This window comes from Melopsittacus undulatus, chromosome 4 (assembly GCF_012275295.1).
Source record: "Melopsittacus undulatus isolate bMelUnd1 chromosome 4, bMelUnd1.mat.Z, whole genome shotgun sequence".
NCBI lineage: Eukaryota > Metazoa > Chordata > Aves > Psittaciformes > Psittaculidae > Melopsittacus > Melopsittacus undulatus.
In genome coordinates, this window is record NC_047530.1 from 61,177,717 (window position 1) to 61,229,153 (window position 51,437).

Sequence of the window (51,437 nt, forward strand, 5' to 3'; positions counted from 1 at the left end):
ATTGCTAAAGATAACATAAGCTTAGACATAAAGCCTTGTATTACTTTTCTGTTCTCTTTCTCATCTATTTTTCTCTCCCTCTCTCAGCATTATTGCCAAAGAGTGAATAAAAACAATTAAAAAAAAGAAAAACCTTTATAAAGAGCAGTTTTTCTCATTGAAATGGTTTCATGTGCAGTTCCCATCTTTCATCACTCCTCTATCACGCATGAAGTTTTGACAGAAAATTACAACAGCCGCTGTCTCCTGTTGAGGCTGTGCCTGGTGGCTATCCCCAGTAACACCAACAGCACCACTGGCTGGAGGAGCTAAGGCTTGTCCAGACAGTGCTGCCAATCAGCCCTATGCAGCAAGAACCTGAAGCAGGACCAGGAGCACTGAGCCCTATTTGGCTTTCCCCTGCGTAGTGCCACTGCATGGTGCCACCAGCCATGGGATTTGCCAGCCCCTGCCAGGACTCCCTCTTTCCTCTGCTTTCCAAAGCTCCTGTGTGTGCCTCTGCCTGCACCCATGGGTCTGCCTGCCTAGAGAACAAAGATCTTAGTGCCCAACAGGAAGGGCAGGAAGCTACAACTGACCTACAGGAATATGTGTCCTGCATTTTGCTCAGCCGAAATACCCAGTGCTTTCTCAATAATTCCACTCATGGCCATAATTCATTGGTTTCTATTTGACAAACTGGCCATTTTGTGCACAAAAATGCTTTTAAAATGAAGTTGTTGAAAACAGGCTTTACCTTCTATCTCCTTCCTTTTCCTCCACCACACTGCTAAAGATTATAGTGTACTTGTCAACCTAGGTGAGCCTCTCCCATTTGGCAGGATCAGATTAGCAGGTCTTTTAATCAGAAAGTAAAACCAGAAAAGAAACACATAATTAGTTTAGTACTAAGTGCCTAAAAGTGTTGCCATATCCTGAAGAGGACAAGCTCTATTGCAGACATGAAGTACTCAGGCTGTTAAGATAATTAATATTTTGCAGACATGAGGAACTCTAACTTTCTGACTCATTGTGTTTGGACTCCTCACAGCAAAAAGTTTTTCTCCTCTGGAAGAAGGACTCCTGAGGATGCACAATAACATAAGCCCATTCCTGGCAGCAGAGTGCATCACGGCACTTGCTGTTTCTCTCTCTCTTGCTGTAAAATCACCCTGATACAGCATCAAGAACAACTGTCATTCCGAAGTGCAAGGACTATCAATTCAGCAGGTAGCAGGACAAGCAAGCGCAGATTGTACACAAGTCATTTTTCTGTTTAACTGCTTGGATATTTGTTTTGCTGTTTGGAGAGAAACCTCTCTCATTTTTCCAGAATTCCTAGTGGAGGTAGGTCTTTTTTAATCTAAAGAGAGTGTTAGAAGAGTGACCAACAGGTCATACTAAAGCCCACTTTCCCCTCACATTCCACTTGAACTGATGCCACCTTCAAACATGTACATTTATTGTTTATATGTGTTACATATTCTATGTTGTTTCTGAAACCTTGAAGATCCTAAATGTAATTTCCCTTCCTGGGCCCTGGGCTTTTGCTGAACTTGAGAAAATATTCATCTCCATGGCAAAACAGTCACCAGGGGCTGCAGTTTCCTCCATCTACAGCATCTAGAACAAATAAAGTCATGAGAAGTCCTAGCGCACTAAACTCTGCTCTTTTTACAGACCTAAAATCTTCTCCATCTCCTAGACACTAACAGTGACTTTCCAAAGGCGTGTTCTGCACTGGAGGACAAATGAAGTACATCACCTCCTCCGCATTCCTCCTCTCAAATCAAGTAAATGCCACATCTTCTGGGCTCTGAAATGAAAGTACAGGATTTTCAGACCTGTCTCATCTCACCCTGAAGTCTCTTCCCAAATATAATTATGAATTTCCAAGACAAACACCAGGGAGACTCTTTTACTTTAATTTACTGTGGGGCCATCCACTGTGACCACATTTGAAGGTACATTTCCTCCCCATTAGTTCTGTCTAGTCAAAGAAGCTCACGTAGCGATGACGCATCTCTTGCAGATAAAGGGTATCTGCTGATTTGATTTACTAAGAAGGCTAAATTTATTATGCAACATTTTACAAGTATAATTCTGCTTTCCCTTGATGGTAATAAATTTGATATCAGCTCCCTTGAGACAAGAGAACCAGTCCCTTTATTATCCAGACATGACCCCCAGAGCCAGATTCCATTTTAGAGACGGGAAATGACCATATCTCTGATTAAAAGGGAAACTTTAATCAAATAAAGTGCCTCATCAAGCAAGAGCCAAGATTCCAATACTCCTGACTGCAGCACAGCAATGATCCAAAGTCATATCTGCCCCCAACCCATTACTGCTTACTGCAAACGTGATATCCATCCCAAACAGTTTACCTATCATCCTGGGAGCTGCTCCTCCTGTGCCCCATGTCCCTGCAGAAACATGTTCCCAGGCTGCTACTCCAGGGTCTGTTTGAGGAGCCAGGAGGATGGGCTTTGTAGTGGCTGGTTGGGGTGGGAGGGAGGTTCACAACAAAATCAATCTGGCAGGTCATGTTAGCCTGAATTATGCAGCAAGTGCATCAGCCACGGCCTTCAGCTCAGGACCCTCCCAATAAGACCCTTCTGTTCTCTATGACACTTTCCTTCTATACTCTGAAATGATCTTTTAAAGTTTTTAGGATGTTACCTTATTTAGTGTCCCAGGTCAAGAGCTTGGTCCCTATTGTCAGTTGCATATTTCTGCAGTTTTACAGCAGAGGTAGTAAATGAGTAACAAATAATGATAACAATGACAATGTGGATGTCTATGGGTATTATTTCAAGTGTGCTTTAAGACTCCATTTCTGTGTAAGCACAACTGGATCTGTATGCCACTCCATGCAGAAATCCATCTTAAAGTCTTTCTGGCCATCTAGACAGCTTTCTTGCAACAGAGCAGGATACAGTGACTGACAGATAAATCATCTCCCTTTCAGCTGTGGAAGCCCAGCTATGCAAGCAAATGAAGGCACCCGAACTCCACATCTCCCTAGGAACTGCTCAGCTGAGAGATCCAGCTATTTCGTAAAGCCTTCTGCCGACATCCTCTTGCATCAGCCCACGTATAATTTCTGCTACAGGAGCAATGATATTTACCCTCTGCTTTATGCCAGAAGTATCCCCCTAGTACTAAAGCCTCTGCACTAACTGAAGCTCCTTGCTCCTCAGGGTCAAGGGCTGCAGCTCCGTCCCGGTAAGATACGGGAAGTCTGTAATAGCACCGTGCCTGAGGATTACTCCCCCGGTATTTGTCCGAGCGTTAAACACACAGACACGCAAGCAGGAAGATGTTTCCTGTGTTGCGCTCTGCTTTCCAGTACAGCTCCAGTGGTCTTCTGGGTGGGAGCGCTGCCACCGGGGGGCACACACCGCCTGCGGAGGGGCTGGGCTCAGCCCGGCCCTCTTTGGCTCCTTTCCCGGTTAGCCCGAGTACCCCCGGGGCGCCCCCGAGCCCTGGCCCGGCCCCGCCGTCGGGGGGAGCACCCGGGGCGGCGGAGTGCCCCGGTGCTGGCGGCCAGCCCCTGCGGTGGCTCTCGGGCTAGACGGCGGCAGCCGGTGGGAGCACAGGGTGCCCAGGGAGGAGGCGGTGGTTTCGCTGTGGCTCCGAGCTCCCCACAGGAGCCGAGCCGATCATCCCTGACACGGGCAGGAGAGCCGGGCTCGGGCAGCCCCTCTGCTGCGATGAGGGGAGGACACAGCCCTCAGCACCGACGGGCGCACGTCGGGCCCGGCCCGCTGCCCCTGCGCCGCCTAGGCCCAGGGTGTACGACGGAGAGCGGACTTCGGGAGGCTGCCGAGAGAACCGTGACCTCTTCCAAAGCAGCGCCGTCGGGGCCGCGAGAGCTATGGGCAACCCCCGCCTGGCGGGTGGCACCGTCTCCTCCCCTTCCCCCGGCGCACCCGGGGGGGGGGCAGGGACCGGTGGCATCTCCCCCCCCCGCAGCCCAGGGCTGCCGGTGCGGTACAGCGGGGCGGAGCGCGGAGGGCGGGTGGGGTTTCCGTGCGCGGCACTTATTAGTGTGGTGATGGAGGACCGGCCCCCAGCAGCCACGTCGCAGCGGCGGCGAGGGCTGGCGGCGGCCGCCGGGAGGTGAGCGGCTGCTCGGGCGGCGGAGGCTGCGGGGCCGCCCCGGCCGTGCCCCATGCGGGCGGCCCCGGGGCGGCGGCGCTGAGGGCCATGTCGGAGGTGGGGGGAGCGGGCCGGGCTCGGGCCGCCGTGGAGCGGCTCTCGGAAGCGGTGGGAGAGCGACGGCAGCGGCTGGGCACGGCCATGGGGGAGGCGAGGCGGCAGCGGAGGCTGCTGCTGCTGGTGGTGTGCGTGGCGCTGCTGCTGGACAACATGCTCTACATGGTCATCGTACCCATCATCCCCGACTACATCGCGACCATGCGCGGCGGGGGAGGCACCGCTGGTCCGTCTGCGCCCGCGGGGGGCAACGGGAGCGGCGGAGGCAACCGGAGCCTCCTGCCCGCTCGGTACCCGCCGGCCACGGGGGGCAATGAGGACGTGCAGATCGGGGTGCTGTTCGCCTCCAAGGCCATGCTGCAGCTGCTGGTGAACCCGCTCAGCGGCACCCTCATCGACCGCGTGGGCTACGAGACGCCGCTGCTGGCCGGACTGGCCGTCATGTTCCTCTCCACCGCCACCTTCGCCTTCGCGGAGAACTACGCGACGCTGTTCGCAGCGCGCAGCCTGCAGGGGCTGGGCTCGGCCTTCGCTGACACCGCGGGCATCGCCCTCATCGCCGACCGCTACCCCGAGGAGCCAGCGCGGAGTCGTGCCCTGGGCACGGCGCTGGCCTGCATCTCCTTCGGCAGCCTGGCGGCCCCCCCATTCGGCGGCGTCCTCTACGAGTTCGCCGGGAAGCGGGTGCCCTTCCTAGTGCTGGCCTGCGTCTGCCTCCTCGACGGCCTGCTGCTGCTGGCCCTGGCACCACCGGGGGCTGCTGCCGCCAGGGCCAACATGCCGGTAGGCACCCCCATCCATCGCCTCATGATAGACCCCTACATCGCCGTGGTGGCAGGAGCCCTGGCCACTTGCAACATCCCCCTGGCCTTCCTGGAGCCCACCATCGCCAACTGGATGAAGGACTCCATGGGGGCCAGCGAGTGGGAGGTGGGCCTCACCTGGTTGCCCGCCTTCTTCCCCCACGTGCTGGGCGTCTACGTCACGGTCCGGCTGGCCGCTGCATACCCCCACCTCCAGTGGTTCTATGGGGCTCTGGGCATGGCCATCATTGGTGCCAGCTCCTGCCTGGTGCCAGCCTGCAGGAATTTTGGGCAGGTCATTGTTCCCCTCTGTGGCATCTGCTTCGGCATCGCCCTGGTGGACACAGCCCTGCTACCCACCCTGGCCTTTCTGGTGGATGTGCGCCACGTCTCTGTCTACGGCAGCGTCTATGCCATTGCAGACATCTCCTACTCTGTGGCATACGCCCTGGGGCCCATTGTGGCTGGCCAGATTGTGCACACCATGGGCTTTGCGCAGCTGAACCTGGGCATGGGGCTTGCCAACGTGCTTTACGCCCCTGTCCTTCTCTTACTCAGAAACGTCTGTCAGATGAAACCTTCTCACTCGGAGAGGAACATTCTCCTTGAAGAAGGACCTAAGGGACTCTATGACACCATCAAAATGGAGGAGCGTAAAGGCATGGGAAAAAGAGTCCACCCAGCGGATGGGATGGAGGAGAATGGCATGGACTCATACCGCAGAGACCTGACCGGGGTGTCTGAAGAGGACTCATCAGACTATGAGTACAGTTAGGTTCCCCAATGCCACCCAGCATGAGGAGCAAGGAGGGGCATGGGGGAGAGAGGGAAGGGGGGGGGAGTGTTACTGCATCATGTTTCTGTACTGACGTGCAATATATACAGTTTAACCTTTGTCATGATGTAATGGCTTTCTTCTAGACTTATTTCTAATAGGTATTTCCTTTAGCATTCCGGCAAGGTGGAGGAGGTGGGGAATGGGGGAACAATCCTGAAGCAAATTACCTGGATAATCATTGGCATAAATCTAGGCAGGATTCTTCCAAAAAAAAAAAAAAACAAACAAAAACCAAAAAAAACTATGAACAACAAAACAAAAAACCCAACAGTCTCATAGCTGGAGTGTAATTGTGCAAAGTTTGCTCAAGCTGAAGCTGTGTGTGACATACTGTATATCTCTGTACAAAATAAAGGCAAAAAAGTGTGTAAAATTTCGAATGGTATATTCAGGGACTTAGTAAATCTGGTGTACATATACTTAGATTTTCATTTGGTTTCGTATATTTAAAAAGAGCAACAACTATCACCTCATGTTCTTCCTTGGAATAAACTGAAGTATTGTACTTTTTCTCTCTCTCTTGTGCTGCTCTGTGGTAATGCAATATGCTGTATTATGTTGAAGTCCAAACTACGAGAATAATACGATCTGAATAAACTGAATTGAAGGAGATCGATTGTCTTTGTTTCATTGTTGAGGGCTGCTTGAGGGAGGGAGCTGGTTGTAACCCCTCAGTGTAACCCCTACAGTAACAATTCCTTGTAACACAAACCTCATCGGTTACCAGAACTGCCCATGAGAAAACCCCGGTACAAAATGTTCTCGTTAATTATTCAAAACATACGTTTTGAGATCCAAGCAAAAAAGATCGCACTGCAAACATGCTATTTATCACCTATAAACAGCTCCTTGTAGGCTCACGTGGATTTACTTTTAATTCTCACCATCGTAAATTTCATTTTTCGAATATTCCAAAGAAATGGCATGACCAGCAGCTAGAGACACAACACTGGAAAGCACTGCTGAAATGCCGGCCCAACTGCCATGTGCCCACTTCAGTGTAGCAGACAGCGATTAAACAAAACAAAATATGGGTGATGTGCTTCGTTCAGACTGTGCAAAAAGTGGAACCTTCGAGCCAACTACAGCGGAACCAAAGTGCATATCTTGCCCTGTAAATTTGCCTTGAATTAAAACAAAATCGTTTGTTTAAATTGCTGACTCACCAGGAAACAAAATAAACGACTTTCAATATCGAGAGGGGGGGGAAAATCACCTAAACGGCCACAGCATGTACCGAAGGGCTTTCACCCGTCCCCGGGGACCTGGGCTCCGCGAGAAGCCTCGGAGAACCCGCCGCCGGCTCCGCTGAGCTCCGCGGGACGAGCGAGGCATGATAAAGATAGACCGAGGCGGTCACGGAGCTGCTCATGCGGCGCAGAACTCATGAGAGCACCTCGGAGGTTGGCGAACGAGCCATGGCCAACTCGGTGGTATCTGAGCACCGAACCACAGTCGCTCCTTGTGCACTAAGCGGCAACAGCGGCGTCTCCTCCGGGCCACGGCCCCGCTCAAACCCCGGCACGTTCGGGTGCTATCGCCGCCCCGGCGCCGCTGCCGGCGGTGGGGCAGCTCCTGCAGAGCCGGGTCCCCTCCCGGCACAGCTGCCGCCCCTCTCGGCTATAGTGCCGGTGCAGCACAAGCAGCGCTGCCCGCCCCGTTCGGCCACGGAGCTTTCAGGAGCCGCAGAAGCCCCACGGAGCTCGACTCTGGCGACAGCCCCTGTGGTCACCGAGAGCCGCAGCCCTCAGGGACTCCCGTTCCTGCCCCCGACGGCAGTGAGGACGCGGCTCTGCCCGGCTCCTCCAGACTCCAGCCCCCAGGACGGAGCCGGCACGGAGGGCGAGGGGACGCCGGTGTCCCCCCCAGGCACAGCCCACATAAGGGACACTACAAGAGTGGTGCGGCCCCAGGCGCGGCCGGCAGCCCTGGTTGCGCCAGCGGGAGGGGCGGGCCGGGCGGGGCTGGGGAGGAGCCAGGCGGTGGCGAGGATGAGCAGCGCTCAGCACGCCCTCGCCCAGAGGCGACCTGGTCGCGGAGGAGGCAGCGGTACCTTGGCCAGAGGCGCCGTGAAGCGCAGAGCCCGGCTGGAGCCGCTCCGGAGCACCCCGACGAGCAGGTACGGGAGGGAGGGATGCGCATCTCCCGTCGCTCCGACGGCGCGGCTGCAAGTGCCGGGGAGGGAGAGCCGCGGGGCTGAGAGCGAGGGAGCGGGTGCGGAGGGTCCCGTGAGCAGAGAGGGCTCCTCTCATCCCCTCGCCAGGCTCCGCCGTGCCCACGGGTGGTCCGGGGGAGAAGGGGCAACCCCGGGGCGGAAAGGTCTCGGGGAACACTGGAGCTCAAGGGCTCCCCGACGGGTCCCGGCGCTGAGCGGCCCACGGGAAAGCTCACGGTAGGGGACACGGTGGCTCCGCACTCTGCTTGTCATGTCAACGGCCGCAGCATCGCACTCTTCACACGCATATTGCTGCTAACGCATACATGCCTCAACTTTAGTATCGATTCCTGAGAACTTTATCATCCTGGTAAAATTGAGAGCGAGGATGAATAGATGAGGGCTGAGTGTAATGCCCCAACAACGTTATATCCTGCAAGCTGCCTCCCGAGTCCGTGCTGTGTGGAGAACTCAAGTATAAGCACATGGGCTTATTTCAGTCCCTCTCTGCTATCTGCTTACAGGGAGATCAGCACCTTTTGTTGTGTGTTTGAGCTGCTGCTCTGAGCTGTGGGGAAGGCCACCCAGCTCCCCAGCCTTCTGTGACTCCCTGCCACCCTGCTAAGCTGCTTACCCCACCCCTTGACTAAACCAGTTGTAAATAAAAACAGATAGGATTATCTTTTTTTGCCTAATAACTTTCACAATACACCTCATAGCCATCCCAGTGAGCAACTTTGAAGTCATCTTGAATTTCTGCAGGATTTTCTCTTGTGTCAGTTTCCTAGTCCTTTAAAGCAAATATAGGATGGGCCATGATGCTAAGCTGGCAGCAGTTGAACCAAAGACAAAACCTCAGTTCATCCGCATGACAGAGAAAGGTACAGTTCAGGCTACTCTTTATCACACTGATTTTCCAGATATACAGGTTTGTTACTAGCAGCGTCTCCCACAGACACAGAGCCGGTATGGAATTGTAGTCAGTGTAACTTCATAGTGCAGTTTGACAAAAAACATAAGGAAAGAAAACCAAAGTCACAGTGAGAAGAACACCAGAAGTATTTTTCCTTTGGAGGAATACAGTTTTAGGGGCTCTGAAGAGAAAAGGGCTTTTCTCTGAGCTGTATTTGAGTGCAGGTGGGGAGCTGAGGCCAATCCATAAACTGGGCAAGCTACAGTTTTCCATGAGTAACAGGGCATGCCCATCATTTGAAGTGCTTTGAACCTGTGTTGCTTGGAATAGAGCACACAGCTAAGTGGTGAGACCTGTGCAACACACAAGAGGGAGCAGAACAGTGCAGTGGGTTAATGTGGCCTCTCCATCAGGGAAATGGTCTCTCACCTGGGTTGAAATCGTGAGCAGATGACAGATCAACACGAGTTTGCTGTGCGGCTCATTGCAGAGCCCCAGAGACTTTATACAGCCTTACACAACCTACTTCACAGCACATGGCCCCACTGGCAGCCAGTGCAGGACAGGGAGAGGACAGGATCAACACAAGGTGTCAGTGACCACATACACATTGGCAGAGCCACACTGAAGCCACAAGGTTAGACAGCTGATTCCTAAGGACTGGAATAATGCACAGCCCTCCTTGCCCATCACTAAACAAAACATTCGTACACTGTGAGTTGTTATCCAAATTGTACTTAAAAGCTCCTTACAGAAATAATTCAAATGTCTTGAATGGAGGTTTTGGAAAGGGAATTATTGTCAACCTAGTCAGCACATCTCTTTTATTTTGCATGCATACAGTGCAAACTACTTGAAATCAAAAACAAAACAGAAAAATCAGCTCAAAACCTGTGACCTGTCAAGACCTGACTGAACACATAGAACTTACTCTGCTTCAGCTGTACCACAGTAACTGAAGGACAATCATTTGGTGTGGGCCTGTTGTAACAAAATAAATATGTTTGTCATATATCTTATTCTGGTACGAAGAAGGCATAATAAGCATCTTTAGAAGTGAAAACCAGGGTAAGCACACCACCAGAGAGACACACATGAAAATATTTGCTCTGTCACAGATGATTCCTGTGACTTTTGTCAGATTAAGCCATCTCCTTTATATGCTATTTAGAAAGACTGCTGTGTGCAATGTCTCAAATGCAGGGCATGCCACCCCTCCTGGTCCTCCTGCAGCCAGCCTGCCAACCCAGACCTGTGCCCCAAGCACTGGCAACCCACAAGCTTCTAGCCTGCAGGGCAAAGACATGTCTTCATCAAGCTCCTTCCCACAGCTTCCACATCTTAAACACAGAGATGACAGCAACTCACTGTGCCCATGGAACCGTGCAATGACAAATACATTTAAAGGCCTTCATGGTGCTTTCATATAAAATGATAAAGAGAGCACATACAAAATCCTTATACAGAAAATGGCAACCTTACTATTACCTGTGTTGACATAAGTACATTCAGAGATGTCACCTCCTTCCTCCAGCTAACATAGCAGCCATACAAAGCATGCAGATCACAGCATAGTGCATCATGAAATAAATTACAGTGACAAAATACACCATGCCAAGAAGGGACCATTTATGCGCATCAGAGAGTTCTGGATAAATAACTTTATAGTGAAATGAAACAATGTCAGATCAATCTCCACAGGGCTCAGTTCAGCGACTTTTGAATGTTGTACTTCTATTTCTCTTCAGTTTTGTCTGTGTGTGCTTGTGCAGGGAATATCCCTGTGTACATTTTGGTTATAAATGATGGATACTGACTGGACTTTAAATCTCTTCTATTTGCAGAACTGAGGCGTGAGGCTTCATAAGTGCCCCCGAGTGGCTTCAACTTCTGTCCTCAATAAAAGATACCAAAAGAAATGCAGGAATGCCTGTCCTAGACAAAAACATGCAGAAGAAAGAGAAAGATACATGCGCTAAAGATGAGACAGTAAGTGACTGTTTCTGGAAAAACAAAACAAGAAAAAAAGGGTTGACAATAAATGACTTCACAGCTTCTAATGTTGTAAATTAATAGAATAATTGTAAACCAAGCTCTGTTCCAGAGCTGATTTCTGCATTTCAGGGAACACTAGTTATCCCACAGCTGTTCATAGTCAGGAACCTTGATCTAATGTTACTTGGTGGGACTAGGTGACTGCCAGACATCTCTTCTAACCAAATACATATCTCATATCCAAATACACTCTTCCTCTCAACAGCCAGGGAAGAACTCCAGTAAGTGAAATATATTACACAACAACAGCAGATATGTTGCTACACAATCAGCGATAGCATGTAATTATTTCTTAATAGTACAGAACTATCAAACTATTACATGATTCATTTTCAAGCTGCTTTAAAAGACTCTGGATATGTGTACACCTGTGAGTAGCCAACCCCTTGGGTGTAAAGCTTTATTCCTAAGCAGAGTTATAAACTGCACAGAACCTTACCCAAAAAGACAGGGCCAAAGCCAGGTATCAAAAAAACCCCAACTATTTGGCACATCTGTTTCCACTGACCACAAAATCAATGACAGAAGAGATATGCCCTTTCAAACATAGCTTGAAACTGTATAATTACTACTCTTCCTTCTGAGATCCAGGGTGCATTACATGCTGAACTGATTTGCATTTCCATTAATAATAGGTAATCCTATTATACTTTCTGTAAGTCTCTGAAATTTGTTGGTTTCTAGGTAGGGAAACATAATGCAGCACTGGCTTTTCTGTGGATGCCAAAAGTCAGAGCTGGTATTTGAGCTCAGAGGATACCCACTCCCTGACTTCTCTTTAGAGCACTCCTTTTACCTCTTCCCTCTTTGCATGCACTAGCAAAGGAGTTTGCAGCTAGCCTTGATCTGAGCAGCAGGTGGGATTAGGTGACTGCCAGACACCTCCTTCCAACCAAAATCACACTATGGTCCTGCAATCCTATGAAAATGAATGTCTACTACATCAAGAGCTAGTAAAAAGATCTGAGCTTTACCTGCTTTAGGAGATAAGCAAAATCAAATTAGAAGAATAAACCCTTCAGAAGCTTATGGTCTACACTACTTTCTAATGGACAAGCACAGCTGAATTAGATGAGCATTTCTCAACTGTGAGACATGTCCACCAACCTGAGGAACCACGCTTAGAGCACAATGCTTTCCTGCTCCAAACAAGATAAGGACAAAGCAAGTATGAACAGAAATGCTTTGTCTTGAAACCTTCAAGGAGGGTTCCAGGCTGGCCCACAGCAGAGGTTTGGCAGGGTAAGGCACAGGTTTATTTAGGACTGTATGTAGTCAATACTAGTAGACAGACAGAACTGCATGTTTTCTGTTTCTGCAATTGTACAATCAATCATATTAACAAACAGACAAGTATTTACCCACAGTTTTACTGATCACAAGCTAAACACACTTATTTACTAATGAAATTAATAAATAATTGTAAATTAGTGAATAATTCTATGATTCTATTCTATAAAATACCATCTCTTAATACGTTATTTTATTATGCTGTAATGTATCTGAAGACTTCCAAGAGTCTAGCTTAGACTATATGCTGCATTATGCCTATTTGCCTGTTTGTCCTAGGATCTCTGAACACTTTTACGAAGGAATATTCTCCCGTTATCAGCTAGTTTCCTGGACTATCCATTTGAAACACTCCTTGCCTACAAATAGAGCTATTGGAGAGATGCCACTGCTTCAGTATTGCATACAATTGCATATTGTGCCCTAAAATTCAGGCACTTGAAGACCTAATGAAACTCTATCGAAGTCACACAATTATTTGCACTAATCAAACATCTCAATTGCTAAAACAGAATAGATGGATTAAAAAGGGGATGTAATAAATTAATAACCATCAGAATAAAAAAAAGGGGGAGAAAAAAGATGACAATTTAGGAACTAGTAGAATTACTTCCTAATATCTCTCTTTGTTTTTTAATGATTAGACAGTGCCAAAACTTCCAGTGCCACCACTGCAGCAGACCTTACGCATGTATCTACAGTGCATGAAACACTTAGTGCCAGAGGAGCAATTTAGAAAGACCAAGGTCATTGTGGAGCGGTTTGGAAAGGCAGGAGGCCTGGGAGAATCCTTGCAGCAAATGCTGGAGGAAAGAAGGGAAAAAACAACAAACTGGGTAAGCAAATGCAGATGAGAAATGTAATTGCTGTGTTGGATTAGGATAATTTACAAACTCTTTGTGATGTTCTGTATGTGATCACTGCTTTCTTTCAGTGAGTCAGTGCTAACAGGGGTCATATCAGATTCTATCAAAGGGAATGAATATTTCAGACATATTAGGGTAGACTTTTCAAACGGTGTCAAAATCCATGTTTTTGTTATGTTTTCAGATTGATGGTTTGTTGACATAAATGAAGGAATTTATGCAAGGTGCATGCATGCAGGTGTCAGCTCTACCTGTAGGAAGCACTGTGTTACATCGGTTTTGGATCTCATTTCTTCCTTTCCTTTAATAAAATGATTTAGAGCTTTTATTAAAATGAAAAAATGGTTTCTGGTAGAGCTATGAAAAGCACCTTGTACAGGCATCTACCCAGAGCTCTGATCCAGTCATTTTGTTCTGGAATTGAATACTTCAATATAGGAACTACTGTTTAAAAACCAAATTATTATTTGCCGTTCATTATCACACCATAACAATGTAGTTACCCTGAAGTATTTATTTCACTGAATGTACACATACATGTATGTGTACATATGTTTCACATATATATACACACACCATGCTGAGACCTCAGCCTTTTAAAAAGTTCAGCTTTCTGCTTCTCAAGACAGGAAAATCAAATAAGCCATAGGTAAAGTAGGTGTTACCATTCCACAAAGCCACAGTTCATCCTGCCTGCATTAACCATGTTAGAATATGGCAACTGAAAACTAGAAACACTGGTTCTACTCAAGTTCTTCCATCCCAGCAAGGAAGAGAGACACTGAATTGTTTAATGGGGTTAGTGAAATCCTACGTGCTTGCTACTGATGTCAGTAATTGTGATTGTCCCTTAACTTCTCAGTTGTGACTCACAAGAAAACTCCATCAAGTTGCTGCTATAGTCAGAAAAACTGGATACAGTTCTGATAGTGCTCTTGTTTTAAAAGCAATGCTTAATTTCTGAGCTACTTGTTGTCACAGTCTGAGGGCTCTCCCCTAAATGACACCCAATCTCATTTTGTTATTCCAATCATACAACTTCATGGTTTTGATGGATAAATTAACCATCACTTAAATACTGCTCCAGGAGAGCAAATAATGTTCTATGAGACAGCTGTTAATTTAACCATATATACCATGAAAATTACAGACGGATGTATAACCATGTTGTGAAATGTCCCAACATTAAATGCCAGTTATTAAAACCAAATACCTGATTCTTAATATAAGCTAGAAATGTTTCTATTTGGGATTTAACTTGCTGGGAGTACAGCTCTAGCCTGTTCTCCTAAAGACTCCAGAGACTGTGGGGGAAGCATCTGTTCTAACAGCAATGAAATATCTCAGAGGAAAGCTTTTTCAACTGATGCATGCATCCATAATTATTTTTGCATAATTTCATTGTTGTTTATAGTTTACCATATGCAAAGCGTTCCAGCTAAACTCAGACCGAACATTTGATCTTTTATGAAAGCCTCCATTTTCCAAGCAATTATTCTTCAAGCTCTGCTCAGACATAAAGGAATGCAGTTACCATAACACCTATGTTTCCGATAAAAATTGTTAGAAATTTAGGTGTGTCTGTCTGGGTCATGTATCAGCAATCTGCATTTGTGTCAGTGGACACAGAGAGGATTCTCCAGAGACCCTATCCACATCCCAGTATCTGCAGGACTGAACCATTAAGCTCAGGGAATTCTTTTCCCACTCTGTCTTGATACAAGATGGTATCTGATGGCTAACAACAGAGTATCTTGGCATCATTGGCAAATATATGAAGCCCCCTGAGGAAAGCCATCACTAGTAAAGTTCTGTCGACTTCTTAAATCTATCCCAGTTACTATTCAAGAGTCAGCAGTTAGCGTGTTGTACTCTTTTTGGTTGTAGAAAGAAACACACAACAGAATACCCAAGCCACCACAATATGGAGCCTGGTTTGTTTCTAATGGATCACACTGTAAATTGCCATTGATTGAAAAACAGGATTATGGAATTGTGGCAGATTTCAGCTGAGCTGAGGTCACAGAGCCCAGACTGAAAATGCCCAGCAGCTCCATTAATCAGAGCCCATGCCTGACACCAGGGTCACCACTCTCTCCTCACCCCCCGAATGCCTTTCTGCATACTGTTTATAGCTTTAAGGTTTCATGTCCACTTCCCTCAGGTGTTTAACTACTGGCTGGATGACATGTACCTCAACAACCGGCTAGCTCTTCCAGTCAATTCCAGCCCAGCAATTATCTTTGCTCGTCAGCATTTCAAGGATGTAAATGACCAGCTGAGGTAATGTACTACAACTGTGCAGCTTTTGCTAAATGAAAGGTTATTTTAAATGTACTTCTTTTGCAAAAAGACAATCAACTTTCATTAAAAAATAAGAGCTGTAACCACCAAATGATTTCCTACTGGGTCTGCTGTATAGTATCAGTAACCACTTTCTGGAGTTACCCATACTGATATTCAGAAATGAAAGAGTCATTACTTTTACATTTATTGCATGAAAAAAAAAATGCCATGGGATTAATAATTTTTAAAGGAATTTTTGCAAAGATTTAATTGTGTAATTCAAGGAAATAATTTTGCAATGGAAAAAAATAAATACTAATTTCTGACACACTGTTTAAAGGAAAACAACTTTTAACATGCTGTCACTATGACTTATAGCAAACTGAAAAGGTCACACTGGCATTAAATTGTCCCTCTTAGGTGCCCAAAAGGGCATCAGAAACACAGGAGATCTAAGAATAAGAATTCAGAAATCGTTCCTCCCCAAGAATACCACTTCATTCAGGCCCATCCTTCCCAGCCCTGAACTGACCTTTCTCCTTTGAGCTGTTGTGGCCAATTACATTCATTTTAAAAGTTAAAAGGTAAGTAGCCAAGCACAGAATATACCTCTCCAGATACCCTTAAAACAGGATTCCATTCTTCAGCCTTTGCCAAAACATTTCTCCTTTTAAAACAGTAAACCAGATCAGATCTACCCTCACATAGTGCAATTTTCCTCTTTGCTTTTAGCACTCTCTAGCTGCTCATTACTGAAGGAATTATCTGCATGTGAACTTATGCTATTCTAAAACAGGCAGAACCTCGAAGCCAATGTGTTAACATTTTGCATAGACAGCCAATGTATCTTTCTACTTTAACTATAACTGTAAATGCTCCCATTCATTACTGACTATATTTATTGTGCACACAGCTTTCAAAAGACCTCCACTTTACATTTTAGAATGCACGTGCTTTAACAAGGAAATATTTTTCTCAGAGCCTCCCGTTCAGACACAGTGCAAATGAGCAGTGTCAGGAAATAATACACCTGCCCACAGCTCTGCAGAGAGAATATCTGCTTAGGACAGAAAGTACTCTAATAAATTGGACAGCTTGGGAGTATTGATATTGAAACCCCTGTTAAGGATTCTATTAAATATTCAGCCTCTGCTCCCATTCTCTAAATAAATGCTTTCAGGCTTCCTCCTGTTTAACCTCCTGTTTAATGGTCTGTTTAACCATTTGAAGGGACCATCTCTAGGATTTCATATTTCTCTTGACATGAATTAATTGGGTTTTGGGTGAGGCCAGGGGACTCTTTGCCGAGCCAGAAGGCTTTTTCTCCTTATGCTGTCATCAATCATTCAGGATCTCCTCTGTCTCTCAGAAACAGCCCAGTGTTGCCAAATAATGAAAGACTGATGTCATTTGTATTTGCTACTCGCAGGTTTGCTGCCAATCTCATTTCAGGAGTGCAAGACTATAAAGCTTTACTGGACACGTAAGTAGCTTGGAAGGAAAGATGCTGTTTGAGTATCCACAGGGCTTCTGACTTGAGAGTGCTCTAACGTGCTCAGGGTTAGGCTGCATTGTACTTTACTACCATTTTGAAGGGCTGGGGCTCTAGCATGCTTCAGGGCAGGTGCCTCAGCAACTTTTTAATGTTCTTTCTTCTTTATTACTGCAATGTAATAGGTTGGAGATGGATCATTTTTGATAGCTGGCAGTCATCAGTCCAGCACGCGCAGTGCAGTCCAGACAACACACACGATCTGCCTAACAGAGCTATTGAGAACACACAAAGAGCAGCAGCACTGTGGTTAAACAGCCTGCACACCTCCCCTGCCAGGAGAATGAAGCCTTACCACAGTTAGGCTGGCTCAGTGGCGAGTAGAAATAAGAAGTTACTTATGCCATTGTTACTTTCTGTATACGAGAACAGGGGAAATCCATGGTTCTTGAAACCATGTATGAAGTAGCTTTTAACAACCACTGCTCCACAAAGAACAGAAACAGTGGAGAGCCAAGCACAATGGATGCCACACTACATTAGGGAAGAAGCAATAGTTCTGTCTGGAAATACAAGAGGCCTATATAATATGCTTTAACCAATGCTTATTTGGATGAGGAAGAAGAAGTCCATGTTCAAACAACAAAGTCCCTATTATCTATGAATTAGATGAAACAAGGAAAAGAGGCTGTTTGATTTTTCAATTTCAAAAGTCTGACAGCTACTCAGAAAGTATAGAAGAGGTACTTACTTTAGAACATGTGCTTTTGTCCAAGATGCACCATGCAACTGCGTATACCAATACTAGCACATTGTGAAGTACCAGTGCATGCTAGTGCAGTACGCTGCATCTTTATCTGACAGCATCTGATATGAAATAAAGAAACCACATTGCTCAGACAAAGGATAATTTAAATTCTTACTATTCTGACCTTGCTACTTTAGATCCAAAGACTTCTGTGATCAGATTTGCCTACTTTAAATCAATAACCATTTAAATCCTCACTAATGTGTCCTCATATTGTTAGTACTGTTTGCTTATCACCCCTCCTATATAATTATGAGGACACCATAACTGTAACGTTTTCAGTTCCTTGTTGCTATTAAAGACTTCTACCAGTGAGTGTACTGCTAGCTTCTTTTGGATCATCCCACATGTGGATGTACAATACTTCAGTCCAAACCCAGGCATTAAAGTAAAACTTCTAGATTTAAGAATGCAGTTGCCAGGACTAAGATTTTGAACAAAGCCTAAATTACTCACATTAAAAGGTTGTAAGATCTTACAGAGACATCTCCTAAATCAGTACTAGATTTTCTGGTGCCATCAATCAGTCAACAGCACCTTTCTTAGCTGCTATAATTATAGATCATCTTATCTAAATCCACCATGCTATGCCACTCATTTTGATCATTATAGATGCTCTTTAAAACTCTGTTAAATGTAAGAGAATTTCTGCATCATGCAAAAATGTAGGAGAAGAACACTTATAACCCTGTTTTGCTAATAAGGAACAACAACAAAAAAGCACCTGTACAGGGAAATAAGAGTTTGAGAGCCAAGAACTAAAGTGGATATCCCTGTTTTAGAACTGTGAGTTCCAAAGAGGCAGTTAAACAAGATAAACTATCATAAGACTTTACCCTGTATCAACTGTATGTATTGTGTGCTTCTTTGCCCCTGTCCCTCTCCAGCAGGCTGGAAACATTGTCCTCTTTCGCTGAGGGAAAAACTCAGCACCACAAGATCTTCTTCCTCCTATAATCTCGGCAGCCTCTCCTGAGCAACAGCACCATTATTTACTGTGGCAATGTCAATGGGATACTTTAGAATCCATAAAAAAAGAAAGAAGTTAGCACAATTATAATTTTTTTCTTATTTCTGGCCACTAAAGAAGCCTTTTTAGCTGGATTTTTTCACATGCCTTCCAATAAAAAAGGAATAGGTTTTCAGCATTTATTCCTCCATAGGTCTAAGTAAGGGTTATCATGTAAGTGAAGCTCTGAAGGAAACAGAAATGCCCTCTGTGTTGCCCCAGTCATTCCTGTTCACCAGGCAAGGCCCTCTCACACACCCCCTAAGCACCCTGCACAGTACAGGGCCGCAGTGACCTGCATGAGTTTCACCAGTACTTCTTTTCCAAGGTGCTATGTCTTTTCCACCTGTTTTGCTGCCTTCTGTCCTGGCAGGGTCCCATCTAGGCAGGTTTCCCATGCACACTGCAAAGCTGCCTGTGACCTGCTATTCTTTCAATTTCCAATGGATGATAATGCAATTGCTTAATGAATATGCATGGAGCTGCCAGGAAAGATGTATTTAACTTTGGCATGGGAATTCATCTATTTCCCTTATACAGTAATCTTGTTTTATTATTCAATTTGTGTTGTACCTGATCTAATTGTAACAGAACAAAGGACAGATTAGATTTCTTTTCCTCTCTGTCTCTCTCTTCCCTCTCTCCTCCCCCTTTTCCTCTGGCTTTGTTTTTCTTTTCTCTCTCCAGCCACCTTTTACCTGTTGATTTTGCTCGTGGACAGCTCTCTGGTCATCCTCTCTGTATGAAGCAATACTATGGGCTCTTTTCTTCCTATCGTCTTCCAGGACATACCAAAGATACACTTGTGGCCCAGAAAAGCAGTGTAATGCCAGAACCAGAGCACATCATTGTTGCTTGTAACAACCAGGTAAATGAGCGTTCTCTTTCTGTACCTTTCTCAGTATATATTTCTTAGATTGCTTAAATTCACTCAAAAGGAGCCTAATCTCATCATTGTTTAGAAACACAATTACCATGCTATGTATGAGCTCACCCCTTACCAAGCGTTTGCTGTCAATGTTTCCAAAAGATGCTTCTGCAGCACTTTTGTCCTTAGCCCACATTATGTTCCGAGTACAGTGATGCAGAAAGGAGGAATGTGGCAGAATGCATTTGCTTTCTCATTCAAAAAAAAACATGTTTATTAACAGAGATGAAACCACAGAGGAAAAAACAATCTTATTGGAGTGCATTTGCTGGAAATGCTCTTCTCTTGACAGTCAAGCATTGGCACACAACACATGGCATACATGCCACCATCCCATGTAGGGGGGCCTAAGCTATACCTGAAGAAGATAGCACAGGTGCAGGCAGAAGTACTGGAACAGTAGAATGAACCTGCCCCAATCAAAAATGATGTCAAGTAGCAGTGTATATTGGCTAGGCAGAGTACCTTATTGCCCAGCTTGGCATTTTTAGTACTGGAGCCATGGCTACAGTCATCCTTGGAATGAAGGAGTAGATTCCAGTGCCCCCTTTTCCAGGAAGTGCTGTTCCTCACCTCAATGGGAAGCTCTCTAGATTCTCTAGGCTATTTTTAAACAAATAATACCAAGAAAATTACTTAGATCCTTCCTGATTTTAACTCTTCAGCATTTTTTAAGCTTATTCAAATAAGTTACATTTTATTTGAGCTTAATACACAGTGTAAGTCCCTTATAGCAACCAGCATTACAGTGGTGTAAAAACACAGGACAGGTGAGCCCTGGGCCAGTCCCCAGTGTTCATGTACTCTGTTACCTGCAGGCCTGGCTCTCCAGGCAGGACCTGATCATCTCAACACCTACCCAGGCAAAAGCACAATGTTGGACCCGTAAGGGTCCAACCCATCTGTGACTGTTACTCTGACTTCTGTCATTTCTTTGCAGTTTTTTGTTTTGGATGTTGTCATTAATTTCCGTCGTCTCAGTGAGGGAGATCTTTTCACTCAGTTACAAAAGATAGCCAAAATGGCAGAGAACGAAGAGGAAATGCTGCCTCCAATTGGCCTGCTGACAACAGACGGAAGGACAGAGTGGGCAGAGGCCAGGACGATCCTTATGAAAGGTTAGCAGCAGCAATTCCAGCTTTCTCCATCATCTTCCTCCTCTTCCTCCTCACCATCATTGCCTTTCTCTGCTGGGAGTGAACACTACAGCAAATATAGGACTGAATGTGCAACCTCACTGCTGAATTTTTCTAGCAGGAGGAAATTCAATACCTGTAAGTGTTCGGATGTGTGTTGCCAGGGAATCAGCAGAAATGGTCTGACCTTTGGCTGTGTATGTTTAAGTGTTACACCATGTATATAGCTCTCATTCCATTCTTTGTTTTTCATCACATAAATTGCATTACATCAGATTGTGTGATTTGTCTCTTTCTTCACATCCATTTTGTCCCAATAGGAATGATGGATCCTCTTAGCTTTTGGCAACTATTTTTCATCTCATGGACTTTTTTCATCTCATCTAACAAAGGCATCTACAAGCTAACTCCTACTGAATCTAGCTGTATAGTCAATAGAGAAAACCAGAAAGTACTAGGGTTCATTAATACAAACCTTAAGGAAGTGTCAAGAAAAGGTGACACCAGTTACTCTCTGGGGATAGTTCTCTCTTTCAACAACAGGCATCATTCAGTTGTCTTGGATTCTGGACTTGAATGCCTGACTTTGAAACAGATGAAAATTAAGGGATTAGTCACCTGTATCACATCACACCTTATATATTTTACACTGATGCTAAGTGATGTAAATGCCCTCTTTTTGCCATTTTAGATTACTTACATATTCATTTTTCTCTCCGGAAAAAAAACGTTAAGTCATGTCTCTTACTCCTGTTCATCAATGCTATAGAAAATATTGCTGTTTTACCTATGCCCTGGAATATACAGGAGTTGCCAATAGTCTCAAAGTATGTTTACCATCCCAAGGAAGATCTTTCATTTTCTTATTCAAGTTTATCTGTGCTTATAATAACTTTATATAGACAAACACACAAACACACATAGAGTCCTAGCACTGTTACATGGTACCAGTCTAATCTTCAGGATTTCCCCTCCCCTTGTTTTGCTTCTAAAATAGTAAAGATTCCCTATTATAATGAAAAGTGAGAGAAGCCCTGGTCATTTGTGCTCATGCCACACTTTTAAGTAAAACTGAATACCTTGACAACTGCAGTAAAATCATCTTTGTAAACCTGCATCACCCTAAAGAAAAAGGACAGAATAACAAAAACTATCAGAACCATCTCTGTAGTGGTTTTGGAGTGCCTGGTATTTGCCAAAACATTCATTATAATGAGAAAAAAGCCAACTCATTTACGCAGCTGGAAAAAAACCCAGATTCTGAACTAGCAAATATCACAGCACTGTAATAGGAGCCTTTTCTAATCAAAGCAGGAATCCCATCCTAGACCACTCATACTAGCACAGGTCCTCTATACAGTATAATGCATTGCTGTTACACATGGATACAAGATTATTAACAGCCCTCTTTTCTGTGGCAAAATGTTCACAGAACTAACAGAGGAAAAGAAATGCCTCTAGTGAAGAGCATGAGGTGAAGGGGTCACTACAACTGCTCTGCATGGGGCAGGGAAAGTGAAGATGGTTTGGGACAGAGAAGACTTATACGGCACATTGCAGAGGTTATGAAAGAAATACATGCATGGGCCTGCACAGACCTACAAGTAGAGGATAGGTCTTCAAGGTGAAGAAGAAGAAACTGTAAAACCCCAGCCATCACTGGTTTATGAACACACTTAGTATTTTAACTGCGTTCAGGCTGCAGAACTAACTCACTCCCCCAAGTAGAGGAAGTGAATTCTTGTTGCCATAGGGGCTGCTGTCCCATGTGTACCATAACCAAGTTTCACTCACAACTGTCTTCTTATATTTTCCTTCTAAAAACAAAACTCAAAACCTCCAAGTAACTAAAATCTGACCTGCCAATTCAATGCAATTATGTGCTTTAGAAAGGCAGAAGGACAAGAAACATCTTGCACAGCTTTGGGTTTATTCTCATGCTTTTCCTGTTTCAGCTCTTTCTGGAAATACTTGTTTTCCATCCCAAGTCATGGTTCATGAGTTCTTGCACAGTTCATTGCCTGCTTTACATGATGATTTTTACAGTGTCTGATCAGCTTTCTGGACCTATCTGTTTCTCTCTGTAAGGGCATCTTTTGCCTACTTCTCTGTTTCTAGAAGAGCTTCATTTTCTTCACTCTAATACCTGAAGCCATATGTCAGAATAAGGGCTTCGTATCTGTCAAAAACATGTGGGCAACAGCCACAATAAAATACATATAAACATATCTGACAACAAAAAGCAGAATGCTGAGCAAGCTGTGAGCAGTTTGTAAATCATTACCCAAGCAGTTTTTCCTTGAAGGTACCTGTCCACAAATACTAGCAGCTGATGTATACGGGGCAATTCCCATTCACAGGGATGTTTTCAGTCTTTGTACCCAGATCATCAATGGAATAAATACACAATTACAGTCAGCCCTGTAAGTGTCAGATACCAGAAGAGCTTTACAGCCAAGAGAACAGGAACAAGTTTTCTTCCTTATAAAGTTTCTAAATGCTTTTGAAGACAATTCATAGGGACATTAGTGCGACACAGATCACTGGCACAAAGCTCAGTCATCTACATTTCCCATCAATTTCAATCTCCTGGCCCAAGTTTTTGTAGGGATTGATAGCAACACCAGAACTCTGCTTCTGTGGCAAGGGAAGACAACACACTGTGCTCTGCCAGGTGCCCCCACAGTGTGCAAGAAGTCAGGCTGACACCAGACAGCAATACACAGAGCTTCACCGTAACCTGAAAGAGGCCACAGCTCCCCCTCTTCTTGTATATCTATGTTGTTTTACTACACTGCATCTACAGAATGAACCTAGGTGATAACAAGCATCTGGGGTTCTTTCTCTAGCTCCTCACTAACCTATGTTACTTGTTTTGGGAAGGTACATCTTTCCTTACTTTGAAAAATGCTGTTCTTTCAGAGGGTCAAGTTACTTCTTATATTTACAGACATTAAAAACCATTTTTAAGAGGCTCCATATTTTAAATGCAAATCAGAATTGCTCCTTTTTAAATATTTTTTCCATCTTTTCAGCTAAAATCATCTCCGGAATTGAGCACAAATTTATTGAGCTTAGCACAGACTTTCAAGAAGGTTTGATCAATCTGAATTCATACCTTTAGTTAAGAATGTTCTTAAGCAAAAACATCTAACAAAACCAGCAAATGAAAGCGGATCTGTTAAGAATGGAAGGAATTTTAAGTTGTTGGAAAGACCTTTCTCCTTTGATCTTATTAACAACCATTTAACAGCAAGTAATGATGTTATATGCTTTTGAATAAACCAAATTCTTGTTATATGTTCCACACCTTTATCCTTTCAATTAGGAACTGTAGTAAGTGCTCATGGCTAAATACTTCCTATGCCTCAAACCACCCCCCAGAAGTAAGCACACCTTTATTTTCATGACATTTTTGAGTTAAACAAACTGAGAATAAAACCCCCTCATAAATATACCATAAATAAGGAGGAAAGCACTGAACACAATGCAAAAATAGCCCTCATAGTTCACCTGTAGAAGCAGGATTGACAGGATAGGGAAAAGGAGAGACAGAAAAAGCACATTTTATTCAGAAGTGTACTAGTGATAGGAGGGAAGAGGAATGTGGCATGGTTTTGGCAATATCACGCTCAGAATCTAGACATCACAACCTCATCTACAGATGTTTCCTTGTGTGATGTAGGCAATATGCACAGTCCAGGGCTTATTTCTCTAAAGTACAAGAAATTACATAGGATAGGAGAGAGAAATTTCATATAAGAACAAAAAAACAACATGGGCCCTAGTGTTCTGTGTCCAGAAAAGGATTTTAGTAAAAGAACAGCACAAAAACAGTATGGGCCCAGCTGTTCCAGAACAGAATACTGCAGCAATAGCATGAGCATTGAAATTCTCTATTTTCCACCTGTCCTTGCTGTTATACATAAGTAAGCATTGCTGGTGTTAAGACTAAAACAGATCTATCTTGTAATACAATTACTTCAGGAAAGGAAAGGCAGAAAAAGAATGTGACTATTATTGAATCATATGAAAGATACACCGCGATACTGCAAGTTAACACATGAATGAATGCCTCAATGTCACATTTCCTTGCATTGATATGTTCTGCTGTTGAGAGAACTCTTTGCAGAGTCAGGGTCAGATCTTCAATGCTCTCCAAGGCAGCAGGGTTCCCAGCCAGCCCTGCACTGCAAGTAAGATGTGAACATTTCACTTCTTTATCCCCAGACTCTACTAACCGCGACTCTCTTGACATGATTGAACGGTGCATATGCCTCGTGTGCCTGGACAGCCCAAGCGGGGTGGAACTCAGTGATACCAACATGGCATTGCAACTGCTACATGGGGGAGGCTACCACAAAAACGGGGCCAATCGTTGGTATGACAAACCCATGCAGGTAAAAACCTCACAGTACTATGACATTACTTGCATGTAATGCCACCAGATGCCCCCATGGTAGGGACCACTTGATTCTAAATGGGAGAAGAAAAAGGTGGTGTCAGCATCTGGCAAGGCAGGGCTGGTGTGAGCAGCACTGTTCCTTGTCCAGAAGCAGACCTACTGCCTTGCTGTAGTAGCGGGAGTGCCTCCTTCAACACAGGTATGCTTTCACCTTACCTGAAATTGCCCTTTGCACTAGAGGAGGTAGACAGAGACAGAGGCATACAGGAAGACATCTAAAACAAACCCCAAACCAGTGTGCATACAGTTACACCAAATCAAATCAAATACAAATTCTGTACTAGCATCCCAGAACAAAAAAGTATAATAGCTTTCTGTGTTTTCTCACACATTTTCCTGACAACCTAGAAATACTAGTGCTTATAATTTAGCATGTGTTTAAGCTACCATTAAGTTCTCACTTAACAGAGTGTTTACTCATTTAGTGACATCCTTGTTGAGACTGTACTGGAAGTATCGATTTCTCCAGCACTTCTGCCTTCTTTCCTAATCAGATTTTAATTGTCATAGTTGAAAGGGTCACACTGTTATGTTCGCATTTTGCAATAGATCCATGGTGAAGCAATGTATTAATCTCCAACTGTCAACAATGCTGACACCTCATGAAAAACTGAATACTGATACATGGCTCATGGCAAAAGCAATAATCATTGTACATCTAAGAACAGCAACACAAAAAGAGAAACCACTAATTTCACCTGCACAGGCTTCTCCCAGTGCAAATACATTCCAGTAGTCATTCCTGATTTATGCCATTGCAAATGATGTTATCAGCAGACTGTTTATTACTAGATGTGTTTTTAAAGAACAAACCATTTGCCTTTAGTTAGAACCCTGTTATGTGCAGGTCCACAGGTTGAGATGTTTCAAGTAGCTGAGAATAAACAAGATACTATTTTTCTTTATGATCAGAAGGTAGCAGAAAGCACATACATTTGCCTAGTATACAAGAGAGCTTCATACATCCAGATGTGTTCAGGCCAGAAGTAGCTCAAAGACAAAAAGAAATTCTTTGGGGAAAAAGATCCCATTTTCCTTCATGCAAACACTGATGATGCAGGAAGCCATTCTCGCAGGACTCTCCATACTCTTCTACAACTTTGCAGTAAGGCATCAAAAAACACCCAGGTAAACTTGCTGCATCACACACCCACTTTGTGAAAGCCTCATGGGAACCAGGGGGGTAGGATGTGTATGTGTGACCCAAATACACGGAATGAGCTGAGCAGAAGTCCAACCAAAGGCATTCAAAAGAAGCAGGGGGAAAGTCCAGGGAAAGGACAGCAAACAAGTGAGACAAGTTTGAGTTTTGTCCTAGACATCTGCTTTTGTTTGAGATGCACAAGTAACCAACCGCATGGGGGTATCGCAGAACTATAGTGCAGCATGTTAAGTGTCACCAGTCACCATGTGTATGCAATGAAATCAGGAATGAAGGCAAGTAAGAGGGAAATGAAGAAAACACCACACAAAAAATGAAAGAGGGAGCAAGGCAATGAAACAAACTATGAGAAAGCTATCAAATAAGGACGAGTTTGCTCATTTGATATGATATTTGTAATAAGATGTGGTCCTATGGGACTTCCCAGACACAGAAGTGCCCCCAGATGTGGAAAGAGAACCCCAGCCTTTCTATTGTTGGGCTTTTTCTACCACAAAGCAGATGCTAAATCTGATTTTGGGACTCCAGTGGGAACTGCTAAAATTTGCACTCTCACAGGTCTCAGTCTGAAATAGCAGCATGAAAGGTATCCAATGCAGCACCATTCACAGGACAAGAAAGTCTCCTGCAGTAAGTCTGTAAGTCACCCATTGATCTGTAAGTCAAGGAAGTTCTTGATAAGCAATAAGAAGCAATAAGAAAACCACAGGAGAACAACATATATTTTTCTGGTTGCCATCATGGATAACTTACCCAGAACATGATTTATTCCCTATATATCTTGCACTTGTTCTTTTCCTTGCTTAGTTTGTGGTAGGAAGAGATGGCGTCTGCGGTACCGTGTGTGAACATTCCCCTTTCGATGGCATCGTACTGGTGCAGTGCACTGAACACTTGCTCAAGCACATGTGAGTCCCCATTCAGTACAGCTATTGTACCCACTCTGGGAAGCCTCTGCCAATGGCAAATTCCCCTTGATGTACAGGGCCATTAAGACCCATACAACTGCTGGAAACCAGTCATTTGCCTGCAAAAAAAAACAGTGTTTTACAAAGACATTATTATTGCTGTGACCTTAATGACTTTTCTCTCACATTTTAACAGGAAAGAAAGTTCCAAGAAACTGGTCCGAGCTGATTCAGTGACGGAGCTTCCTGCTCCACGGAGACTGAGATGGAAATGCTCCCCTGAAATTCAGACACATTTGGCATCAGCAGCAGAAAAGCTCCAAAGGTAGAACAGATGCCTCATTTTTGTCAGCAATGATTGCAGTCTGGGAATTGCCCAGCATATTGGTGTGCTGGCATGGGTTTCCTCCTAGAGAGCTCTCCCTGCCCTCCCACTCCTCCCCATCTTCCCGAGCTGGACATACCTAGCACCTCTTTGCAGTATGGCAACCTAAATGGCTGGAGCTACTTCACTGTAGTCAGGAATTGCTTTACATTGTTTTCTGTCCATTTAAATATTATGAAAGTGAAAGCCCACTGTAAAAACACTTGAGCCCTGTTTGCACAGGATGCAAACAGTGCAGTCCCTCTGGCTTTGAGGATGCATTCTATGGGTTTCACCTGACTAAAGCCAAAGCCAGGGCAATGGGGATATGTATATGGGACAGCAGAAAACAAGAGGTTTGAATACACAGTTTGAATTCAGGAGTATAATTTGTTTGCATCCATGTTACTGCTACAAAGGTTAGTTCTTTTGACTGTGTTTGCAGACTGCAAAATATTTGCATGGTATTTGGGAGGGGTGGATGGCAATAAGGTTATTTTCCTTCCCCTCAAATTATTTCATCTCAACACTGAGGCCTGTGCTCTCCCTGCAGAGAATTAACACATTGTCTGCATGGTCGGCTGTAAGTATGTTCAGTGTGACCGCATTAGATGAGACCTCAAAGTGCTTAGAAGAGTATGAAGACTTTCAGGATGCAGAGTAACTCCTTTTTGCTTTTGAATAAAGGTAGCAGTCCTCTACATTGCAACTCACAAGGAGCTTACAGCCTTCATCAGGTTTTAAGTACACCCATTTCCCACACTAGTAAAGCTCATAAACTTGTTGAGAACAAAGGAGGCCCTCGCTTAAGCTTCAGGAGCAGAAACAACAGGTTTTAAACAAAAAAGGTGTTTTACTCACATACTCAAATGAACAGAATGTGACCCAAGTGCCACAGTTCATGTTAAGGCTGCAAATAACAAGCCCAGGCTAGAGCCTGTATGAGTAAAAGTTACCAATCAGGAGCAAGTTACCAAAGACAGGGGCTGTCTGCAGACCTAGAACCATCTCCAAGTGGGCACAGGCAGGAAATGATCCCTGGGTTTTACTTGCAAATGGAAACAGAACAACACATTCTTGCAGCTCCCACAGTAACTGCCTCTGCTTGTTTTGCAGGATAGTGAATAACCTTGACTTCATTGCCTACAAGTTTGAAAACTATGGAAAGGAATTTATTAAGAAGCAGAAGATTAGCCCAGATGCCTACATTCAAGTAGCCCTTCAGCTGGCATTTTACAGGTAAGGTTAATACAACTCTTAGGAACAAGGCAACACAAGAGGAGATTCACAGTTTGTGGGTTGTCTTTTTCCTCAGCACCCAAACAATTGCTTCCTGCATGGCAATAAGTGACCTTGCTTGTGGACTGTAGGTCAGGCAAGAAAGGAATTGCTCTGAAACAGAACACTCCTTTCTTTCACTCCTTTCCCTCTCCTTGCTCTACCTTCCCATCCCTGCGTCCTGCACATGCCATTCCCAGACAGCATAGAGAAGAGAGTGAGAGGATGTGGCAGGGAGTAGCTGCCAACCCTGCTACCCACAGCAGGAGAAGTAGCCAGGGAGTCCAAGTCCTTGGAGCAGAAACACACTTTTACCACTTTCTCCCACATAGCTTGGGAGGAAGTGTGACAGTAACCCATAGCTCACCTCATATACATCCCTTGCACCGCAGGGCAAAAACCATTCACAGGGAAAATCCTACAGCAGCATAGGTCAGAGTTCCTACACAGGATGGTAACTAATGCTTCTTTCTTCACAGGCATACCAACATTTTGTAACGTCCTCTAATTTCCAAGGTATTATCAAAGTTAAATGCTCCTTTCTATGTAGTCAGAACAGCTAACGCTCCAGGCTGAAGATCAGTTGCATGGTTTCCTGCAGAACAGGCTATTACATGAATAATTCTTTATCAAGTCAAAGTAAATCCTGAATTGGTCTTTACCTATTCAAAATCAGAAATGTCTAACACATTTTGCATGTTCCACTGACATCTGTTAGACATCTGTTTGGTGTATTCCATTAACCAAACCCCAGCAATGACCTGGTCCAAGGTTTTCATCTGACCCCAGCCAGGATACAAATCCCGTGTATGCAACAAAAGCCTTAGGGTAAAAACCTAGGTTATGAGACCTTTGCTTCAACTGGAAGACACAGTAGATGTTCCAAAGTGAGGAATAGTAACTACATATCTGGACCCAAATTAAACAATAGTCTTCACTCTCTGTTCTATTTGCTATGCAGGTTTTCATTCCAGCTCACAGTCTCAAATAACACCCTTTTAGTTTTCTATTTTTCATTCACACACTGAGTACATTTTTTCCTAGTTTTAAATAAAACATATTTCAAGCCCATAAGTAAATGATTAATTACACTATTATTTTATGATGCAGTACAAATAAAACATTCCTTGAGATCTTTCAATAAATTTTAGCTTTACTAGCCTTGTTTTCACACAGCAGGTCATTTTTTACTGGCAATGCATAACTAGAATGCATACAGCTGTATGCAGCTCCTTGTATTAGAAAGGAGTGAGCATCCATCTTTTTTAAGTTTCTTATAGAATTCTATCAACATTAAGATGAATACTATGCAAAGAACAAAACTGCGGCTTGGTACAATAAAACGTGCTCAGGCTGTATTTCTTGTAGGCTTTATGACTCCTTGAAAACCATTACTCTTTGTTTTTCTTACTTCATTCTCTCAGATGCCACAGGAGACTTGTCCCCACCTATGAAAGTGCTTCCATACGCAGATTTGACGAGGGCAGAGTCGACAATATTAGGTCTGCTACCTCAGAAGCATTTGCTTTTGTAAAAGCAATGACTGATGAGAAGACGGCTCTGTCGGTATGTTGGTCTGGCTCCCTCTGCCTCCTTTGGCGAAACACTAAGAAAACAATGCATTCATGATCCCCATTCTCCCACTTTGCAACTGTTAACTGGGAACATAAAGGCAAAGGGCAGGGCAGCAAGTCTGACACGATTTGAGGTTTTGTGCAGACCAGCCACTAAGCTAAATATATATATTTCCTTGTTTTTATTTAAGCATCCAAAAGACTCAGAGGTGCCAAACATGACATTATAAGAAAAAGAAACAAATATCTGATTTCATATTTAGTACTGTCTTCTGAATGATCCATCATCAGATCCAAATTCAGCTCCCTGGAGAGGCCTAGGCTGAGCATGATCAATTCAGGATCATTATACTGCCACACCAGGGGAATTGCCTGGCAGGTCCCCTGCAGTAGATTGCTCTGCTGCAGATTGCAATGTGTGAAGTGATATAAATCACGTGCTTTGATTTCTGGATTAGTTGTACATGTTCTGTCTGATCTTTCTGGCTGATATTTTTGGGTTTAAAGGCGTGTTTTTACCAAATAGTTTTATAGGATCCTCAAGGGGGCTGACCCTTCACGATGAGAAAAAGCCACCAAGCTAATGAAAAACTCTCCAGACATCATCCTACAATAAGAAAAACCAAGCTGCTTTTCTTTGAGGCACCACCATCTGTTTGCCAGAAGCATGAGAACTGTATTTAGTAGATGGGGAAGCAAGAGGTACAGCTGAGACTATAGCTGCACAAACAGCTTTGTGCACTGTCCCGCCTGCCATCCCCAGAGAGCCTCCTCCAGCATCTCTCTACGTGCTGCTTCCACCCACTGCACTTCGCTGCTGTACAGGGAATTTCCAGGTGGCTCTTTAGATGCAAAACACTGCCGCAATGTGGATTATATTGCACAGTAAGCCCACTCCAGAGGCAACAGCCCACATGGCTGTTCTTTACAATGTGGCATAGCACTGCTCAAAGTATTGCTGGGCAATGAGTGGATTAAGTGCAAATTAATGAAATACTGTAAATCAAGCTCTAATGTCCCAGAGGGTGAGGAGAATTTGCCCAGAGAAGTGCTCTGTTCCTTCACTGCTTTTTCAGTCTCCTTAAGGTTACTATGCCCAGAGTTTAGCTCATGATTAAACAAGACTCAAGTAAGTTCCATGTTAAAATGATGACTCACAGGAAACATGAAGTGATAATTCCACACGCTGAGTGGGTAATTCAAGGCAGATTATGACCATACTATTACACATAATAGTGACTACCATACAGCAGAGAAGAAACTGTTGCCATCAGTGTCCTGTCTGACAACATGATTTGTAATCAAACTTCCTTAGAAGCTGTTGTCATCTTTGCACACTTGGGTGCTCAGCATACCCACAACCCCAATGCACATTGCTGCAGGCTGACTGTACTTCTAGGAGGAGCCAGACTGCTTCTAATGTGTTGTTTTGGCAGATCCTTGTTCCCTCTAACAACCTCTTCCCATTTTCCTTAGTCCAATACTTTCAGACTTCTGCAGCACTACCAAAGCTTCTCTGTTTTACCATGCAAATTTGAGGTTATGCCAATGCTTCACAGCATTCTAAACTGCACAGCTTCACACAAGCAAGCAGAAGAATTCCATGTATGTCTAGAGTGAGCTCAGTCTCAGCCCCAAAATCTTTACATTGAAATACTTGGCAGTACTGAATAGGGAGAATAATGGTTTCATTCCCTCTGCTCTAAAAAACCTGCAAACATAATGCAAACCAATCCACTGTCACCTTTCCTAGCTTGTTGCCCACTGAGAGATGCAAAAGACATTTAAACTGATCTGTGATCATTCCTTCTAACAAACTTTTAGAAACCTTTGTTTTGATGTGAATGTCTTTGTCATTCAGCTCAAACCATATATATTATTATCACAGAATCATTAGAAATGAAATTCACTTAACACAACCCTATTCCAAGTCTTATTCTTTAGGCCTACCTATTGTGTCTGGATATGAAGTGGTTAAATCTGTTTTTTGCATAAACAGATACATCACTTGGTTTCAGTAGCCTTGAACTCCCAAAATACTGTTTGTTAGTAGCCATTAATCCAAATCAAATTAAAAACAAATTTCTATCTGATGCTAATAAAAATGATCTTCAAACAATAACTAGAACAGTCAAAGACTGATCAAATCGGACTGATTCTCTAGCAGGAGAAATAACTCATGTATTTGACACTTGCTGTAAAGGAAGCAGCAACTGACACTGCAGAGAGTAGAGATTGCTTCAATAGCTGTAAATTAATCAGATTTAAAGACTGCATTTGGTAATTCAATCTGTATAAGGCAACTAAGGCCTAGCTCTATCCCTATGAAAAAATATCAGACTCTGTACTTTGAAGGCCCCTGGTGGTGGCCTTGAATTGCTTTTAAAATGAGTTCTTTGTTCAAAAGACCATTCATCGTCCATAGGAGCTGAAGGTTCCCTGTTTATCTGGAGGCCCAGTCATTTCTGCCTGTTTCAGGGTCATCCAAAGTTGCAGTGTCGGACTTGATGTACTGCAGGGCAGCACTTCTTAGGATCGTTCCCTTAATATAAAAGGCTGCCATTTGACAGGAGTCAAAATTTACTGGCTTGTTATCTGAAATGGGAGGCATCTGTGGAGGGTAGAGCAGCCTTGGAAGATTCTAGATGCCCTTTCACACAGGGGAGTAATTTTTGACTGGCTAGTAAAATATCAGTAATGGTTTTCATTAATATGGCTGTCATTGTCTAGATAAACCATTCTGGAGGAGATAGACTGCCTGGGTGTTTTGAAAACACTGAATTACACTCGGCTATAGTTGTCCCTACTTCAGAGTGATTCAATTAGTAATAACCTACACCCCAAAAATCCATGGAAGAAATACACAAGAGGAACTGCAGGTCCTTCCCTGACTTCAGATCACCACCATCAAATCTGTTCAACCCCTGCACAACCAGGCACTGTTGCTGATCAGGATATTGAATCCCTATGGCTTTTTTATAGAGTACTTACACCTGAGCCAGGAGCAAGGGACATTTGAGAGCACCTGCTGGTGTGTGGCTCATAAACTGACATAAGATGCTATTTCATTGAGAGTTCATTCAATAATAAGGTATATTCTCATTCCCCCAACAGGATTCTGAGAAGATGCAGAGATTTAAGGATGCAATTGCAGCTCAGACTAATTACACTATTCTGGTAAGTAAAACACTGCTCTGTCTGAATGAGGACTGCCTAGTTTTTCTCAAGTACAAAGATACAGTCATTAACTATTTAAGCAAGAGAAAATGTGGACATCTCTATATAGGGAAGTACCTGCTGTGTCACACTTAGGAACATTACTCATGACCTGAATAGCATTCAAATAGCCATATTCACCTAACCTCACCTTAAAAAGTACTTCCTGGAAAGCAAGATAACGAAGTTCTGCATTAGACATCAGTGGCAAGACCATCACTCTTGGGTACATGGGAAATAGGCATCTGTGACACATTCATGATTTGTATCTGTGTCACAGTTAGGAATCCCAGACACAAAGCCTGGTGCTCTACAAACTAAAGGAACTTCTTTATAACTATGGAAAGGTTTGCAAGGGAGTACAGTACCCAGGTGAAATGAGACTTTGTTCTGTGCTCTGTGATCAACATGAAATGTTAGGCATGAAGATAACCAAGAAAATTAGCCACAGGGTATTCTAATGGGGTAAGGCAAGTATACTCTTTGGATAAGAAGCAAGCAAGGCTTAAAAGCAGCCCACTTAACTGCTGTGTAACATGCATGAGAAATAAAACTCCAACAGCAAAATCCAGATCCCCAAAAATTAAAGGTATTTAGCCCCATAAGCTATAATGTTACAGATAAGCTCAAGAGACCTGTAACACATCAGGAACTTTTGGGGGTTTTTCACCCTAAAACTATTTATTAATTTTCTAATGTTTTTCTTCCCTAGAGGAGAGAAGTCCCTATCTGGGACCTGATCCTCAGATGGACTAGTATTGTGGAAAGTGTATTCTGATATTCCAAAGTGATATTTCTAACAGAGGTCATTAACAATGTGGGAATGATTATAGTGAGTTCTCTTTTAAGGACCTGAATGTAGTGTCTAATAAAAGGGAGAGATGACCTCCAGTGAAGAAATCAGCTTAGTATCAAACACAACCCACTTTCTCTTGATTAAAAATGAGACCATTCAGCTTTGGTGATGCTCAGCATCCCACTGTGCCAAGACAAAGCACAGATTTCCTCCACAAACGCCTTCGCCAAACCACTTATGAAATTAGTAAATGTTAATAACCAGTTATGTTAAGCGAGTTTGCTACCTACGGTTTTCCCTCAGACCATTGCCTAAACAAACCCACATTGCTGATTACTGTTTGAATATTCATAATATTCAAGAAGTCATTGACTTCCAGAGGTGGTTTCAAAGGGGTACTCAGAGCATGGGGAGGTGAAGTGTTGCTTTCAGACACCATTTATTCCTGAGCCTGTGAAACAAAAGAAGCAGGGAGGGCAGGGGAGAAAACAAACCAGTTTTGTGTTTCAAGCCTTGTGCTGGGAACCCACCTCTTAGGAACTGAGACTCCACATCATCCATAAAGCAGAGGCAAGTCTGACTTCAGGGCAACTATCTTACCCCAAGTATCTGACACAACATATGTACAATGACACATATATATGTGTGTATGTGTACATATATACATATGACACAACATATATATGACACAACATAGTCATACGTCTACTAGGGCACAACCAATGAATTTTCTGCACAAAATCCTTTTCCAAGTGAAAAAAATCCATCTAATCCCCTCTCCAGGTTATTTCAGTTCCAGAAACTGTTATAAAACCCAGCCTCCAGTGCAGCCCATGGGCAGGGTATTAGAATAGCCACTGGAAAATTAATTTATCTTTAAATTTAAAAAGCCCTCCAGGTATTTCTATTCACCAAGCTCCCCCTTTTTTCTCAAAACAGTATAATGCAATTGTTGTGCCTTGAAACTATAGACAAGACTTCCATGGTCTGACTAAATCGTGTGTAAAAGACTGAAATGTAATAGATCCAAAGGAAAACAAAAAGAATCTACTTTGTAAAACAAAAAGCAATGTAATGATTTTATTTCCCCTCGTTAGGGCTTACTAGTAGCATTGCTATCTTAAATGTGGAGCTCTCAAATTCAATTTAGCACCCTTTTTTCCTAAGCGTTGACTCACAGTTTATTTTGTTAGCCTGTCTCGGGCTCTCTTCAGACATGACAGTGATCTATGTTGCAAAAATGTCATTGCTAACAGCCTTATAAATCTTGTGTGATGGCAAAATATTTCCTTTGATTATCAAGTCAGTTTTCTTCTATGGGAAAAACAACATAAACACTGCCCTGATGTCCAGGGCTTTTTTGCAAGCGTCCTTGCTTCATATGGGCTGATGAACAAATAGCCCATTTACCAGTGGGTGCCTACCCCTCTAATAAGCCAAACAAGATAATGCAATTCCAGCCCCCTGCAACAAGCACTTATTAGTGGTTAGAATGATTCTCCTCTTAAGGGAAGAAGCAAACTTGCTCATTTCTTTTCTTTTTTGATCCTCTCCTTAAGAGGAAAACCAAGCCTATGCTCTTTTTCTAATCCTGCCTTCTCTCAGGTTGCTTATTTCCCTTTGTTACGAGGGGCCTGTGCCACAAAGATACCAGTTCTGCTCTCAGTGTAGCACAACATCCCTTGTTCAACATTCCCTTCCTACATGACTTCAGCCTGTTACCAGGCTCAATCCTCATAATCCATGCTCTCACCAGCATAGAATAAACCCAGACTCAATGACTTTAAATGCGTGTTCTAATCTCAGGTGATTCCTGACCAATTGGAACAAATTCTGATCTGGTTTCCTAAAGAAAGAAAACTCTGTAACTATCATGCCTGCCCATCTCCCACTATTGAATTTTGATCCCATTAGCCATCTTCAGTGACATTTACTGGCAGGGAAAGATCTTAAGCTCAAAAATTCCTCAAGTCTACAGCATTAGGTGGGTGGATAGAGCAGAGAGACCCAAGCACAGCAGGCTCATGGCAGAAAGACTGGGCTACAGTAGTCCTTAGGAGCTGGCTAACTGGCTACCAGTGTTCCCTTGCTGCTAACGTTCAGCCACTGCACATGCTGCCAGCCACCTCACCCGTAGCCATGAAGCAGGAGATGAAATCTGGGACATTCTGGAGTAGGGCTTGGGGCCATGCATGTCTGGTTTGGTGCTGGGGATGATGGTGAGCAGACACATGGGCAAGCATCGGATGGCACATAGAATCCTGATAAATGTGTTCCATACATCTACCAGATCTTTAGTTCCAAGTTCTATGGAATGACACCTGGCTTTACCTGCCAGAGTGAAATGCAGGCAGCAAAGCAATAAAAGAGTCATTTTTTTTTCTAATTTGGAAGTGTTTTAGAGCTTATCTTGAAATATAATCCAAGCAATGCACAGGAAATTCAAAACACATCTGGTGTCCCATACGCTCCCCTCAACAGCTTTGGAAGCCCAGCCCATGATATTCAACTCTGACTGATGATGAAAGCCCAGGACACCAGATGACATCAGCACATAATACAACTCAAGACCATCTCCTTCTTAATTGTTAACATCTTCAGTATTTATAGATACTGATCACCAGCAAAGTACATACCTCAGTACATACATCTGAACATCACAGGCATTACATCACTCAAACCACATTCATTCACTCTGACCAGAAAACAAGGCAGTAACAACCAAGAAAATATCTCCACTCTCAGTTAAATGCTGGTGTTTGATCGTGTTGTACACAGGCTATTACTGGAATGGCAATAGACAATCATCTGCTGGGGCTCAGAGAGGTGGCACGGGAGCACTTGAAGGAGCTGCCAGAGATATTTACAGATGAGACGTATTTGACAAGCAATCGATTCATCCTCTCAACCAGCCAGGTGAGTTTCTCCTGTTCACTGGTCTTGCTAAGTGAAGGTTAATTTATTTGTGTTCTGACAGACCATGTAGTTCACAGTGAGCACAAAGTAAAACCCAACCAACCAACAAACCTAGTGCCACCAGGAACCATCAAGAAGATTTTTAAGCCAGTTTTGGTTAATTCCACGCAATCTGGCCAGTAAATATTGACTAAAGTTATCGCTTCCTTTGTGACATCCCAAAGCCCTTCCCAGAGATCCTGAAAATGCACACAAACTCAGTAAAGTTTGCATGAGGGGTCACTGTTTCCTCACCTTCCAAACTACTGTTCCCGTTCCCTTTCTTCTCTCCCTTCCCCAGAGGTGACAGCTCTATCCAGAATTCAGTGCTCCATGAACAGTACAGCCACACACCAGACAGGCTGCCACTCTGAGAAACATAAGCCAACAGCCATGAGAAAACTTTATTGTTAAAAGTAGCTGTGTTTGAAAGCTTTGTGAGCCTTCAGTTATTCAGTGTAAGACTGCAACACACAGAGGTGTGCATCTTGGATTTACAGGCATTTTAGACGTGTGGATTTACAGTCATTTGCATCTATACTAAGATACGTTGACTCTAAGAGTCAACGTTTATATATTTAATGTTCTGAATAATGAAACATCCTTACAGCATACAGCCTAAGAATTAAATGCTAAGAATTAAATATTTCATTGCACATAGTAGTAGAAGTCCTAATGAAAGAAGAAATCTACGTAGGAATTAATTTACTGAAACACTAACCCAACTGCACAGATTAGGACTATTCAACAAAAGAGACTTATAATATCTTGCTACAGCATAAAGCCTTAATAAGTAATTTGATCTTGCCATAATGTTTGTAGGCTTTCAGACGTGAGTGAATATAACCAACATACTATTACATAAATTCTCCAAGAAACTATCCATGAGCAAAGAGTGCTTCTGAATAGCTTTATGGCCTTGGGCTGTTGCACAGCAAATTTATCTGACAATTCTATGGCTCTATTAGCAGGACTAATGGCTTGTTCTACACCATTAAAAAGCCAAATGTTATTTGTGAAGGCCCATGTACACCAAGACTGAAACATAGAGATTCCTGACACATCTTTCATTTTCTGCAGGAGAAAGTGTTTCACTCCTGAATTATACCATGATTAAACTGAGATGTAATAGAACCATAATACCAAGATGCATTAAAGCATGTTTTTATACCGCACCAAAACTATAAATGATCATTAAAAATGGACAATATTAATTTCTATTATTACAGTCTTCACTGTATAGTATAAGTATAACATAACCATAAGATAACCTTAAGAAATTAAAAACCTCAGAGAAGTTTTATGTATCATGATTTTGTATATCAGAATTTCATACAGCCTTAAAAATTCCTTATCAGTAGAAAAGCTTATAGCTGTTACAGATCTGTATAAAGTGAGCAAAGAAACCCACTATATTAACTTTAAATGATACCAAATTTCAAACTGTGGCAAACAAACAGAGCAACCAAATTCTATAGTGAGATCGGCCTTTACCTTCCAAGTGTCAGTTTCTAGTGTGGACTTCTGAAGGATGGGATATTCCACAGGGGGAACTCACCACATTTGTAGGACCTATAGCATTTGTTTATCTTTGTCCTCATTGCTAACCAGATGATTTCAGTTGCCCTGATTAATCAGAGACCACTCCTTACCTTTTCCCTGCAACCAGGTCCCAACTACTATGGAAATGTTCTGCTGCTATGGGCCTGTGGTGCCCAATGGTTATGGGGCATGTTATAACCCTCAGCCAGAGCATATATTATTCTGCATCTCAAGCTTTAAAGACTGTAAAGAAACCTCCTCAGACATGTTCGCAAAAGCTGTGGAAGAAAGTCTCCTAGAAGTGAGAGATCTGTGCAACAAATGCAGTTCTGCTGTGGCAAAGCCACTTGCTAAAGAAGAAGCAGCCACACAACTGCAGAGTGACCGCAAGCTCTAAAAGGCTGTGGGAAATACTCTTCTGAACCCACCTTATGAAGAAGCAATGATAGTCGTTCAAAGGCAAGATAGTACTAGTAATACATTAGTGTAGAACCAAAATGTCATTTGTTTTACATTGCTGCCAACATTTAAAACACTGTGTGTACTAAATCTAATATTTCTTGCTTGAAATCTCATCAGCCAAAAAGGTTTGGTCTCACCAGTTGAAACGAAGGAGGATGTAATACAAGTATGTGTTGTACTACCACTTCCAACCATCATTAACTTCTGCCACTTTATCACCTAAAGAATTGAGTAAGTTTCCGTATGACATAAATTAAACACTAAGGCACACCAATGAATATTCCCTGCAAGTAGTTCTAAAATACGCACATCTATTCCTGCAAGATTTGCATGTAGAGGAAAAAAAATATGAAGACATTTCCTCTATTGGGAATGTTGAAACAAACACTGTAAATAATAGGCTGATGCCATGAAATCTTGAAAATTTGCATGAAAAGTATTTAATTCCACCATTCTATTTACTACATAAGGAAAACAGATTATTTTTGCAAGTGGCCACTGTGTATTCCCACAGACAGATTTCCACTAGTGTCTGCATGCTCCTCCAATATAGAAATGCTGCAGAAATAGTTTAGCCTTTATTCTGGTGTGCACTGGCCTCAAGCACAGTACTGGTCTGAAAGCAGCATACTGGAGAGAAGATCCATTGCAGAGAGCTGGGAGAGTTTTGTCTGTAATGAATTGACTTAATTATTTCATTTTATCAGTGAGCAAAATCCAGTTTGACAGAGAGGCAAAGCACAAAGCGTAAGTGCAATTCAATCCTACTCTAGACCTTTTTTGTTTGCACAGGAATGAATTTAGTCACTGTGACTAGCAGGAATGTGTATGTAACCAAACAAAATCACAGAGCAATAAATACCTAGAATGAAGAGCAAACTTGCAATATAAGGAAGTCCCTAAGATAGTGCTATAAATACCAGTTTAAGAGCGCTGGTACTCATATCAGCTTTGCATCAGCCCATTCGGGAGGATTTATATTTTATATTTTTCATAGTAGAGGTAGGGTATCATATTCTGGAATATAAGGTAAATTCAATCAGGAAAATAATATAGCATCTGGTAATTCCCATATTCTGTGAGTGTTATCCTGAGGGTTTTCTCATTATCTCTTTCATTCCCTACAAATCCTTCAAAGGACTGATGTTTTCAGGCACTTTCGAGCTGAAATGTGTTGCCTTGCTTAGAGGTGTTCAGTCATCATTGTTAGAACACAACTTACTGCCTAAAGGAGATGCACTAACTCCAGTGAGGATCCTTTGCTAGGCGAGCTGGAGCACACTTGGAAGCCTGGCCAGGGACTGCTTATCTGCCTGTGGAGAAGTGGAGATGTTTCTCCTTCCTTTGTAGACTGAACAATCACATGCTTAAGCACCCCCAAGCCTAAGAGCAGGAGAATAGATTTATTACAATGAACTTGAAGGGCAGATATGTTTCTGTTTGAGAATTCTAGCTACAGATTCAATAGATCATATACATCCATGCTTATTTTATTGCCTCTTTGGCATAGTGTACCTGCAATTAAGCAGTCTTCTGGATAAAGGCTATCAACAGCCCCATATATGAAAGCACAGTGGGCCTGATAATCAGTTGGAGCTCAGTCAAAAGTCAGCTATGTTGGAGCAAATCAATTATGATGATTTATAGTGACGAAAAGCTGGGCTCATATTTTTAAGTTAACGCATTCACGTAAAAAGATGTATGTTTTATTACTCCATGAGCTGTGGTTCAAACCAAAGATGAAATCTATTTTTAGATTGTGTAAATAATATTCTGGCTTAAAAGCTGTCCCAAAGGGAAAAATAAATGGTTAAAAAAGCAAGAATACTGTTAGACTTTTAGTCCAACCTAGAGTTCACCTGATGAATACACTGTTCAAAACACAGCTTAAAATTGTTCCTATGCTATAATTATGAAAATCACTTTGAAACATTCCCAGTAATTCTGCTTTGTTCCATGTCATGTCACGACAAATGCATTCTGCATTTTTAACATAAATGTATTGCTACAATTTTTTCATACGTCTAAAATTTATAACCATATAAGGACATAAAAATGCTGTGAATAGTTATTTAATTACTAATTTGCCTCTAATGAAACACATTATTTTGCATTCTTTGTTCCATGGGTACTGATACTTATTTGCAAATATCACCTTGTGTTTTCATTTTACTTTTTTGGCTGGAATTACAATAGCAGCTCAGGCACTGTATTCACCACACAGCCACTGAGAATTCAGGCAGACACTACAAGCACACCAGTTTATCATTAAGTGTCCCTTCCTTGTCTACAGCTGCCATAACGGGTGTTTTGGATTCTCCAGCACTGGAAACTGATAATGGAAAATACCAACACTGTATTTTTACTTGAGGAAGAAATGAATGATCACTCATACTTCTTATTTATTTAGCTAACAACCATCCCATACTTGTATCTCAGATACTTAGGGATCCGCTTTTAGTATTCAGCTTGAGTACCTGAATGAGCAGCTTCACTGAACTCAGTCCCTGCAGAGGAAGGCATTTGTGCAACTCAGCTGGTACGCATTAAAAGTAATATCTGCAAAGTACCAGACTTTACTCAAGAGACTTCAGACTCAGTTCAGGTATATTTAAATTGGAGGGTCCTGATTAAATCACAGATGGATAAAATTAATGGCCCAGGGCATTATAAATTTTAGTGTTTGCCAGCAGGAGCTCCATAAGGGCCTATGCTGCTTCTCAGTTAACAGAAGCCTCTACAGAATCCATGTGGTATGGTCCCATTTCAGGAAATAAGCACTTTTCTTAGGTTCTTATTTTACAGTACGTGTATTATACAACTTAAGTTCTCTCCTGAAAAATACACAGTCTGTGCACATGCATTTATGGAAATCAAATGTGAGGATTTTAAAATGTTTCCAAACAGAAGATTATGGAATAGATGGTTCATCATGAAAAGGGAGAAAATCTTTATCAATGAGCTAAGTGTCATTTCATTAATATAAGAACCCTGCAGTGTTCAAGGCCAGGTTGGAAGGGACTTTGAGCAACCTGGTCTAGTTAAAGGTGTCCCTGCTCATGACAGAGGGTTGGAACTGGATGACCTTTAAGGTCCCTTCCAACCTAAACCATTTGAGGCAATTGGCAATGGATTTGATGAGACCTGGAACATACAAACCTTGCACAAGCAACTCTTGAGAAGGCAATTGTTTCACTCTCTCTGTAGGGGTACACCCATATACACACAGGAGTGGGATGTAGCAATTAAAAAGCCAGTATTTGTGAATATTTATATTCACAGTGAACAAAGCAGAAGGAACTTGACTTCCAAGTGGTGGTGTTTCAGGGGTGAGACCCTGATCTCAACCCCCTGGGTGCTCCTGTGCGATCCATAGCTGAGCAAGACGTGGTTGTGACTTACAGCTGAACTTCTGATGTATGGGTTGCGAAGACAAAGATATTTCAGTGATACTTTTATTTTTATACAATAGTATAGATTTATGACGAATGTAAATGTGTATTTATAGCACACTGTTTCTGTTACGTTTCGTGCTCTACTGAGATATATTTATCTGTCTATAGTAAAATATGCAACCTGAAGCATACGCTGGTGACACAAATTCAGCTTGTGTAATGACATTGTTCCACACCACCAATAAAAACAACCAGAGCGAAGACATTGTTGTCTTTTTGTGTCAAGCAGCCCCTGCCCCACAAGCTCCTTGACCCCACCATGGTGCACAGGAGCCCCTGGGCCTCTCACAGGAGGGATGGCAAGAAAGCACTGGTAATAGCCCCTAATGGGCAGTACTGCAGGGTGTCAGCACAGGAGGGCCCACAGCCTGTGAAGGGAGGCTCTACCAGTCACATTATGTGCACGACAAAGGAAAGAGCTGGTTCTTCCCCATGCCTCAGAAAGAACAAACACTTCCATCTTTCACATTGGCTAAAATAAGCTCTTATTACAGTGTATATATATTTTTCTTCTGCAGTTACACAAACCTCATTAAAAAACAATTGAAATAAACTTGTAAACCAAAGGTGAAAACGTTTAAGCTCAAATTTAGCTATAAAGCAAAGTAGTTGGGAGCACGAAGTAACTTCTGTTGCTTACAGCTCAACTTGAATGCCCAGCCATCAGCCTAAGGCAGGCAGCAGGTACCTCAGCTCAGGGGCAGCTGGGCTGTTCTGGAGTGGGGCTCACCCCAACTGCTCCCACTTGCATCCAGACTCCTTCCATTGGGCACTAATGGGGCTGTGCGGCTCAGAGCATTGTCTCAGGGCTTGAAAGGGCCTCATCACAGGTCTAGCAGAGGAGCAGTGCCTCAGAGGGTTAGGGTTAGCTAGCGCCTTGCAAGCTCATCATCCACACCTAAAGCTGTAGTGACACATCACCCACAGAAGAAGGTGTAGCTAATTTTTTCTGATTCATCATGAATTAAAGATTGGTGTAGTCTATTTTTTGTTTATTAGGGAATGAGCAGCAGGTTTCCTCTGCTGTAATGCTTTCCAACTACAAGAAGATAGACATAATAAAACATTCTGCCCAGCAAAATGAATCTAAGATTGCAAGGTAAATCAAATTGTATGCATGTATGTGTGATGTAACATATTCACATAAATAACATTTTGTGATTAAAAGGCGTTAGATCACATTTTAGATGTGTCCAATAAGAGAATGATAAACTCAGTATCAGAAAAAAACACTGTTTGCTTGACACTAGAAACTTACAAAGAGCAGGAGTTAATGCAATATCTATGCTACTGGCAACTCATTTAGACTCTCTTATTGGGGTTGCTAGGTCTTTGCAATGTACCTGACATGGACCAAGAGAGTCCAGGCCTCAACCTAGAGAAACTAGTAGATTTGGGGGGGGGAAACAGACTGAATTAAAACTCTGCAAAGAGGTGTCACAGATGGACACAGGTTAAATGTTTGAGGACTACCAACTCCTGCAAATCACACAGCTACAGCGGAACCGGGACAGGTGAACTGCTACCTGTACCTGCCAAAACAGCTGGCGTGGGTTGGTCAGTGCACAGTCTCAGCCTCAACACATCATAGCTATTACAAACCTGGAAAGGTGAGGCCCTGACTGTCAACTATACAGGAAACCTGCTTCTGCCTTGTAAAACAAGTCAACAGAATAAGATGAATTAAAACACATGTACATCTATGGGGTCCCAGGCAGAACCATGCAGCATTTCTGTGCTCCTGGAATTGCATTATTGGCCAGTTCTCTTATTTCCCCAGTTCTGACTAATTTACAGCAACCTTATACAATGCATCGTAATAAACCCAAAAAGCACATAATTTATCTAAACAAATACGTGGGTTAAGAGAGAATTTTGTCCCTTCTGGTTTGATTCTCAGCTTCACAAAATCTCAAGTCTTTAATGTCCTGAGGAATTATTCTTTCTGTAGAAGCAAAATGAATTATGCGTCAATGAACAATTGGGTTATCAAGGTTGTTCACTCAATGTTCCAGCTGTTCCATAGCACCATCTTAACATTTATTGGAGATTTCTTTTGAATTTAGCCTTATTCCATAGTACTTACAAATAAATACATTGCATTTCTTATGGCTGCTGTGCCAGTTAATAGCAAATACAAGTACATAATGAATTTCTTGCCTTTTACTGCTAGAATGAGAAACGACAGAGGGTGGAGGCTCCATTCAAAGGAGATATATTAATGTAATAATAGTGAAGCCAAAGATCAAAGCTGATAGGACTTGTGGGGAATTTTGTACAGCACTAACTACATTAACATTGGTTTTCACTCTTTGCCCTCCTAAGTGCTAAAGCTTATTAGAAATTCAGAGGAAATTAAGCAAATACAGTAATGGCCACTGCTTCTTTGCCCTTTTCCACCTGTTCTGAAAGCAGATGGACATCAGTTTATTCTGGAAGAGATACCAGACTGGAGCACTGCAGAGCTGGTGGTCAATGGCAAGACTGTATTTCACTGCAACATGAATGATCTGGATTTTGGAGAGTAGAGAGTTTCATTCATTGCAGTCTCAAAGCACTTACATTCTGAAATGAGTGCTTCCTAGGCATAAACAGCCAGATTCTGTCACCATCAACACTTTAAATCTCTGCACTCCTTTATGTTGGAGGCAATTTGAAGGGCATAGTCAGGAAAAGAGGATGGTTTGGGAGTTAAGGCCATGCTTGAGAGAGCACCTTTTGGGGCCTTCCCTTATGCAGCAGCACAGTCACAAGAAAACCTGCTAGGTTTTAGTCTGCAGACATATTAGAGATCTTTTCCAGCACATTTCCATCACAACTTTCCAGTTGGTTTTATCTTCCTGACAGGAAGACAGACAAACCAGGAACCAGGAGGTTTCAGTTGGAAATGTCTTCCACAAAATACATTGGGTTTTTTGGACTACACTAGACAGTGAAGTCCTGACTAATAGGCCATGCTATGGCTGCTGAACTGCCTGCAGTGCTGCATTCACTTCTTGCTCTGTTTCAAATCCAGATCAAAGCTAAATCAGTCTCAGCTTATACAGCTAACCAGGGTAAAGCCAAGCTGAGTCCGAGTACTATGAGGGAGAATGCAAAGGAATGTAGATGTTAGGGTAAGAAACAGAAATGTCAAATGAGAATAATCTACGTGCACATACTTTGTAAGTTGTGTGTTTCCTCCTCTGGGAGGTGATGGCAAGTTGCATCCACTCTGTGGAGAAGCCAGAATAGCAGCATTAAATGCTTACTGATTTACAGGGACACATTCCCTTTTACCTTGGTTTTGTCAGGTGATTTACTTGCAATACAAGATATTACAAATTTCAGGATACAGTTGGATACAGTCTTTACACTTCTAGGTCATTTAATGAAGCTCTAGGTAATCTTGCTCAGTACATCCAATGTGTCAACCAAATAAGAACATACACCACCTTTTCCAGAACCAGCCATATATTACCACCCTGAATATTACAAATTCATGTAGAACTCTGACATGCATGTAATTATAATAACTTTATTATAACGAAAAGAAGAATGGAGCTCCTGGATATCTTCCATTCTTTCAACTTCTAGAAAGTTTCCTATGTCAAAGATAGCAATTTCAAAGTCATTCATAGCTGACGATCAACCCATACATATTCATACAAATGCGCCAGTTCCACTCTTCTCTTGGCCACAAATGTCTCAGAGCATTTGTGCATCATTAGACACAGCCTGAAGATATAAAGAGAAAAAAGCTGGCATAGCCATAAGGACAGGATTAAAGATGACTGGTGCCACCACAACCATATGCCAGAATGGTGGTTGTGCCAGGAAAGGCTGGACCACATGAACCTGATATTCTATGATTCTACCCTGAGTGATTTTCTGTTTGGCCCATAATTACTTGTGAAAGAAGGTTAGTCTACACATCCCAACAGAGTGGTCTGAATAAAGAAACATGGCATTTGTTAAGGCTCAGGTGTGCTAGGCAGCTAAGCTGCAGTTTCTAGTGCAGGCTGCCCAGCCTAAAACCAAAGAATCACTTGGTGTCTCCTATCAGCTGAAACCTGCAGGGAGATAGCTGCAGTTATAAATAACCAAACCATGTTTACAGCAATATTGATCTATCACAAAACTACTATCAAAATAACACTATCACAGTGTTCAAATACAGTCCCTTTCCTGTGACCTGTAGATGACAGAGGCATGATAACAACATTATTTAGGGAGGAAAAAGAATACTCAAAGTCAAGAGAAACAGAAACTGTTGTCACACTTCAGAAGTCTGAAACACGTTTGTGCTCTAAAACTCTGGTATGACAAGATTAGAAAGTGGGAACATTCAGACTGATCTGTACTGAGATCAATACAGTTAAGCTTGGCACAGGTCACAGGGGCACTGCAGACATTCACACAGACAGCAGACAGGGGTTTCAGCATCTGTCCAGGGCAGCAGTGAGTTTGTTCACACCCTACTGTGACCCTGACCCCATAACTACTGGGAGGGCTGTCCTGTCCTGCACTGCACTGCAGCCCAGCTCCAGCCTTCAGCTCCAGTGCAGCCCTCAGCACACGGAGGGTTTAAAACATACCCACCCTACTGCATTTGACAGTGGGAAACCAACAAATGGCCTCGTGCTCAGGCAGTAAATTGTCTGTTGGCCTCTTAGGTAATTGAAAATTAATTAGACAAAGTTAGTTTAAATAATGTCAATTCTTTGCTCCCGAAAGCAGAAGACTGAACGCCCCAGAGCACAGAACACCCTGCACATCAATAGAAACACTCCAGGCAGATAAACTTACTAATGTGACTAGTTCAGTTTTAAGAAAATTAAGGTTTTTTCTGCATTCAGTGCCTTCTGCACCATCACTCTGAGGACCCTTCTGACACACCTCCAAGTCAGAATGACAGCACTTGTGTACAGAGGTATTAAGCCTTAATAGATCAACATGGAATAAATACAAGCAAACTCTGAGGAACACAAGGCTTCAGGTTGAAAAATGCAGCAGCAAACTTCAAGACAAGTACAGCTTGAAAGCAACTGCTCTGACTTCTCTTTAAAGTAATACTATAGCCAAAGTGTGAAAGATCAGAAACAGATGAAAAAGGATTTTAAATATGACGATGAGATGTCTTCCAGTGAGATTAAAAATGAGCTCCATCAGACATTTTGAACACAGGCCTACAGGGATGCTGGGGAGGGACTATTCATTAGGGACTGTAGTGATAGGACAAGGGGTAACGAGTTGAAACTTAAACAGCAGAGGTTTAGATTGGATCTAAGGAAGAAATTCTTTACTGTGAGGGTGCTGAGGCACTGGAATGGGTTGCCCAGGGAGGTTGTGAATGCTCCATCCCTGGCAGTGTTCAAGACCAGGTTGGATGAAGCCTTGGGTGATATGGTTTAGTGTGAGGTGTCCCTGCCCATGGCAGGGGGGTTGGAAGTAGATGATCTTGAGGTCCTTTCCAATCCTAACTATTCTATGATTCTATGAAATCTCAAGCCCTGTTATTGTGCTTTTGTTACAGGAGGGAACAATATATACAAACTTGAAGTAGCCTTTTCAGTTTGGTACCCGTCCCCCAAATGCTACTTGTGATTAGTTGCCATGGCACTAGCAGAAAGCTGGATATTTGAAGGCAGTGTAGTAGCCACTTGGACAAAGGCATTTCATTTGTTTGTATATGAAATAACCACTTTTTCCTCAAAGTCTCCCTAATTTTTAAAGGGATTATCTTCCCCACAGATAATCATGGCCCTTTGAAACTGAACCTATCCTGCACGTCCCCTCTACAGTGTCTTTCACCCAGCCTATCAAGACAAAGTCACATCAGGAGGAAGAAAACAGTAGCAGCAAATTATTCTAGTAGTAACACCAACTAAATTACTGTGCAGCTTTTATGCTTTGACTAATTGTCTCATTAAGACACATTTCTGATCACTGAAATGGATCTCAAGTATTATTAATCACTGAAAAAATTGTACCACTAAGAGCCTCTCTCCATCCTATCCTTGGCACTATTTGCAATGGAAAATACACATAGGCTCCCATTGATTGGAGCCCTGCTGCTGCACAGTTGGCAGTCAAACGGTACTAATGGCACAATAACACAATGGAACTGAAATAGTTTGCCTCTCAGAGTCACAATCTCTTATAACATGATCAAGCTCTATGATGTGCATTCCCTTATGTTTTGCAAATGGCTCAAAAAGATCTGACAATCTTTCCAGCAATTTCTTCTTCAAAAGGGGAAGGAAAACAAAGAAATCATTATCTACCAAGAAACAAATTAACACCACTCCATACACTAAGGTGAATACAACCACACCAAGCACAGGCTGCACAGCAGCATGGTTGGGTGGCACCACCATTGCAGAACATACCTCCAAAGTTGTGAGAGGCCAGCCCAAGCAAACGTGCCTGAGTTTGTCACATTTAATTGCAGATGTGTTATTGAAGCACTTAGTTTAGGAGCTGGCTTGCCACCTCTGTAAGGGATGAAGAGAGGCATCTCCACAAAGCAATACGGTCTACCAAGCATAGACTGTGGGGTCCCTGGGCTCCTAATTTAGGTACTTTTTTGGTGTTTGGTGTCAAACAGTAGTAAGAGAGATGAAGCTTCTTCCGCATATGAGAGCATGTTAAAAAGGAGTAAGCTGTCATTATCCACACAAGCCATACATCCCAACACAACACTTCCCCTTACAGGGGCTGAAGGTGTTTATAACACACATTACCATATTAAAGACAGCAGCTACTCAATTATCAAGTAGCTTGTTCTCAGAAGCCTAATGGCAAAGTGGCACAGCTATTGGTAGGAGAGGTGTACACTTTCATGGTGGCCAGCCTGATCAAAAGCACCCTACAAAGGACTTGGGAGCTCTTTATTGGAGACGGAAGTGGTACATGAGAAGGAAATCACTCCAGACAGTTACTGAAGCAGAGTTGAAAAGGTGCTGTTTATTCTCAGACATGTTCTGCTTGGTTTAAAGGGACTGCACAATGGTAAACATCAGCTTCCCATGGGTGCACTTCTAATAGTGTAGTTGGAAAAATGAAGTAACATACAGCTGAGAATGGCACAATTCTTGGACAAGAATTTTAACTTCATTAGAGGAACAAACTTGAATTATTTTAATAGTTGGCTTGTTGGGTTTTTTGTTGTTGTTGGTTTGGGGTTTATTATAAATAAATAAGTAAGTGAATAAAAATCAACGATACCATACATAAGTTTCCCTCCCATTCATTTGTGTATTGGCCACTCGGCACCATGATATTAAACATGGCAGTAAAAACTTCCATACCTCATTTTTACATATTAAGAGAAAGCCCATGACAGATTCACTTTACAGTGTGCAGGAAATCCCATCTCCATCTCCTGCATCTGGAATGGAGATAACAGCTCTGAGTCTCGGATTTTGTGTTCCCTAACACATTTTCCAATCCTCCATTGAAAAGCTCTTTAAAGCTTGTTGTACAGCACTCCCCTATTGGTGCAGGGAAATCCTTTATTCTGGTGACTTATTTTCAGCTCCAAAGACAGGGACAAAGTGGTTCTCCTGTTTTTAACTGTTGCTTTCAACTGTTCCGATCTCTTTTGGTTATTTTAAGGTATTTCTGTTTAAAATATCAAGAACATTCCCTATCAATGCCCATGAGTTATGAGAGGAGAACAGCCCACAGAAGCCATGCTGGGTTCTTCTGCTCTGTCAAGGCACATATGTACAAGACTCAACTCAGCATAGGCTCATTCCAGTGAGAGACAAGATGCATTACTAATTTAAGACTAATTTGAAATGTGGCCATTTACTTTCTACAACTTTCAGTCTAGATCAGTTTTGTCAGGCAGTTTTAAGACAAGACAGGGCTGGCTCTGCACCCACATATATAGGTGCTACTCAGACACAAACGTTTTCTCTCATACCTGTGTACATGTGAATGCACCAAGAAGGCATCCACCAAGGTCATATGAAGTACAGCCAGAAATATTACAAATTAGTGGTCTTTGTCATAGGTGTTGGAATTAATTCTGGGGAACAGAATATGCTGCAGAGATCTCTGCTTACTTCCCTTTGGGTTTTGTTACAGACACAAGTTCTACAATGTTGAAGTTCTGCATAAATCAGCTAAGCTCATAAGCTGCGTAACATTGTGCTTACTAGGAAAAATGCAGTTTTACTGATATGTTTAATGAAGGGCTTGACGGCTGTGATAAAACCCTAAAATATAATAATAATCACACTTCATGTAGCATGTCCCTAATTTTTGAATGCATGTAAATACCAGAAGAGTGATGCTGAAGAAGGAAAAATATTAGTGTGTTTCCCCCTTCCCCCAACAGTCCCCACATAAGTCATTTATTTGCAGTCACATACTGATCTGCATGCTCAGATATATTTTCCTGAAGCCTGTAGAGTTTTGTCTAAGCAAGAGCTGCAGAATGTGTGTGTAAAGAAAGAATGTCAGTTTTATAATGAGAAGAGTGTATTGTGG

At 42.8% G+C, this 51,437-nt stretch overlaps 3 protein-coding genes across 3 annotated transcripts; all 3 read left to right on the forward strand.

The window, feature by feature from the left end:
* Positions 1–4,191: 4,191 nt before the first annotated feature.
* On the forward strand, positions 4,192–5,816 carry SLC18A3 (solute carrier family 18 member A3). Its single transcript, XM_005153982.3, has one exon. The coding sequence runs from the start codon at positions 4,192–4,194 to the stop codon at positions 5,776–5,778; it is 1,587 nt and encodes a 528-aa protein (XP_005154039.2). The 3' UTR covers positions 5,779–5,816.
* Positions 5,817–7,876: 2,060 nt separating this feature from the next.
* Positions 7,877–39,436, forward strand: CHAT (choline O-acetyltransferase). The gene is made up of 15 exons (XM_005153632.3): positions 7,877–7,960; positions 10,754–10,898; positions 12,899–13,090; positions 15,285–15,403; positions 16,836–16,889; positions 19,403–19,583; positions 20,584–20,761; positions 25,010–25,179; positions 27,214–27,314; positions 27,511–27,639; positions 28,795–28,917; positions 30,381–30,522; positions 33,645–33,707; positions 37,321–37,458; positions 39,167–39,436. Exons 2-15 carry the CDS (start codon positions 10,836–10,838, stop codon positions 39,434–39,436), a joined length of 1,923 nt encoding a protein of 640 aa, XP_005153689.2. The 5' UTR covers positions 7,877–7,960; positions 10,754–10,835.
* A 4,600-nt stretch (positions 39,437–44,036) lies between these two features.
* C4H10orf53 (chromosome 4 C10orf53 homolog) lies at positions 44,037–46,210 on the forward strand. Its single transcript, XM_013130155.2, has 3 exons — positions 44,037–44,055; positions 45,372–45,480; positions 46,126–46,210. Exons 1-3 carry the CDS (start codon positions 44,037–44,039, stop codon positions 46,208–46,210), a joined length of 213 nt encoding a protein of 70 aa, XP_012985609.2.
* Positions 46,211–51,437: the final 5,227 nt, after the last annotated feature.

Bases quoted from the DNA above. Each gene is read 5' to 3' on its own strand.
- CHAT (XM_005153632.3), top strand. From the start codon at position 10,836: ATGCCTGTCCTAGACAAAAACATGCAGAAGAAAGAGAAAGATACATGC. The intron at 19,584-20,583 runs GTAAATGAGCGT...ATTTCTTTGCAG, and splicing joins TTGTTGCTTGTAACAACCAG to TTTTTTGTTTTGGATGTTGT. The intron at 27,640-28,794 runs GTAGAACAGATG...CTTGTTTTGCAG, and splicing joins GCAGCAGAAAAGCTCCAAAG to GATAGTGAATAACCTTGACT.
- C4H10orf53 (XM_013130155.2), top strand. The intron at 45,481-46,125 runs GTAGAGAGTTTC...ATACTTTGTAAG, and splicing joins AATGATCTGGATTTTGGAGA to TTGTGTGTTTCCTCCTCTGG.
- SLC18A3 (XM_005153982.3), top strand. From the start codon at position 4,192: ATGTCGGAGGTGGGGGGAGCGGGCCGGGCTCGGGCCGCCGTGGAGCGG.